This window comes from Chinchilla lanigera, unplaced genomic scaffold (genome assembly GCF_000276665.1).
Source record: "Chinchilla lanigera isolate Chin_1 unplaced genomic scaffold, ChiLan1.0 scaffold00186, whole genome shotgun sequence".
NCBI lineage: Eukaryota > Metazoa > Chordata > Mammalia > Rodentia > Chinchillidae > Chinchilla > Chinchilla lanigera.
Window position 1 is genome coordinate 780,101 of NW_004955587.1, and position 72,089 is coordinate 852,189.

The 72,089-nt window shown below is 37.6% G+C and overlaps 2 protein-coding genes across 2 annotated transcripts; one reads left to right on the forward strand and one right to left on the reverse strand.

Moving 5' to 3' along the window:
• Positions 1–1,432: 1,432 nt before the first annotated feature.
• LOC102012042 (cytochrome b-245 heavy chain) lies at positions 1,433–38,049 on the forward strand. Its single transcript, XM_005414451.2, has 13 exons — positions 1,433–1,547; positions 3,697–3,792; positions 5,278–5,388; positions 14,669–14,753; positions 16,469–16,614; positions 18,167–18,357; positions 21,492–21,621; positions 23,947–24,039; positions 28,658–28,911; positions 29,786–29,948; positions 31,157–31,303; positions 34,132–34,256; positions 35,509–38,049. The coding sequence occupies exons 1-13, from the start codon at positions 1,503–1,505 to the stop codon at positions 35,633–35,635; spliced, it is 1,713 nt and encodes a 570-aa protein (XP_005414508.1). The 5' UTR covers positions 1,433–1,502; the 3' UTR covers positions 35,636–38,049.
• A 10,580-nt stretch (positions 38,050–48,629) lies between these two features.
• Dynlt3 (dynein, light chain, Tctex-type 3) lies at positions 48,630–58,514 on the reverse strand. The gene is made up of 5 exons (XM_005414452.2): positions 58,412–58,514; positions 56,218–56,259; positions 51,674–51,797; positions 50,802–50,879; positions 48,630–50,519 (listed from the first exon to the last, which is right to left on the reverse strand). The coding sequence occupies exons 1-5, from the start codon at positions 58,439–58,441 to the stop codon at positions 50,443–50,445; spliced, it is 351 nt and encodes a 116-aa protein (XP_005414509.1). The 5' UTR covers positions 58,442–58,514; the 3' UTR covers positions 48,630–50,442.
• Positions 58,515–72,089: the final 13,575 nt, after the last annotated feature.

Genomic DNA, 72,089 nt, shown 5'->3' on the forward strand with positions numbered 1-72,089 from the left:
AGTTTAGTTAAACACAAAGTAATCAGCGGGCCAAAGAGGCTGCCAAATATAATTATTTCTAAAGCACAACAGGGCAAAGAAAGCCTGAGAAATACATAACAGAGCAAGGAGGCACATATTTGCACATGTTTTGTTTGTTCAGCTATGTTTCTTTGAATTGGTATCTTTGTGGAATGAAGCCAAAAAACAACTTCACTTTATGTGAGTTACACATGTTCTAATTGTCATAGTCAGAGTTGAGTATTTCTTGAACATTATGAAGTGAGAAACCATACTGCTTTACTATTTGTTGTAATTCCATAGGCTGTCCGAAGTAGTTTGTAGGTAGCAATCAAGAGAATTTATTTCTCTTTTAATCTTTGTTGCCATCCATTACTCCAATATACTTTTAATCTCTCTATTAACTATAACTACTGTACAACTACCCTTGTTAACTGGTTAATTATGATCTTGTAGTAGAGCTATGTTCTTCCCTTTCTGTCTCTTTCCTATGTTTAAGACTGGGTAGCAGCCAGGAGGTAACAATGCTACCTCTAGTTTTGGTATCTGCTATAAGTGACATGATTTAGCTTTGACCGTGTCTATACACTTAACATAGAAGATGTCATGTCTGCCTGTCAGTGTGATTGTCATCTGAACATTTTGGCATTTTGTTAGAGTTTCATTTCCTGTAGTTTTACGTACAGTGATTTAGGGTGGGGGTTCACACAGTCAGACTGTTTTTCCTGATATCATGATCAAAAGCCACATTTTTGGGCTCTCAAATCTCAACTCCACTATTGCCTGGCTGTGTGACTATGTCCAAAGGAATTTAACTGCTCTTGGTCTCAGTTTCCTCATCTGTAAATATAATCATAATTTAAAAAACCTACTTTCTAGCGATCAAGTTGTGAGACTCAAATGAATTGAAATGTATGCATGTGCATGCATGTTACTGTGTATATACACACATATGCTTCTATGTATGTTTCAACTCACAGATACATATGCACATACACCCATCTAGCTTGCCAAATGGGCACATATTAAGCATCTTTTAAATATCAACCATAACTATTGTAACTTTTTTCAATGAGACTATAAATTTTACTATAAAAGCCTACAAAGTCATATAAAACCCATTTAATGTGTTTTATCCAATACTAAGACATGGTTGGTTGAGTGACACGAAAATTGCAAGCAGATAACTAATTAATAAAATAGTTCACTGTGTAAAATACATCCTGTGCATTGCACTCTTTGTCTCTGTTGTAGAAATTGGTTTCATTTTGCAATATGTTTAGTGGTGATTGGATCCTTATAAACTTTTCTCTTATGGTTTTTCTGGTTTAAAGATTTAAATTTGTTGTGGAAATAGGCTTCTCAGTTGACCAATGATTAGCCAATTTCTGATAATAGAAAAGGAAACATATTGCCCCAAGGCTTCTGTTTTCATTTCCTCATGGGAAGAAGAAGCTCGATATAGAAGAAGAGCAAACACAACACACTGAAGCTCTGTCACCATGGGGAACTGGGCTGTGAATGAGGGGCTCTCCATCTTTGTCATTGTAAGTACCAACAAGAGATAATATAAATTCTCTCACATGTTTGGGATTTTCTAGAAGCTAAAAGAATCACAAGCTGGTTTTTTATTTCTTTGACTAACTGATTTACTGTGTGAGCAGACATATACTTGTTTTTTTTGTTTGTTTGTTTCTTTGAGAAATTGATTTATTGTGTGAGCAGACATATATTTGACTGGGTTCATTCCTCCACATTCCTTAGTGGAAAGATGGTATCTGAATGCTCATTTCTCCTAATTTATTTCTATGTTCCTGGGAGTACTAAGTTAGCCAGCATTTTGCAGAGAGAGTAAAAGGTATTTTATACCAACACTCCCTAACTCTGAATTGTTTATTAATTACTCTGAGGAAATTTTCCCTACTTTTTACATGTGTAAACTACTTTAAAAATGGTCAGTTGAAACTTTATACCATTTTCCAAATGACAAATACAAATGACAAATAACAAATACAGGACTGACTCATGTGTGGGAAATTGGCCTTTATTTCAATAATGACACTAAAAGTAAAGTTCTCAGATTTCTTTTTGAGAACAAGTACCTTCTCTGAGGTCTAAACTTCAGTTACTTATGAAGTTTATAAAAATCAAGAGAATTTAGATTACTTATCCAGGTTTATATATATGTCATCTATTTTGCAAAAAAATTTTGCGAGTAAAGATATGGGTATTTTTCAAGTACACATTGATTTCTGTGCTTCTTAACATGAATAATATAGCTATGCTCTTAAGATGGTGGTCTCAGAAAAGCAATTGTGGACAGAGTGGATAGAAAGATTTCTAAATAGCTTTTTCAAATAACCAGTGGAAACATGATGTTTAAAAAGCACACGTATGAATAGAACTTTTGTAAAAGCTTATCGTGGAATATATGGGGAATCTTTGAGTTTTCTTTCTTATAGAAATTTTCTTTGTGATAGAAAGAAATTACTGGCACAAATAAAATAAAAACAAACATTTTATTATTGGAAATTAACTTTATGTCGAAACCAACATTTTAATGCAGTTTGGAACTCTGCTGATTTGAAACTGTATAGTTGATTTTTTATAACCATTTGGAGAACAGATCATTCTTATAGGAAGCAATTGAACTTATACTTTTAGCTCTCAGCACATTTTTCCCCCAGGAAATTACCTCTTTTTAAATAAGAATATCGTATAATTGAAATTGCAGACCTAGCTTAGAAAGTCAGAATTAGGAAAAAAACGACAAGGTCAGGAAATGCACGTGTTGTTTTAGCACCTTCTCTTTTGTAAATTGAGATTTTTCTCAAGCATTGTGGACATTTAATAGTTGGTATTAACAATAACTAGCAATTTAGTAGCTAAGAAAAAATCACTACTGCACTAAAGGTAGAAGACTGGGCAGTATCACCACTTGATAAAGTTAGTGTTTGGAATGAGACGAGAGGTCACAATCTATAAAAATCTTTGTCTCTAAGTCCTATGCCCCTCAACCTCTTGCTAATGCTCAATATTGCATCCTTCAAAATGTAAGTAAAACTTATCAAGTAGAATGAAAGTCTTGGCGTCCTAGCTGCCGAGATATCCCAGAGCTGGATTGGGACACGGCGTGGTCAACGTAGGCGACAGCAGAATACAGTGTCTTACTAGCAGGCAGGCAGGGGCTGGGGATTTAGCTCAGCGGCACAGTGCCTGACTGGCAAGCGCAAGGTCGTGAGTTTGATTTCCGGTACCGGAAAAAAAAAACCTGAAAAAAAAAAAAAAACCCACACATATATATATACATATATGTATGTATATGGTAGGCAGGCAGATAGCAACACATTCACTCCCCTTCTCATTTTTCTGGCCAACTAGTATTATCTGTCTTTCTAAGGAGAAGAAAAAAGATGATGAAAAAGGAAGGAGGGAAGTTAGAATGATAATTTGGCATACGTGCTAAGCAGTAAAGCAATCATGACAAGCAACATAAGGTAGAAAGGTTAATTATGGAAAGTTACAGTTACACTGTGGCAGGAAAGAGCTGGCCTTAAGCTGGTCACACCCACCTTTGTATCTACCTTTGTCAAAGGTTGAACTTGGGGAAGTTCTGATCTTTGGCTAACTCCAATCTCGTGTAGAACCTACTTACGGAGATGGGAAAACTTCAGGCAATTCTTTCTATTTGTGCAGCTGATGTGGCTGGGGATGAACGTCTTCCTCTTTATCCATTACTACAAGTATTATGATGATGGACTAAAGTTCTGGTACACTAGAAAACTTCTTGGGGTAAGTGTAACTGCCCTTTCATGCAAAATTGACTGGCTCTCATTTCTAGGCAGATGTCGTTATTCTTATTCCTTTTAACATTTTAAATAAATATGCTGACCAACCGGAGGAGTACCATCAGTCTAACTCTCTCCATTGAAACTTCCTGGGCAAGGGGCTGGGGATTTAGCTCAGCGGCAAAGCACCTGCCTGGCAAGTGCAAGGTCGTGAGTTCGGTTCCCGGTACCGGAGAAAAACCAAAAAAAAAAAAAAAAAAAACGAAACTTCCTGGGCAAGAGTTTTTAAGGCCTGACAGGGTGACAAACAAAAATGTGGCAGAGGCATAGAAGAGGCTTAGAAGCATCCCTTTGCTTCTAAATTCACATTGCTCCCAGAGCCATGTGCCATTGTTTAGCTTAAAGAAAAAAATCTAATACTGACTCTGGAATGGATCGCTAGGTTGAAGCAATCCATCCAGGGTGACATGTATGGGACAGGTAAGATTTTCTAGATTTCCTAAATCATCTGGTCCTTACCACTTTAATGCAGACAGAGCTCTGCTCTTGGTACATGTTATGAAATCAACTTCTTAAAATCAGCCTCTCCTCTTTGTACATTTGGAGACATTGAGGAACTTGTTCAAGTGCCACATCCATTCAGTAGACCAGCTTGAATTGCCTTAGGTCCTTTAGTAATCTCTGTTTCATTGGAACTGGCTATGAAAAATGAAAATAATTACAGTTGTACCTGACCCCAAAATATTACGTATTACATTGTGGTTACTATGAATTAATTACTCAATATTAATTATCATATATATTATAAATCATGTGTATACATAATTATGAAACATAACTAAACTACATTATTAGAATCTTTGTTAATTTATCCAGACTGATACTTTCTCATTTCAAAATATACACCTTTTTTAAGCATTACAAAACTAGTAATTATTATATCAAAACATAACACCATATCAACCTTAGTTATTAAGTCAATCTATGTGCTAACAAAATATGTTGAAATCTTTAACATTTCAGTTCTGATACTGAACTCTAATTAATGATATACATACTTAAGTACTAAGGAGGAAATGAACTGATATCTTCAACTTTTAAATGCACCAAAAAAATAAAAAAGAACATGAGTTAATGGATGGAGGGATGGATAGAGGAATGGAAAGACGAGTATGTGATAAAGCAAGCATAGCAAAATATAAAAGGTACAATATGGGAGATACATATACATGTCTTCAAAGTAAATTTATTTCTGTTTTTCCTTCTATTTGCAACTTTTCATAATGTTAGATTGGGATAAAGGGCCAGTTTCATATTAAAACAAAGGGTCCAAGCAGGCCCTAAAAGAAAACCCTCAGTTCGGAAAGACTTTCCTTTACAGATCTCTTGGAGCTTGTGGTATATGGTCTCACACTGAGAACTCTGAGGAAGTAGGGATGGGGTCGTTCTATGCACACGGGAATCACTCTGCTCTCTTTCCGGCTTCTAGAAAGCTCTGGCTTTGGCCAGGGCTCCTGCAGCCTGCCTGAATTTCAACTGTATGCTGATCCTGCTGCCAGTTTGTCGAAATCTGCTCTCCTTCCTCAGGGGTTCCAGTGCGGTAAGAGCAAACATTTTATAGAGTTCTTCAAATTTGCAAAGTCATCATGCAAAATGCCCTTTCTTAGGAAAAGCAAACCAATGGTTCTTGGAGACTCTAGCTTTTGTAGAATATTCATGAGTCAATCCCTGCCCTCTTTTGTAGATTTTTTTCTGATACTATTTGTGGATGTAGCTTCCTGGGGCAACCATTTAGCCTAGAAAAGAAATTTAAAAAGCAATCAACCAAAGTATATCCCAGCAATATCAATGAAGTAAGAAAGCATGTGTGTGTACATACATGCAAATGTGTAATAGGTGTGTATATGCATAGGCCTTTATGAAGCTGATAAGATATTTGGAGGTTAAACGTTCAACAAATTAAAAAAAATTTTGTCCTAGAAAGTATCTTTTGGATATAATATTTCAAACAGATAGAATCAATGGGCAAAGGGTCACACTATAGGGAAACATAGCTAACCATTGTTCTCATGCAACTTTAGTGAACCCATAAAAGTACTATAACAGAAGACAAAAATACCAAGTAGAAAGAATATTTGTAACCTATAAAATAGAGTACAAATTTCTTATTGGTATTATACAAAGAAGAATAGAAGCACTTACAATGTTCATACATACTCAGCTATTATACAAAGCAAAATATTATGGGTCCCTCAAAAATTCACAAATTAATACTATAGGTAGGGAATTTAACAAAGAATAGAGGAAGGAGAAGAAATTATTTTAGGTGGGCCAGAGCATTCTGAGAGGCTTCCAAGAGAAAGTGGCATTGGAGGTGGGCATAGATAAGCATCATGGAACTGTAAATGAGAGAAATTCATTCTACATGGAGAAAATGCCGTGGGTGAAAGCACAGGAAATGGTGAGAAAAATCTCCCTCTGGAAAATCTACTGTCAACAAGACTTGTGTATTCTCTTTAGATTTGTTTGCCCTTCTTGACCATTTCAAAGAGAGCAGCTGGGATACATTAGGGATTGTTTCTCTGGTGCAACCCATTCTCCTGGTGCATCAGTGACTAGCAGCCTCTGTTTTTATCATTTTAATAAAATGTATGTGTTTCCTAAAACAAGCTTTTAAAAATACATATTAAGTAGAAATCATTTATGGAGAAGAATAGGAAAGAAATTATTTTTATGGGAACATAGGGATTGTATAAGGCAGTTTTCTGAAATAAGGCAAGAGAGGAATGCTGGAATTTGCCAACAAATAATGTAGTACTAAGGACTTGCTACTTCATTTCCCAATCACTAAATATTTGTGAAGAAAGTGAACTAAACTGTGAATGACAAGTATAACTTGCCTTGAACGCTGCCTTATTTTTTCTAGTTACATTTAATTCACATTGGTCCGATGGAGATTTTTAAATAACATATAATACTAAATTTAGTAATGTAGGATCAGTAAGCTACAATTAGCTCTTCTTTTATACTAATCACTACTAACTAAATGTCATTTTGTCTTAAACCTACTACCCAAATTAAACTCTCTCCAGTCTAATTTTAAAGGAAGCGCTGGGAGAGGTGGTTGAGAGCTCTTGCATGGCATGCCCAAGGACCTCGACTCAATCCTCAACATTGCAAATAAGTAAATACATACACATACTTATGGCAAAAATACCTAAAACTTTACTTCAGTAGAAAACAGCAAAAGAAAAATGTTGTGACTTTTTCCTCTACAAAAGTCTGTGAGGAAGTTCCTTTTTTTAAGTCATGAATTTTGTTGCACAATTTGTCTTGCAAAGTGATGGCCAAACAAAGCCAAAAACCAACAACCACACTTAGTATTCAACATTGATTACAAGGATTTCCAAATAAACTCCATAACCTAAGAAGCCACAGAGACGAAATTCCACTGGATTGAAAGTTTGATTGATGAGCCCCTTACTGTACAGTGTTTGATATAGTGTAGGTGCCCAATGAACATTTGTTAAATGACAACATGCATGATAGCTTTTTGTTTCTATGGAAACACATTCTTTATTCTCCCTTCCCCCATCCAAAAACCTTCTATTTAGAGGAAGTAAAGCCTAAGAAACAGGCAGTGTTTACACCAGTTAAGAAATCCTTCTTACCCCACAGCTCCAGCTTGCACTGCCATTGAACTCTCATGTCCTATGAGCAGCACATTTTGTAAAGGCAACACTTAGCTCTTCTGGCTTTGAGAGGGTTTCAAGACAGTGAAACAAGGCTGTCTGTAATCAGATAGTTCTTCATGTAAAAGGATATATATATGCAAGATTCTTTTGCAGACAGAGAATGCCCTTTCTGGGTCTCCCAACCTCGAAAGGGAACTTTGAAAATGAAACTTTTTTTCTGACTGGGATTAAAATGAGTAAATGTGGTGTGATGAATGTTGGAAAGCATAATGGTCTTACTAGAATTCAATTCATGAAATCTGCACATCAAGACAATGAGGTGGGAACAAAATTAAATGAGAGTTTGGGGGTTCAAAACCAAATCATTTTGCCCCAAGAGCCTACTCACTTTTCAATGCACTACCTAAATCTCTTGAAACTGTTCTACTGCTATATTTCAGTCTTAAAAAGCCATCATACGCATGAGTGTTTGAGCATGCTGAATAGCCTAGGCTAAAAATGACAAGGTGTTGTAAGTTCAAGGCTTCTTAGTGGAATACTGTACCAAAGAAACAGCCACAGAACCTCTGTTCAATTTGTTTGCAATCCTTTTGGTTACCTGAAGAAAGCCCCAAGGATGGCCCTCCCCAAGTCCACCTCCAGAAGGTTGGGGTAAAGGCTGTTAGTCAAGGGCAGAGTTCAGCATGCAGAAGTCCCAGAGGAACCTTTAATAACTGCACCTTGATGCATAGAAACTAATTTTGAACTTGATGATGGTCTTAGTCTTAAGATCAGAAAGAAACAAGAATGTGAAAGGGTGAGGTCTTATTTGTTACCTTATATAGTCTGAGAATGAAACAGTCTCATTGTGGCTCTCTCTGTCACCATTTGACATCCTAGAGTGAGTCCCTTAGACCTCTGTCTAATAAATATTTTTAGCTGAAAAATAAGTGCAAATATCAGAACAAATATGAACTCTAGCTCAGTGGTAGAGCACTTGCTCAGCATACACAAGGCTTTGAGTTCAATCTCAAGTATTGTGAAGGAAGAAGAAGAAGAAGGAGGAGGAGGAGGAGGAAGAGGAGGACGAGCAGGAGGAGGACGAGGAGGAGGATGAGAAGAGGAGGAGGAAGAGGAAGAGGAAGAAGAAGAGGAGGAGGAAGAAAGAGGAAAAGGAGGAGGAGAACAGGGGGAGGAGGAGGAGGAAGAGGAAAAAGAAGTAAATAATATACTTTTAGTAAAAGTAGGCTGATTAAGTCTGTCAATTAGTGAATTGACACCTAGTAAATACTTGTGTCATCCATGTACTAAGCACTGGAGATACAAGATAAGTTAGGAGTACAAATGGATGGGTCACAAGCTTAAGGAGATTAGAGTCTTCTGGAAAAAAACAGAGAATAAACATATGACTTCAAAATTATAAACAATGCCGTAAAAACAGTGTCTTTCATGTTTATCACATAGACTGCCACAATGTGTGGATATCACGATTCGCTTCTTTGCTTGAGTTCTGTAGAAGCTTTTTCCATTTCCTCCAACTTGTATATAAATATCTCATTCAGATGTTTTAATGGTATATGTGACAAGACCAAGTGTACATAAAATAGAGCTACAGAAACTCACATTATACCCCACTAAATATACACTTGTTTTTATTTTAACTTCTCATTTTTTGAAATCCATGGTTTCAATAGGGCATAGAAATTTGCCAATGTTTCAACCATGTGCCTTGCATCAGAATGATAGTTTGTTGAAGTTGGGCAAGGATCTTGGTGACAGTAACAGAGAAATTTCCCTTTAGAAAGCAATAGTGGAAAACAAAGAGGTAGTTCAGTCAGTGAGGAAGCTATGGGACATGACGGCATCTTGGGCAATTTCTAGGTAGCTAGCAATAATTCAAAAGTGATTCAAAGCACAGAAGTAATATCTGCATGGTCTGCCTTTCACCATGCACTAAATTAAAGTCAAAATGGATCAAAGATCTAAATATTAAAACAGAAACATTAAATTTATTGGTAGAGAAAGTAGGTAAAAATCTTGAAGACATTGGGGTAGGCAGAGAGTTCATGAACAAAAACCAAACTGCATGGGAAATACTTTAAAGAATCAACAACTGGGATCTCATCCTACTGAAAAGTTTTTGCACATCTAAAGAAATCACCAGTAAAGTAAAGTGAAAACCCACAAATTGGGAAAAAATTTTAGCCAACTGCCCCTCAGACAAAGGACTTCTATCTAGGACATATAAAGAATAAAAAGGAATCAGTCCTCCCAAATTCAAAGACCCAATCCAAAAATGGGCACCTGAGATGAATACACACTTCTCTAAGGAAGAGATACTAATGGTGAATAAATACATGAAAAAATGTTCAACGTCATTAGTCATTCAAGAAATGCTAATTAAAACAACACTGAGATTCCATCTCACCCCAGAAAGAATGTCCATCAACCAGAAATCAACCCACAACAAATGCTGGAGAGGCTGTGGGGAGAAAGGAACCCTACTCCACTGCTGGTGGGAGTGTAGGTTGGTGAAACCACTGTGGACATCAATTTGGAGATTCCTCACAAAACTAGGATTGAAAATCCCATCTAACCCAGCTATTCCCCTTCTGGATATTTTCCCAGAAGAATTAAAGACATCACACCAGTGCGATATATGCGCACCCATGTTTATAGCAGCACAATTTGTTATAGCTAAATCTTGGAAACAACCCAGATGCCCATCCACTGAGGAATGGATAAAAAAGATGTGTTATTTTTATACAATGGAGTATTATTCAGCTATTAAAAAAGATAATCTCAAGGCTTTTGTAGGTAAATGGACGCAACTAGAGACCATACTCATAAGTAAAAGAAATCGAACCCAGATGGGTAAACATCATATTGTCTCCTTGGTGTAGGAAACTGAAAGACTAGGTAAAACTCAAAACATACAATAGATGACAGGAAATGGAAAGAAACTGCTCAAAGGAAGGAACAACTGGGATGAGGGAAAGAAGAAAAAAGAAAGAAGGAAGGCAAAATATAAATATATACATGAATAGCTGTGATAACTGTATTGCTGATGTCTGATGGTGTATTGGAATGAACAGTTAATGCTCACAATTTTTTATGTTCTGATCGATTTTGCATGCTTGTGTCTGGTGGTCTGAGTAAGTGATTTGAAGGTAACAATATGCACTGGAATTACAATTGTGAACTACCATCGTGTCTAATGATACTCTATATTATCTCTAAGTTTTTATTGAAGAATTATTTTCTTATTTTCTTTAATGATTTGAGCAATCTTTCATTCTTACATCTAAGAATCTGAGCATGTAGTTGAGGATAACAATATGCAATGTAACAACCGCTGATGATTTGTATTATTTTGTCTGGAGACCCTGTATCACGTTGAATGTTGTTGCTATGATTTGTTTATGCTCGTAATACTGGTATGCTACTACTGTTCTATTTTTTTGTTTGTTTCTCATTTACTACTCTCTTTAAAATAACAAAAAAGAGTAATATCTGCATGGTAAAGAACAGAAAGGTCCTGGGCGATCAAAGCCAGTGAAGATGATGACTGAGATGAATCATCATCTTCCTTCATTCATGTTCCTTCCTACCATATCAACTTGTCGTCTTGCATCCTTTACAGGGCATAGGGAGATCTTTGCCTTGAAATCCCAGTATCAGCGTGACCTGTAGATTTTCTTTGGATTTGTCCACTCTTCCTGAGCACACCAAAACAGCTATCTATGAAAAAGTTAGGATTAGTGCTCTGCTGGGACTCATTCCCCTGGCCCAATAGTAGCTACTAGCACCTGTTTTTATTTATCTAATTAGATGTGTTGTATATTAGCTAGCTTTAAAAATTACCTATTAAAGGCCGGGCATGGTGGCACATGCCATAATCTCAGCACTCAGGAGGCTGAGGCAGGAGGATCATTGTGAGTTCAAGACCAACCTATCCTACAAAGTGAGTTTAAGGCCAACCTCAACTGCATAGCAAGTTCCTGTCTCAAAAAGACAAAAAGAAAAATAAATAACTAAATAAAAACCTATTAAGATAAGATAAAACAGTATTGATGAATCTAAATTGTATTTCTCAATCACATCTCTCCATCATTCTGGCATTCGGTTTATTTTCTCTTCAGGATGTGTTGCAAAAGCTCTTATGAGGCCGGGCATGTAGCTCAGTGGCATAAGTGCCTGCCTGGCAAGCACAAGGTCCTGAGTTCAATTTCTGGTACCAAAAGCAAAAGAAGAAAAAGGCTGTTATGGGACATCAGCATCTATTGTCTTACATTTTGTAAGACATGCATATTGTCTCATGCATGTTAATAATGGTGATAAAGGTAGGGGAAGGGGATCAAGAGCTGGAGGAAACAGGGAGAGAGGAAAGGGATAACAGATGAAAAAAAAGATTGAGACATGTTATGTGCATGTGCCAACTGCACAAAAGGAATGTAAGCATCATGTACTGCAAACATGCACAAAAAAGGGAAGATGAAGGGATGGGGGAGCGAGGGAAGAGAAAGAGCACAAAAAAAAAGGAATTAAGACGTGCTATGTGCAAGTTCCAACTTCACACAGGAATGTAAACATTACGTACCACACCCATGTACTAATAAACTAAACTAAAATTTAAACATGAAAACTAACAGAAAAGGTAGGACTATGGACACAATGTAGGGGCTACAAAAAAACCAGTCATCTTCTTTAGATTTATTATGCAGTAAATTTTCCTCCTAACTCTCAAAAGAATTTTTCAAGAAGTATGAAATCAAATAGTGTGGCAAATGTAGAAATGAGAGTGCATAACTTCTGTGGGTTTAGAGTCATCATCTTCATTAGGATACAATTCCTTTGTACAACCAAACAATTATTAAAGAATTTTTAAAGTACATAAGATAATGTTCCTCATATAGACAGCTTGTCCTCTAGATGGGAGCTAAACCATACTAAAAAAAATGATGACTAGGCATAAAGATAGTCCTTACTGGAGTGATGAAATGAGGTTAGATTTCTAGTTACAAATAAATAAATAAATGAATGAATCACTACTCCACTCCCCTGGTAAACAGAGTCATCACCAATTCCCTAATCCCTGGCTGCTCCAATACACAGGGTAGCTACCCTCTGCACACCACTCTGTGCCGGAGTATTTTCCTTTAGCACTGTCCTGGTACACACCTGAAATGCCAGCAAGTCAATGCCTGGGAACAACCCTCAGCCAGTGATTGATGGATTTGTTGAATGGACACCTAAGCTTCTTAACTGCTTAGATGAAGACCCAAACACAACAAACAAACAAACCAAACCCACAAAAACCCTTTAGGACAAGTTCTTTAGTCTCCTAGAGTTACCTAGTGGGATTGAACCCACTGATATATGATTAGTGGTAGATAGGACGATAATATATCCTTTATTGGTTTCTTTTCCTTACCAGCCTTACTTCTCCTTCCTCCCTCTGCTTGTTTCAGATTTTTAGTCACTTAGAAGAATAGTGACTACCTGCTTGAGTTTGGTTGGACAGAAAAGGGCATGCATCTTTTATAGACAAATGGACTAAAATCTCAGTCAATGCGAGATTTTAGTTTAAATTTTCTATCTATACAATGAAGACAAATGTAGTTATTTCATTGCATTACACAAACTAATGATTATGGGCAAACTACTTGGCTCACAGAAAATATAATAGTGTCTAATACTTTTTCTCCTGCTTTGGAATCCTCACCATCTTTTTTACTAGTATTTCTTCAATTCCAAGAATCATCTCTCATGGTTTAAACATCCTGCCCACCTTAGGTATGGCTAACTGAAAAATAGTGAGATAAGCACAATTTTCCATACAATTATATGCTTCTATAAAACACAAAATATTTTATTAAAAATAAGTAAGTCAAAAACTCAGTGCCCTCTTATTTAAATTGAATACAACGTTTAGAACCAGATATTTAAAATATCTAAGTTTTTTGATACTTAACCATCCTCTTCTTAAAGTCTTCTGAAGCTTTGTAGTAGTACATTTAAATTCTGAAGCAAAACCCAGACATAGTGGCACAGGCCTATAATCCCAGCACTCAGAGGCTGAGGCAGGAAGAATGCTGCAAATTCAAGGCCAACCTGAGCTACATAATGAGATCAAGACCAGCCTAAAGTGCATAGCAAGACTATGCCTCAAAAAAAAAAAAAAAAAAATTCTGAAGCAAAGCATCCAGGCCAGAAATGAGTTACTTCCCAGGAAAGTAAAAATTTAATTCAGCCACTAACAGTTCTTTTTATGCCTTTGAGCTTTAACTTGAATCCAGTTTCAAACCCGCATGTTCTAAAATATGCAAGTGGGAAAATACATTAAAATATGGACCAAGATACTATTTTTAATGTCAAGTTAAACATATAAGTTATAAAATATTGAAATATTGGTATAAACTCTGTTATCAGATGGCCTAGGTTTAAATCTCATCTGTCCTTCTTGTTGGTTGTGTGACCTAAGGCAAGGCAATCATTCTATCTCTGTTTCCTCACCTGTTTTGTAGGAAGAACAATGGTACCTCCCTAATAGGGTTTATGTAAGAATTAAATAAGCCAATTCCTTTTAAAACACTTAAAACTGCTCCTTGCACAAGCTCTTGGTAAATGTTATTGTTATTTTTTGCTAGTACTGTACTATTATTTATTCACCGATCTCCTTTGTGATGTCCCTGATGAACATGGGCAGGTGGATTCTTCTTTCTCCTCCCAGAGTGTGTATGTCCTGGATTACTTTTGTTGAACTATTCACTTGTTCTTGAACTGTTCATTGGTCTGTTCCCTCACTAGACTCAGGAATGTGAGAGCAAGCCTGCTTTTACTTATTTCTGTATCCCGTTTATTGAATGAATTAACTCGCATTAGAAACAGTATGGTTAGCTATCTTTTGTGTTCAAATTTGCATTTTTACACAAATAAGCAACAGAATCTAGGTAAAATTTCATGTTAATGGTATGAGAATATGAAACGCACTAAATGAGCTAGCTATGTCATTCACTACGTATCTGACCTGGGGAAAATGACTACATTTCTCCAGGCTCAGTTTCCTCATCTATCAGATTCATAGAAGGATAACATTTGTAGGATAGTCATGAAAATTAAACGAGATCGTGTGTCAAATATCTGACGTATAGAAAGTCTTCTTATTAATAATTTATATGCCATTCTTTCTCCCTTAACCCAAAGTGCTGCTCAACAAGAATTCGAAGACAACTGGATAGGAACCTCACCTTTCATAAAATGGTGGCGTGGATGATAGCACTTCACACTGGTAAGCTTATTAAGGCAATTGAAATTATGAAGAAAAATTGGAGCCAGAGTGCCCTCTATTCTTTGATACCTAAGTGTAAGATATCAGCCTTTACAGGTCAATTTTGTTATCATTTGTGCGGTATTTTCTGAATGAGTTCTATTTCTGTCCAAAAGTATTCATAACTCTTTTGATTATCTCAATACTAGTGTTTATTTCTTTGCTCCTTGAAGTTTTTATCACCCTGGGATGGACCCATAAAAAATGCCAGTGTGCCAGGAGAAAAGTCAATCATAGTGTTCTCACATTTTCCTACCCTTTTTAGTATGAAAAATATTTGTTAGTCCACCTATGATAGCTTCTACTCATTTTGCAAAATTGCTTGGCTTCACATGTAGACTTGTACATTTTTTTACAGTAAATGTGCTGGAACATCAGCCCAAACTGGAGTATTGAATAAGAAAGCCCTTATCAGATAAACATCTTCAATATTATGATGACTCTATTATCATGTGTATACATACAATAGGTATATGTATGCATAACATTAGATATTATCATTGTAATTATGAAGGTGGCAATGTCAGTGCGAGAAGTGATATGTCTAGGGCACTTAACCAATCTCCACTGACTCACTTAATAAATAATTAATGTGCCAGTCAACAGACATGCACAAAAATGAGCACAGCAAGCTTTAAGTTGCCTGAAGGAATTCTCCCCTAACTTGAGTAAAGTAGGGTTAGTTGATAGGTGCTTACCTAATTTCTTCTTTTCCTACAACATGCAAGTTTTTTGAGTTGTGGCAAGTGAAATAATTACATAGAAATGTATGATCTAATCCTGTTGCTAAGTATTATAGTTTATTCGTTAAGAACACAGGCTTGTTTGCTAAACTCGATTTGATTCCTAACTCTGTTATTTCCTGGCTTAATGACTAAGGGCAAGGTTATAATGTAATCTATGCTTTAATTTCTTCAACTGTAAGATGATCTGATTTTAATTGTACCTATATCATTGAGTATAAGTATTAAGTAATTGAAAAATATTAGTAGTGCCTATACCCAGTAACCCCTATGCAAGTGACCATGAAATAAAGAATGTGATTTGTTTTTCTACTTGAGACTTTTACAGTTGAATGGATGCCACTTGAGACCATATTCACTAGTGAAATAAATCAGACTCACATGTGTAAACATCATATTGTCTCCCTGGTGTGAAAAACTGTTTTTCTAAGAGATTGTTATGATCACTAGTCTGTATGCAGTTTAGTCACATTTATCATCTCTGGCGGGAACTTCAGAGTCAGGTGAATGGGCCAACCATTAGGCATATATTACAGAAGAGTTTTCTTGTTTCAGCAAAAATATCTTGGGGGGGGGGAGAGAGACAGAGAGAGAGAATGAGAATGAGAACCTATCTAATGCCCTCTAAATTTCTACGTTTTGTAGAAATTTAGAATCCTTGAATCTTTAGGAGTATATAACAGAACATCTTTATTTCACAAATGAGAAAACCAAGACCAGACATGGTAATTTATTTTCTCACAATAACACAAGCAGGAAGGACCTTACCTACTAGAGGCAATTTGCCTGTCTGGTTGTGGAGATCCAGTTCTTGTTTATAAGCATCCTACACCATCCTTATGTTTCCCTGTGACTGCTGTAGTCAGAATCCAGATTACAATACATTTATGATTACTTATCACACTCATTCTTTCTCTGTGCTTCCCTCTTTAGCAATTCATACTATTGCACATCTCTTCAATGTGGAGTGGTGTGTGGATGCCCGAGTCAACAATTCTGATCCTTATTCAATAGCACTCTCTGATATTGGAGACAAAAAGAATGAAACTTATCTCAATTTTGTTCGAAACAGAATCAAGGTAAGCCTCTCATTTCCTAAATCAGGTGTTCCCTAAGCTGTGAAAACAAAAGACTAGAAGTAGTTCTGAGATTACTATCTTAATTCTTTTCTAAGGGGCAAAAAGAACAGAATGGGGCTAAATCTGTAATAGGTAAGGAAGCAGTAATCACTCATTGTTGTCTGAGCTCAGTTATGATTTCAGAACTGTTTTGTTTTTATTTCATCCAACATAGTCACAAAGTAATCTCGTCTGATGTTTGTGTTCTATGAAATTACTTATATGAACTAAGGAACTTGTGTGAAATTACTTATGCGAATTAAGGAACTCCCTGCCCAGGTGTTAGTGTCAGGTCAGGCACAAGCCAATAGTCGTCAGTGATGCTTTTGATCTTTCTCACCCGCAACATCTCAGAGGTAACCTGTGGCTGCTAATGATCATTTCTTGGTGTACTGGGCATAACTCACCAGTTCTCCAGTGGCAGCCATGAAGGTATTCAAAGGAAAGCATTTCTTCCATCCCATTAGTTGTTAAAGCTTCCTGAAGAAACCCCAAGCCATTTTCATATGTTCAGTGGCTTGGAAAGATGGCTACATTACACTAGTATACAAACACATTTCTTTTTGTTGAGAAAAGATCACAACAGAAGACCCTTAATTTGCCTAAATTATCATCCTTGAGTTGACATGAGTAAAATTTGCCTAATCTGCTTAGACACAGAATTAAATAACATCAAAAAATTAAGTATTTTCCTACAATATTCTGGATTGATTTTCTTTACATTTTTCATTATTTGCCCAAATATACATAGGTTGTTTTCATTTTCCATGACCTATACCCTCTACCTTGTACTTCTTCCTCCAAAAACTATCCAGGGGATAACTAGCATCACTTTGTACATAGACTGAGATCTGAAGGGGCCTGAATGGTTCACCTCTCCCAGGCAGCCCTTTAGCCAATAACTGATCAGTGTAGCTCATGAAAGCCCAGTATCTTCACCTCAAGTTAGAAGCATTTTACTCCTCTGCAGAATCAAACTGAAGCTATCCCCTGTGAGATTTTGTCTGAGATCATTCCCTTGCTTGGCTTTGACCTTTTTCCTGACCTATTCTTCATTCCCTTACGAGTTTCTCTTACAGCATATTCTTTCTGAATCACTTATCCATGAATAATGGTCTCTTGGTCAATTCTTGGGAAAACCAGCCTAAGACATTTGGCATTCCCAGAACACATCTGGAAATGAAGCATGGTGGTCCTGTCCAAATCAAAGGGAGAAAAAGCTTGAGACACTGTAAAGATCTTTTAGTTGGTGATTTACTTTGTGTGATACTCTTTTAGAAGTACCTAAGTGTATTAGTTTCTATTTTCTATGACTCTTTAACTATGTAAACTACTTCAAAATTTAGAAATATCTATTCTGTATCTATATTTCTCTTACAGGAGTGATTAGGATTATCCAAAGGAGTGATAAAAATGTCTTTTCTCTGTTCACTGGACACAATAAATATACAGCCCTGTATTTGAGAACCTATAATAATGTGCATTTGTGTGTATGTGTGTTTTTATTTCACAGAACCCTGAAGGGGGCCTGTACGTGGCTGTGACTCGTTTGGCAGGAATCACTGGAATTGTTATCACTCTTTGCCTCATCTTAATTATCACTTCCTCCACGAAAACCATCCGGAGGTCTTACTTTGAAGTGTTTTGGTACACACATCATCTCTTTGTTATCTTCTTCATCGGTCTTGCCATCCATGGAGCTGAGTGAGTTTTTAACTTGGAAGCCAAGGGCTTTATGTTCTTTTATTTCTGAGCAGGGCACTCTATTAGAGGCGCATTGGCTTCCTTACTTGTGTGTGGTTAGCCTGTCTGCCAACGAAATGTGAAAAGATAGCAGAAGTCATTTCAATAGAAACTAGTCAGCAACACTTTTGGTTTCTTACACCCAAGTAATTGCTATTCATAGTTCAGTTTTTTATAACAAGCTTGAAAAATGTACCAACGTCTGTCTTAGTTACTTGTCTCTCATTGCTGAGACAAAATACTCAACAGTTAAAGGGGGAAAGTTTTGTTTAGATCACAGTTTGTGCAGATTTTGATAGGTAAGCAATTGGCTCCAAGGTAGGGGGGATAGCAGACATGTCTCACAAGGAGAAACAATTCATGGCGGACAGAAGATAGCAAAGCATGTAAGAGACAACCATGACTCTTTCTATCCCTTGTACCTTATGCAGGCTATTTAGGGCAGGTTGCACTCACACCTTTCAACCTGCTGCCCTTGATCCTAGCATTGCACCATGAATCAGTTCTATATACTCTAGATCCAGCCACCTCCGAAAAAGCCCCACGTGAAACTGCATGAGACTTTGAGGGGACAAAGCCTATCTTTGCAAGTGTATAGATTATATTGAGAGCACTCATACGGTCTTGTATGTCTATAGTATTGTCTCTTGTGGCTAAATCGCTAAATCACTAGTAAATTAGACACTCTCAAACCAGGGAAGTAATGACTAATCAGTTGAAGGGATTTGCTGTAGTTCAATCAGTTTTGATTTAACCCAACAATCATTTACTAATCTACTGAAATTGAGGGCCTTTCTTAGGGAATACTATCAGGAAAACTTCCTACCTGGAGATTGCCTTAATTCTAATATAATAAAGGTAAAACATCCTAATATAATAAAAGTAAAATATTCTCATATAATAAAGGTAAAAGCTAACTTCTATTGAGCACTTGTTCTATGTCAGGCTTTGTGCTAAGAAGTTGATGTGAAATGTTTCTTTCAGTCCTCAAAATGTCTCAAGACCCTCACTATCCCCATTTTGTTTTAGACAAAGAACCTCAAAATAAAAATAGTAAAATATGTAGGCCACGCCATCTCCAGCCAGAAGTGACCTTGAGCACAGGCTCTGAGGAATGTTCACACACAGGCACAGAGTCTGTGTGGGTGTGTGTTTGGCAGGAACTCCATTTAATACAAAGTTTCCCTTTTCTACTGTTTCCCACCACCTCACCACAAAGCAGGCCCAGGGAAGTTCACTGGTGGGCACAGGGTTCCAAGAAAGTAGTGGTGGGGAACTTACATGCTCAAGCCTCAAATGCCCTTCTTCAAGCCAAAGCAGGCCTGTGGGGGCCAAGAGCTGAGTGTGAAAAGGAGAAGTGTGCAGAGAAGCAGCCTTGGGCAACCTCTGTGTACATTCTTAACCTTCCTCTTGACTCTGACCCCTGATAAACTTTCTCTGAGCACTGACAAATCAATATGGGTGTCTTTAAATGAAATTTAGACATAATCCAGCTGCTTCAAAAAGTCCTAGATCAAGGAAGGAATTTCTTCCCCTCCCTAGTTTAGTAATCCCAATGCTGAATATAGTGTCATAGATCTCCATCTCCTTTTGGAGTAGATATTTGTTGGCCCCATTCTCCATTTGAAGAGGTTCTGTGGCTTACCCTGGTTAGGTGATTGCTCATGGTCTCCCAGCTAGGTGACAGCTGAACTGGGATAAAATCCAGTCTTCCAGGCTTCAGAAGTTCCCTGTGTGAACTTGGTAATCAACAATGTAAAAGTTACCATTTTTGGACCCTTGCTTTGTATCTCATTTTTTCAATACATCATGCAATTGATTACTAAAATAAACCTTTAATGAGGTATTATTATATTTATAGTACAGCTAAAGAAACAGGTTCAAAACATTTAAATAATTTTCTCAAGTTCACCAAACTACTAAGGGATGGAATTTGAACTTAAAACCTACCGTTCAAAGAATTGTTTTCACCAATACATTCTAGTTTGTTATTAACCCTCCTGTAACAGGAGGTTATATAACCCCTCCTGGGGTAATAATATTTGCCTTGCAGGTTTCGTATGAGGATTAACTGAGATAATTTGGATTAATTTCCTCAGGCTTAGCTATAATAGGTGGTTGATACATGGTATCTTCCTTAAGACGTAGAAATAGAAAAGGGTGGTTAATGACCTTGAATTAAAACATTCTCAAAGCATGTAAATGGCACAATAAATTAGAGTTCTCCAAAGCCGACTTTTACAAAGGGAATTCTGTCTCTATCTTTTATATTCTGAGGACTTTGTCATTTATATTCCTTGAGAGCTGAAGTCAAGGACATTACTTAACTATGTGTCTCCTTTCCTCCATCATCAATAAACCCAGCATAGGTTTATATTTTAGCAGTTGCTCTATTAATATTTACTGAACTGAAGCAAATGAGCTTTAACCAATTTCAAGGTACACACTGTCAGTGCTTATGTCTAAGAAAATGCCACAATTCCCATAAGGTTATGTCTTTTCAAAGAGATTTCAGCCTGTTTGCTTCACTTGAATGATTTTTGAACTCACAAATAAAGCACTTTAGCTAAGAGACACCACCTTGTACGACTGTACAAGCTGTCCACCACACAAGGATGACTCACCAAGAGGAAAAGTAGCCTGCACTCTGTTGATCAAGTCCTTTGCCTACGAGACTGTCCTCATGGAGGGGAGTCTTTTTCTAATTTGCACAAAGGCAATGTATGGGCTAGTCGTCACCCTGTTAAATTTCAGTTTTTCTGTTTTATTTGTTTGTTTGCTTTATGTATATATTCTTTACGGCACTGCACATATTTTTTTGTATTGCTCAAGATCACATACATTTTCTCTTCTATTTGAGAGGGAGGGTAAGATATAATTTTTAAGTGAAAAGCACAGGATTCATATTAAGGTACATAATTACACCCAGAATCAGGACTAGTGGTGCAGCTCATTGGTAGAGTGTTTCTTAGTACTGTATGCATGAGGCCCTAGATTTAATCCTCAGCATAGGGAAAAAGAAGAGCCAGGAATATAAGAAACAGACATCCTGATTTGTTGCTAATAAATAAACTAAACTTGTGTTTTCTTTGCAGACGCATTGTACGTGGGCAGACTGACAAAAGTTTAAATGAACACAACCCACATATATGTGAACAAAATATCACACAGTGGGGGAAAATAAAGGGCTGCCCAGTGCCAGAGTTCTCTGGGAACCCTCCTATGGTATGTGCAATCCATCGTTGCTATTAAACTTTTATTACTGACAATCTGCAAACAGTGTCTAGGAAATGTACAAATATCATAGAGTTACCCATTACAAATATCATGAAACTTCTAGGATGTGATGAGTGTCTACTTTTCTCTATACTTATTGACTAGAGTTGGCTTTTTGAAAAGCAAAATTTACATTTGTCTGTTATCAATATCCTGATATAAAACTTGAGAAATCAATATTTTGGAAACTGCTATTTCGGTTCAAAGAGTTCTGTCCCCTTTCCTCTGAATGAAAGTAGCACAGTCACACCAGTTAATTATTTTTAGAGAGACACTTAGGGATTCCATCCTTAGCTGAGTTAGAGAGCTCAGATAATCACTTTCAAACAGCTGGGATCCTCTTCAGGTGCCAGGAAGTTAAGACTTTCTATATGGCTTCTAAATTTGAGAAGAAAATTGATGAAGTACCACATTCAGCTGCTTTTAGGCATTGAAAGATTAAGTCTATCAGGCATAAAGGATACTATACAGCCAGGTTGACACAAATGCCCTGTGGCACCTCATGATAGGGTAGGGATGTGACAAGGGTGAACAAGGGTGAAATATTTTCATTCTCCTATATGAAGTTCTGAAGAGCCCCATTTTGTGTATGCTCAGCGTCTCTACTCCATGACAAATGAGTCCTATATTCTTCATATCTTCTTCTCCATTGGCAGGCTGCACATTTTATTGGTTATTGTGCTAACCATTGATGTAAAACTAGACAAAATTCAACATTTCTACAGGCTTCTATGCAGGTTTATTAGATTTTTCCCTAAGTATGATATGACACAAAGGTAAATTTATCATCCCATTTTCTTGTTTCTTTTTTTCTAGTCTCTTTGCGTGGGAGTACCCTTCCTATAAATGTAGCATGCTACAAAATTTTATCATCTTTGAGCATCTTTGTTTATTAATGAAAGCAACCATACCCATCAGGGTAGTGACCCCACTCAGTACATTAGACAGGAATTGAAGGCTAAAAGGAAGAAGAGTGTGTGGGTTTCATTCTCAACACCACAAAAAAGGAACTATTTTTATAGTCCTCTTATGGGCCAGGGAAAGCATTTTTTCCTCGATGACAGCTAGAATCAGAATACTACTACCTTAACGGGAAATGAACTTCAAAAGAGCTTCTGAATATCTAGGTATATTGGAGGCAATGCCAAAATCTGGCTTCATTCGATAGTGCTATGGTGGCAACCAGGTAACAGATACAAGACTATGCTAAATATCTGTCTCATCAAAATGAAGTCTAGCAGCAGAACATTCGTCTAGTGCAGATATTGTTCAGCTTTGCCTGGAGATGTGGGCATTCAAGTGCTCTAAACTTGCAGCAATTAGTTTACTAAAACTAAAAACTACAACTTAATAGAAAGATCTTATGTGAGAAACACTTCCTGGGGGCTGGGGATTTAACTCAGCGACACAGCGCCTGCCTGGCAAATGCAAGGTTGTGAGTTTGATTCCTGGTATTGGGGAAAAAAAACAAAAAAAAAAAAAAAAAAAAAAAGAAAAGAAACACTTCCTGACTTTTTCCCTCCTTGGAATCCATTCTGGAAAGCTATATTTTAAATTGTATTGCCCTCTAAAATTCCTTTTTTTACTTCAGACATTAAATTAGAAATCCAATTAGCAGTCTTAGGATTAATCAGATTGGACTAAATATTTTATATAGCCAACAATGTTACAAAGTAATTCCAGTCTTCCGAAATGCTGCATATTTTGTCAAGAGGGGCATTGATAGAAGTCTAAAAATCTTTGACTTTGTCCTCATGCAGCAAATGTGCTTTGTAGCTCCTGGTATCTAGCAGAATATTGAAGAAACAACTAAGCTCTTGCACAAAATTTGTCATCTTGCAAAACATTAATCTCTGACTCCATAGTTGAGATAAAGCAATTGCAACGTTGCATTAAAAATATCATGTTGTTGAAATGCAATCTTTTAGAGAAATATTAATTCTGAAACCAACCTTCCTCTAGTGTAGGGTTATTGCAACTGCAGTTGTGACACAGAGGAAATCTTGTAGATACTTCCTCTTTGAAAAGTTTCATACAGAAGGTACAGCTCCCTAACATAGCTAAGGAGAATATTAACTTTTACTGGATCAACAATTTATTATAATTTCAGATACTTATTTTCATATAATCTGTTATAGGAAATATTTACTTATAAATGTCAAATATTTAAGCAAGTCTACAAAGATTAACCTTACTTGTACAGTTTTCTCACCTTGAGAATCTTTTACTATTTACCCTTAGCAAATCTCATTTTCAATTTTGCTCTGATTGCAGACTTGGAAATGGATAGTAGGTCCCATGTTCCTGTATCTCTGTGAGAGGTTGGTCCGGTTTTGGCGATCTCAACAGAAGGTGGTCATCACCAAGGTATTGGTTGGTTTAGGAATTACTAGCAATCATTGTCAAATCCTAGAAAGGAAGAATCTAAAAAAAAAACTATTTGCATTGGTCGGGACTGTCTTTATCCAAGGATCTTTTGAATACATGTAAAGCAAAGAGAAGACTTGTAGTTTATTTCAGTATATGCAACTCAATAATCAAATTGTGCTACTGTCTGTGATAAAATGAAGCCAAGTCCTTTGTGTACATGAATCTCCTTCATGTGGGGAGGGTTATGGAGACAATATGAGGTTAATTACGAGTAGAAAAGAAAAACAAATGAGTCAGAATTTTCAGATGCCAAAATAACCAATGAACCCAGGATAGGTCAGGTTGAGGTTGAAATATATTCCTATGTGATTTTTACCCCCGTTTCTGTACTTTGTATGTAATCATAAAATATCTGAGTTGATATGCTTAAAGTGTTAAGCAAGTTAACAACAAATTGCACATCAAATTTGATCTTTTTAATTTTTTTATGGGAAAAAGGTAAAATAGAATTTCATAATAAAATAATGGGAGAGTAACAATAGTTAATACATTGCATATTGTCATCTTCAAAGTAGTTACTCAGCATACAAGATATGGGCATAAAAAATTGTCCAATTTATATTAGCACAAACCTTCATTTTCAATGAACTAAGAGACCCTGATAGTATAGCTAACTTGCATTTTTCTCTTTTACCTTCCTTCCTGTCCCCTTTCGCTCATCCTAGTTCTTTTCTTCTTTTAAACAATTTCTTATTTCATAATACCTACTGTACATTTTATACCTTATTTACTCTTTCAATTTCTCACACCAGGAAGATGTTTGCATATATGAGTCTGATTTATTTCATCATTATATGATGTCTGCATATATGAGTCTGATTTATTTCACTTAGGAATATTGCCCCAAGTTGCATTCATTCACCTATAAAAGTCTAAAGTTTATTCTTCTTTATGGCCTAGTAGTACTCCATTCTATAAAAATACCACATCTTTCTTATCTGTTCCTCGGTTGATGGGTATTTGGGTTGTTTCCAAGATCTAACTATTACAAATTGTGGTCCTATAAAAGGGTACACATATATCATTGAGATATGATGCTTTTAATTCTTCTAAGAAGACACCTAGAAGGGGAATAGCTGGTTTGAATGGAACCTCCAATCCCAGGTTTTGAGGAATCTCCCTACTGATTTCCACAGTTGCTACACCAGTCTGCACTCCCACTAACAGTGGAGAATGGTTCCTTTGTCCCCATAGCTCATCCAGCATTTGCTATTGGTTGATTTCTTGATGATAGCCATTCTATCTGGGGTGAGATGGACTCTCAGTGTTGTTTTAAATTGCATTCCTCAATTGACCTATGATGTTGAACATTTTTTCATGTATTTATCTGCCATTTGTATTTCTTCATCTGAATATTGTTTACTCATCTCAGATGCCCATTTTTGAATTGGGCCTTTGAATTTTGGGAGGATCTGAGTTTTTTCAATTCTTTATATGTTCTAGATAGAAGTCCTTTGTCTGTGGGACAATTGGCTAAACTTTTTTCCCACTGTGTGGGTTGTTTTTTCACTCTGTCAGTGATTTCCTTTGATGTGCAAAACTTTTTAATAAGATGAGATCCCAGTTGTTGATACTTTCAAGTATTTCCTGTGCAGTTTGGGTTTTGTTTCAAATTTGATCTTTTAACTCCTAAGTCTGCAGTGGTCATTCCTCCATTTTTCTCTTCTTTGTTATTTTGTTTGTTTGTTTGTTTGTTTTTGTTTTCCTGGTACCGGGAATCAAACTCACGACCTTGCACTTGCCAGGCAGGTGCTTTGCCGCTGAGCTAAACCCCAGCCCCTCTTCTTTGTTATTGTTATTGTTTTTATTTTGTTTTGTTTTTGCTTCACAAATATTTAAATAAACATCAATGGGAATTTTTTGGCATATTTTCATAAAACACCAAGCAATAATTTTTATCTAGTAAAATTTAATTCAGTTCAACACAATTCAAAAAGTGTTTACTAAAACTCTATTATGGATTATTTTCACTAACGACAAAAATTCCTTGCCCTCCACCCTATCTTTTTTTTCATTTGACATCTATGTAGGGTCATATTAAAGCTAGTCTTGTTGGTGCTGGAAGTCTTGCAATATAGGAAGTGGCAACACTTATTTTATACTGTTTAAATTGTATTATAACAGAACCCCACAGATCAGTAAATGAGCTACCCTAAAATTCCCTTTTACCAGATAAGAGATGACTAAACCAGGCAAATACTTATCTTGAGCATACTTATAGGGAAAATTTGTCTTTTTGTGAAGAAAGTATTCATTCATTTATTCATACAAACAAATATCAAAAACAAGATATTACCCAGAAATATACCAATAAGAATGTTATCTACTAGGAATTCTTATTTAATCAAAGTCTATTTGTGCTTGTAATAAAATTACAAAATGGTGAAAAGTTGTTTTCATCACACAAACTTGCAACAAATTAAACTATTTTCCAAATAATTTTCTACTTTTGAAATCTTGCTTTATAACTCCTTATTTCAGAGAATAGAGGAAGTTGGTTTCTGCCTTATGTAACATGCATTTATATCACAGATATTAAATATATTTGATACTTTTTAGGTGGTGCTAGAGATCAAAAGCCGGCTTTCCCATGCTAAGCACGTGCTTTTTCACTGAGCTACCACCCCCGGCCAACAACTTTTATTAGAACAATTTTCTACCTTCCCACAGCTTTCCATTCTTGAAAAGAAAAGCCCAGAAATATCAGCCAACATTAAAAACCTGCTATTTTGTTTCTACTGATTTTTCTTTTACTTTCTTTTTTTTTGCTGTCCCTTGAGTTTTTTTTTTCTCAATTCTACATCAAGTTTTTCTAGACATCGTTGGAATCATCAAAGAAACTGTATAGAACTTCTTAATTTAGTTTTATTTTTATAAGTATATAATTTTACATATTTATAAGGTACGGTGTAGAGTCTGATTCATCATGCTTTGTGTAAAGATCACCTTAACCAACTATCCTTTCATTGTGATGAGATCATTCAAAGTCCTATAGCAATTTTTAAGTATAAAATATATTGTTTTTATCCACAAAATAATCACCCTACTGTATACAGCAGAACACCAGAAGTTTTTTCTCCTATCTCCTATCAAGCCGTAATTTAGTACCTACTGACAGTGTAATTTAGTACTTACTGATCATCCCCACTTAAACCTGCTTTCTTCAACCTCTAGTAGTCGCCATTCTCCTCTCCACTTCTATGAGATCAACTGTTTTAGATTCCACATACGAGTGTCATCATACAGTATTTCTGTGCATTTTGTTTATTTCACTTAACAATGTCCTCCAAATTCATCCATTTTCTCATAAATGACAGGATTTTACCGTGCTATTGCTGAAGAGTATTCCATTGTGTATATGTACCACATTTTCTTTACTCATTCATCTGTTGATGGACATGTAAATTACAGATATCTCTGTGACAGAAATGGTACATTACCCTCAGTATTGCTCTTTATTATGTTCTATTTTATCTTATCTTTTCTTTTTTGGTACTGGGAATTGAACTCAGAGCCCTGTGCTTGCCAGGAAGGGACTTGTGCCACTGAGCTATATCCTTGGCCCATTTATTTGTTTTTTTTTTTATTTATTTATTTTAAAGAGAATAGTAAAAAAAAAAAAAAAAAAAAAAAAAAAGAACAATAGGTCCTCACTATGTAGTTCAGTCTGGCTTCAAACTCGCACTGACCCTTTTGCCCCAGTCTCTTGAGTACTGAAATTACAGGCATGCGCCTCAACACCTGGGTTAAAGCCAGCCTTTTAAAGGTACTTAGCCACTTACTAGTTGATGGATGCATGGGATGTTCCCATAATTATGTCATTTTGAGTAAAGTTGCTATGAACATTTGTGTATATGGATGATGAAGTTATCGGTAGGCAAATAGGACCAGTCCTGGAGAGTGATAAATGAATGAGGAAAAATATACAGACAATACACGGAATCAGGCAGGTTCTAGTCATGATTCAGGACAAGGACAGACACAATAGTTAGCTTAGTTTAGGGTCTGTTGCTATATAAGTAGATAATGGCCTCTCTTTCTTCTGTCCATCTTCCAAGGCCTTATCTCATCCTCTGTGGAGATAGTAAGGCTAAACAAGAAACTATTTGTTTCCTATTTTGTGCCATTCCTTGGCTTCTGGGAGAAAAAAATCAAAACAGGTTGATAACTTAGGCTGGATACCCTGGCAGACTCTGAGACAGGAAGCTTATATGGACATGTTCTTAGGAGCTGAACCTGTACAGAAAAGAGGAAAGTAAAATTGGATAGAAAGAAAACCTAATACTGATCCACAGTGTAGTTGCAATTTCAGCCTCAGCTGATCCTACAGAGAGGCATACCAGGATTTTATATTCCTTTGTCATCCTACCACTGGCCATGGACTAAAACTGAGGGCAATTTTCAGTGACAGGCACATCTGCTGAAGGACCTTCTACATTGCCCTGAAATAGAGACCTGGATGGGGCATCTTAGCACAGCCTTTTATCCATATCGACATTGAAAAGGTAAATATTTGGGGAAAAGTTCTTTCCTAAGAATATGTCTTATTCCATAGGTGGTCACTCACCCCTTCAAAACCATTGAGCTACAGATGAAGAAAAAGGGGTTCAAGATGGAAGTGGGACAGTACATTTTTGTCAAGTGTCCCGAGGTGTCCAAGCTGGAGTGGCACCCTTTCACACTGACTTCTGCCCCTGAGGAAGATTTCTTTAGCATCCATATCCGCATCGTTGGAGACTGGACAGAAGGGCTATTCAATGCTTGTGGCTGTGATAAGCAGGAGTTTCAAGATGCCTGGAAACTACCGAAGTGAGTACAAAGCACATATTACAAAGGTGTATGCATTCAGAAAAAAGATACTGATTAGCTCCTTTTCCTCCACATCTCATTATACTGTCTCCTGAATCACAAAACACAGAGGTTGTAAGAATATAGGTAGCTTTCTCTGTGATCCTTATTGGACTTGGGGGATGTTTGTGCATATTTTTATGACTCTGATGTGAAATATAAAACACTTAGATCAAATATTAATAATGCATACTCTCAAGTTCCTTTAAATATGTAAGGGTCAAGGCTAAGTTATATTTACTTTTCTGACAGAGATATTCTTAAATTTTAATTGGCATTATTTTTTGAGAGTAAATGTTACATATTATTTGCTTAGCATCCTTCTTCATATATGCTTAACTTGGTACCAGGTATTAGTAGATGCTTAAGAAAACTATTGAATAGTTCTATGAATAGATAAATGAAAGGTGGGAATACTAAATCTACAAGATGCTATGAGGTAGAAAATTCTCACTTCAATATACAATGTTAGTAAAAGTTTAAAGTGTAGGGTGTGTGTGTGTGTGTATGTGTATGTGTGTGTGAGAGAGAGAGAGAGAAAGAGAGAGAGAGAGAGTTGTGTGAAGAAGGTTAAGGAGAGGGAGATGAAAAATACCTGCGGTATGTTACCAAATGTTTTCAGGTACCAAAATATTCCCTTTTTCTTACTTCCAATCCCAATGTTGGCCCAAAACTGATTATTTAAAATCCATTTCACAGAAGAAACTGCCTCATAGATACATTATTCCAGTTGCAATTGACACACATTACACATCTCCAGCAATAACACAGGTTCCATCTTACTGCGAAGAGCAAGATATTTTTGTAACTCTGTCTCCTTCTCACTTCCACCCAGGATAGCAGTTGATGGCCCCTTTGGCACAGCTAGTGAAGATGTGTTCAGCTATGAGGTGGTGATGTTGGTGGGAGCAGGGATCGGAGTCACACCTTTTGCATCCATTCTCAAATCAGTCTGGTACAAATATTGCAATAATGCCACCAATTTGAAGCTGAAAAAGGTAAGTTCTCTCAGATTTTGTAGGACTTGGAGTGGTCATCACTGTCTACCAACTGAAGTCTAAAAGTACTATCAGGGCTACTTCAGGGAAGTGAAGAGAAGCTGTAGGTGGTTCAGAGAGGCAAGCTTCTCTTCAAAGGACCGTTTGATAAGTGAAATGTGCTTCTAAATAAACAGGCCTATGAGTAAAAGTAATATAGAGTTACTGGAAATTCAGAAGAAAGTTTGGGAAAAAGACATAGCATTCACAACCCCAAAGCTATCCCTTTGTATTTTATTTTATTTTAATGGTCTTAGGGATGGAACTCAGGGCCTTGTGCATGTTAGGCAAGTGGCCTACTACTGAGCTGCACCCCCAGCCCCTTAGACTTTCTTTTCTAATGTTTTTCCACAAGCTTAACATATATCTAAAAAATTATAAATATTGACTATGCACAGTTGCATAACCTTTCTTTCAACATAAAGAATGTTTTTCAGTGTCGTCACATGCTTCATAATGATGCTTTTAATGACTCCTTAGTATTCCATTGAGACAATATAGAATAATTTTCTGTTCAACTTTCAGCTCTTTAGCAGTGGTTTTTCAAGAGCAGGGAAAGAGGCGTGAAGCTTTCACTTTCATCTCTATGTTTCCTCTGGATAAATTTCCAGGGGAGTGTCACATGTAAATTACCTGATAGAGAACACCTTCAAAGCCCTTGAGTCATTCCAGAAATTGTAAAGGTAATTTTTAATAGGGACACTGAGTCTACCTTGAATTTTCATTCCCTCTGATCTCTTTTCTATGTGCAAGAGGTGTGGGTGAAATGATTTTTTCCCCTAAGAACTCTTGAGTGTCTGGTGGTAGCGGGCTGGGGACTGAGAAGAAGTCCTGCGGCCATTGCTGCTAGTCTAGATTTCTTTGGCCTTCGGAGAGGAGATAGAAAGGAATGCAGAGATTCTGAGGGAGAAGGAGTAGCCCCAGGGCAAAAGTTTGTGGGCCAGCACAGTCTTTGTTGGCTCTGTATTTGTTTAGTGCCCTTCAAGTGTGAAGGTCATTGCAGGTTTATATGAATTAGCCTGTAAAATGTCCAGAGGTTTCAAAAAAACAATGTTTTTAGACATCTTAACGATAAGAAAATAAAAATCTGGTGGAAATAGAAGTCTATATGTTAACGCTGATAGATCCTGTCCCAAGGTAGTCTGCTTTGTGATCCATCCCCCTTGCAGATCTATTTCTACTGGCTATGCCGGGACACACATGCCTTTGAGTGGTTTGCAGACCTGCTGCAGCTGTTGGAGACCCAGATGCAGGAAAGGAACAATGCCAATTTCCTCAGCTACAACATCTACCTCACTGGCTGGGATGAGTCTCAGGTGAGGATATGAGTCCAAGTCTCAGGTCTTTCCTACAGTGTCCAGGACATGCTGACATTCCCTTGTTCTAGGTGGATCCTGTGCCCTATTTGAAGGACAGTTAATGGATTCAAGTGACCCAGCTCATTCATATTTATTCAGTATTACAACATCATGTTGACATTTTTGAGACTAGATCCAAAGCTATGGAACCTATGAGGGAATAAAGGCCATGACTTCAACATTATTAGGGCAATACTCACACTAGGAAGTCTATGCCACATAGACAAGATTCACCACAGGGTAATGAGGAAAAAATGTGTGTATGTTTCTTTAATTGTATGCTTATGCATATCTTATAATATATTCAATACATTTATAGTAACTAAGCATACATTGTAAACTCTCCATACCTGTGGATTCTGCATCTGTGAATTCAACCAATCACAAGTCAAAAGTATTTGGAAAAAAATATGTCTATACTGAACATGTACAGATGTTTTTCTTGTCATTTTCCCCAAACAATGCAGTATAACAATAAGGTACATAGCAATTACATTATCCTAGGCAGGATAAGTAATGTACAGATTCTTACATTAAATGGGAGGATGTGTAATGCTGTATGCAAATAGTGTACCATTTTATAGGTGGAACATGAGCATGCATGGATTTTTCTATCTTCAGGGAGAGGTCCTGGAACCAATCCCTGCAGATCATGAGAGACAACTGAACTATGTGGCATGTGTTGTGCACAGTACTCACATAGACTGTTGAATTTCATACTCTCAACAACCCTATTGGCTTCCTACTATTATTAACCACATTTTTCTGATGAAGAAACCAAGGCCCGGAACAGATTAGGTCATTTACCTGAAGGCATCTGGCACATAATAAGTGATTGGCAGAGTCAGAACACCGTGAGCCTGCACTCTTAGCAACTCTCAGTACTTTATGATTATTTGTGGGAAACACATCAATATGTATCTAAAGAAGGTGGGATATATATGTATGTATGTATGCAGTTTCCTCTCAATCCCTGCCACCTTCCTGCCCCTACCAGAGTAATTTGACAATGTAAAAATCTTATACTTGACAAGCTCCTGGAATATCACATGCAGCTTTTTTTATAAAGGCCTTACTGCTATACTCAAAGGAGGGGTGTTCATGAACTAATCACCTCTTAAAGGCCTTACTTGGTATTTTGTTTTTGTTTTCTTTTTTTTAAGACAGAGCCTCACTATGTGGTTCAAGCTGGCCTGGAATTCCCCACATAGCCTAGGCTGACTTCAAACTTGTGATGATCCTCCTGCCTCAGCCTCCTGAGTGCTGGGATTACAGGCCTGAACCACCATATTTGGCAGACCCTCCTTCTTTATGCTGTTACACTGAGAACATCTGACTTTGAAATGGACTCCTTTAAACCACAGCTGCTGGATTATACCCATACATTGGCTCTTCAACACTGGGCATCTTTCACTTTGAAACCTGTCATTATGAAGAATGGCTTCTCATTTGGGTTTTGGCATTATTATCTATCATAGAAATCCTAGAAGTCTTATAGCAGATGTGGATCCAGGAGCACATAACCACGAAAACTGCTACTCCATGAAAAATGATCTCAAAAAGCTACTTCTGCAATTTAAAAACAAAACAATAAAAGCCCTTTGGTAAAAATAAAACCTATGGTGGCACAAACCTGTAATCCCAGTTCAGGAGGCTAAGGTAGAGGGCCTGATAGTTCAAGATCAGGTTGGACAAACGAGTGAAACCCTATTTCAAAATAAAACTTCGCAAAGTGTTGGGAATGGAGTTAAACACTTCCAGGGTTTAATACGCACTACCACACACAAAGAAAGCAAGAAATAAACTGAGAGAAAAAAATCTGTAATTTAAAAATTACCTTACAGTTTTGATATTTCCAAAGAGAAAACAGTTTTAAATGGGAAATTTATTCGCATTGAAAAAATAACTTATTTTAAACATAATTATTTTTCTTTGCAAAATTGTTCCCTATGGGATTATTAAGCGAGTGTGATCATGTTTCTCAGCCTCCTCCATCCCCATCCCCCATGCCCTGTCTAGTAAATTTTAAACCTGATTTGTTTTAAGATACATTTAGTTAGCCAAGTGTGGTGGCCCATGCCTGTAATCCTAGCACTCCAGGGGCTGAGACAGGAGGATCGCCATGACTTTGAGGCCAGGCTGGGCTACATAAGTGCGTTCAAGGCCAGCTTGAACTACAGAAAGAGACCCTGTCTCCAAAAAATAAAATAAAATAAAACACATTTAATTAATCTCTTTTTTGAAAAGTACCTGTTGTTCAAGCTGCAGCCCCCTAGAATGGTAACAGAAAAACAGCATGTATACACACACACACAACTTTAGGTTTCATTTGATGCCTTGAGTTACCAAAATATGGATGTATTTTAGTCTATGATTATTTCAGTTCTCATTGATTCTCTCAAAAGAGTGGGTGGGAGCATAAGAGGAGAGAAAGGTAGAGCGGAGAGAAAAACAGTGAGACACTGCCCGCACTGCAGTGCCTGACTCAGATACTGTGACCTCAAACTCTCTCTTTTCTACCTCTTCCGCCTTCTTTGTTTCCATTAGGGTGTTTGGGTCTCTTCCATGGCACTCATCATAACCTACTTTACAAATACAATTGTTTCTATTTATTTTTCAAAGTGTCCTCTTCCAGAGTAGAAATTGCTTTAGGGAAAGTTTGTTTATCATATTCATATATATATGGTTCGAAATGGCAGTTATGAGCTTGCTTTGTTAAATGTATAAATACATCTGTCCATATTTTATACAACGTCTCTATTTCTGAACTCGTATCTTTGCTGCAGGCCAATCACTTTGCTGTTCACCATGACGAGGAGAAAGATGTGATCACAGGCCTGAAACAGAAGACTTTGTATGGACGACCCAACTGGGATAATGAGTTCAAGACAATTGCAAGTCAACACCCCAAGTAAGCAGTAACCTCCTTTGCCAACTAAGGGATTTTTGAGGCTACGGTTTACCTGAAGCATCAGCTTCCAAGTAAGGCTAGACGCAGAAATTCCAGAAACTAAGATACCCACATTGCTATAATTGAATTGAATTCATGTTCAACAGAAGATTTCAGATAGCTCTGACTTTAAGAGAAAATCTTTAAATCACAGCAAAATTATCTGAAGAATTATTAAAAACTGAAATTCTCAGGTTCCCACCTCAGACTTCCCAATCCTTTGTTGCAAGCTGAACCACACCTTGATTCTTTTCTTTAGTTGCCTAAATTTTACTAGTGTATCTATTTCTTTTAAATATTCAATATAATAGATATAGCTCAGTGGCATATAGTGGGATATAGCTCAGTGGCATAAGGGCCTGCCTGGCAAGTGCAAGGTCCTGAGTTTGATTCCAGGTACCAAAAAAAAAATAAAATAAAATAATAATTCAATATGATATATACTTAATAGTAAGGAGTCGCTGGCCTCAGTTTCGGTTTTAGCTTTCGAGTCTAAAACCATGAGTTCATAGATATCCCTAAATCCTTTCCATTCCACTGAAACTTCAGCCATCGGGAAGGCTTGAGTGATCCCATATCTTGCTAGAACTCATGAGACACTCCAGGACTCACCATACATATGAGCTTCAGATCACTGTTTCTCAAACTTCAGTGAGCACACATATCACCTGATTGTACTTTTAAAATGCAGGTGCTGACTTTGTAGATGTGGAGTTGAGCCCAAGAATCTGCATTCTTAAAAAACTAACATGTAGACTAGCAGTCTAGAGTTGCACCTTGAAGAGCAAGGATTTAAACTCTAAGATTTAGAGGGACAAAGCCACACCAAGCTGTTGCCAGAGTTAGGATAATGGAGGAGGCTTTGCTCTTGACTTCAAGATGCCAGAAAGCGTTTGGAGACACAGAGCCCAGAGGAGAATTAGCCCTACAGACTTCTACTCAATACTTTTCTGTGGTAGAAGTTTCCTAAAACCCTGTTTGGATTTAATTTTCCAGGGAACCTTAACTGTCTTTTAAATTCTGCAGCTCTTCCATGATCAGGGCTGACCACCTCCTTGCAAAGTAATCTAAACTCTTTTTCCATTTGTGGAAAAGGCAAGGGAATAGAGGGTACTGGGCCCCAGGGCCTCAGGTCAGTGGGAACGTCCCCTACCTGCTCAGGAGTCTGTCTCAATCCAAAGCCTGAAAATCTTGTTCTTTTCTTTTCCAAAAGTACCAGAATAGGAGTTTTCCTCTGTGGCCCTGAAGCCTTGGCTGACACTCTCAATAAACAGAGCATCTCCAACTCCGACTCTGGCCCTCGGGGAGTACATTTCATTTTCAACAAGGAAAACTTCTAACTCATCTCTCCCACAAGGAAACACTGGATGATGCTACCAAGTGCCCAAATATGACTGGCTGATAAAAAGAAAAAAGAAAGGAAAAGAAAAAAAAGGAGGAAAAGAAACTATACTGTAACATTTCTCTTGAAAGATGGTTTGCAAATGATGTTTATATGGGGCTTTATGTTTTTCAGAGCACTTCTACAAGCATTATTTCAGTTTTCATCTCTGTGGTGCCAGGGAAAAGTAGCACAAGGATTTCTGGGGTCATTTTTTAGGACAAGACAATGGTGGCTTTGGGGCTGGGGATTTAGCTCAGCGGCAAAAGCGCCTGCCTGGCAAGTGCAAGGTCGTGAGTTCGGTTCCCGGTACCGGAGAAAAACAAAACAAAAAAACAAAACAAAACAAAAAGACAATGGTGGCTTCAAGTGCTCAAAAAAGCTTTAGAGTCGTCCTTAGACTATGAAGCTGAGACCAGATCTTGGCCACCTGAATACAGGCTTGGTATTCCTTCCACAGCAATCTATTCTGAAAATCAGCTTTCACATTCCCCAAAAGATGTAAACCGAAAAGTAGCTACTCATTTTCCGCTTTGTGTCATCTTGGTTATTGTTATATTGAGGGAGATTTTCCAGATAGGAGCTAATACAGGCTGAAGGTGATTTAACACTTACTAGGGTCAGCACTGACACCTCAGCACATGCAGCTTGCCAGCACAGCAGCCTGACAGGATCAGAGAGTCTTTCTACCAAAAAATATTACCCTGATTGAGCTTATTTAGTATTGAACGTTTACCATGGTACTTGGCACAGAGCTGATAGTCAAAGACAATTTGTTGAATGAATGAATGAATGAAAAAATTCAAAGCCAAACAAGGTCAGAATAGAACTAATTTAAAACATTATACAGAATTATCTGAGGAAGTGACTTCTCTTACTGTTACAGAGCAAAGAATCCTTACTCTCGCGAGGGGAGAGAATAGGCTAAGAGTATCAACCAGTATGATGGCCTACAGGGTTTCTCACGTTCTTATTTGAGGCATGGAGGAATGAGGGATTAAGGTAGGAAACTAATCCCCTGCCATACATCTGGCTGACTCCTCTAGTCCTGCTCCCCAATCTGTGAAAGAAAGTACGCTGGTTTACTGCCAGAAAGTCTCCTCCACCCGGTCCTTGCAAATTTGGAACTTCAGAGTTATGACAAGTATGTTTCTGATAATGCACATCTGGCTTATATAGAGCCCATCCCTTGTTTTCTATAAATACAAAAGTGAATCTTAATGTGTGACTAACGGTTTATTTTTATTATTATGTTATCGTCACCATGGCCATCATCTTCCTGAAATATACATCCTGGAAACTGAAATCCTCAGTTAACTGTGTCGATATTGAATTTACACCCCGTAGAATGTTATGGATATCCCTGAGTACCAGACAGGTCTAAATCAGTTAGTGTGGCCAGAAGCAGTTCTTTTTTTCTTCTTTTTCCTTTTTTAAATAACTACTCCCATTTCTGGGAACTAAAAACCAGCTTTATCTGCCCCACCCCCCAGGGCCCACAGACACTACTCAGCTTTGGTAATGAGGAAGAAAGACAGCAGGCAGAAAAGCAGAAGATTTATCAAGGAAAGGGAAGGAAGGAGAGGAAGAAACCAGGCGGAGAGGGAGAGAACGCACACCACAGAAGGGAAAGGTTGGGGGTTGTCTCACATTGGTTATTTCCTCTCCCAGACTTCTTAGTTTTGTATGTAATGGAGGTAGCTGAAGAAGGAGTCCACAGATTTATCATATTTTGATTACATATAGTATTGAGTCTTTTATATTCTGGTCACAAATTTTGGCTCTAAAATGGGCATATTCAGGGGACCAGCATAAACTGAGAACTCGGTCGTTTCTTGCAGTTCTATTGTTCCTTTGATTTCCCAGGACCCTCAAAGCACTGAGGATCAGCTCTCACAAATAAAACCCTCCAGGGTGTGTCAATGTCACCTCTCAGAAATGTGCGGGAAAGTTACCACTTGAATGTTGCTCCAGCATTGTATACATTTGACAGCAAAGCAGCTGCCAACACAGCTGGTCATGAGATGAAAAAATCTGTCAAAAAGCGCTTGTCCTTACGCGAGCTTCCTTCTTTGTTTTCCCCATTTTCTAGCCACCAGTGATCAGCCGTTGCCAGCACAGCTTTTTTAGAGTTTCGTATTTAGCATTTAGGAAACAGGTACTTTAGGAAAGAGTAATGAAGCATTTCTTTGAAATCTCAAGGCTACTAAGGCTTTTCTTAGTTTCCCTGCTTTTGCAATATTGTGTTTATAAAATTTAAATACTTGCAGACTTTGAATGCGCATAGTTTATGGGGGGGGGCCTCTGGGAGGTAATTCCTAGTAAGAACTTTTAAAATTGCATTTAAACATTAAAAGAAATGGGCACTCACAATGTCTGCGTGTTATTGTTTTTGGTACTAATGGGTGAATTCAGCTAGCAAAGATTTTCCTTTGCCCTACTAGGGATGGAATTCCCTGTTCTGTAGATGACAACGCTGCACGGTTTCTAGACTGGGAAGGGAAAACAGGGGACTAAATTCTGTGCCAGCGCCTTAATGATCCTCATAGCACTGGAATAAGGGAGTATCACTTCATGCCATGCATAAAACTTTGAACACATGGAAGGCCCAGTATGACTGCTTTTTCCATTTCCACTGATCTTTCATGTTCTAACTTCATAATTAAATCAGGTCAGATAATGAGCATGTGTTCTCATAGTTCTATACTGGCTGTTGTTCTAAAACAGTCAGCCAACTGGGTACTGTGATGCAGGTCTGTAATCCCAGCACTCAGGAGGCTGAGGCAGGAGGATCTCTGTGAGTTTGAAGCCACTCTGGGTTACAAAGTGAGACCCTGTCTCAAAATAAAATAAAAATAAAATAAAATAAAATAAAATAAGTCAGCCAGTTATCTAGGAATTTCCTAATCATTATCTAGGAAATGCATAAGGCTATGGATACATGCTCTTGTGAAAGTCAACATGTCCTGCCAAGAAGGGAAAGGATATTACCGAAGACAAATGACAGTAATGAAGATAGCAAACATTTAGTGGACACCCAACCACTATGCTAAACATTGCACATACACTTCCTGAAGTTAATCCCTCAGCAGTACTGCAAATGTAGCCACTTGATCAAATTTTGTTAATAAGAAAACATGAGTCTGAGAGAAGATAAATAATAAGCAGAGATCCAACAACTAGTGGCGACTATGTGAACATTGACTCTAAATTTTTTCTAACAACATCCACGTTCTTTATACTGGCATATTAGACAGGGTATAGGTAAGCACAAATATTCTCAGTTTTATGCTAGGTACAAATTAGCCACTAAAAGCATCTAGGTAATAGCGGTGGCATAAATCAAGTTCTGGATATCTTACTTTTCAAACACTAAATGTCCTGAGTCATGCTAATTTTGACTTTTAAGATAAACCTGACAAGTAATGGGATTATTGTGTTTGGAGAAAAGAAAGCTCCAGTGACTCAAATGAAATTTCATACTTACATATATCTATATAATTTATCAGCCATCGGACTGGGGATATAGCTCAGTGGCACAAGTGCCTACATGGCAAGCGCAAGGTCCTGAGTTCGATTGCCGGTGCCAAAAAAAAAAAAAATTTATTAGCCATCTCTGTTGTTCAGAAAATAGCTAGTTACTGTTTTCATTTTGTGTGTCTGGGTGTATGTACATGTATGATAAAACTTATAAAGAAGAAGCCAAATTATAAGAGGACAGAATTTCTCAACTATAAATGTTTTTGAGCAAAATTCAAACTGTTGACAGAGGCTGGGAAGTCTGATCACTACAGACTTCTAAAATGTGAAAAGATCTATTAATCAGCCTGAAATTCTTTCAAATTTATTTTATGGTGGCTGTTGGAGAATGACACAGCCTAAGCAACTGAATATTCCAGGTAATAGTTATAATCAATAGATTGACAGTTTTGAAAGAATTATGATACTTTATAAGAAGAAATTAAATACATAATTACACTGCTCTGTGGATAAAAGAAAGTATTTGGAAAGACAGTACAGTACATAAGCAGAAACAACCGTGAGATCAAATTGTACAGAGATCGTGCTTGTCTGTCTTTAGAAAAAAGCCCAACATATTATATTCTGAAACTCTACCCTTCAGAGGAGACTGCTACAAAGACAGAAAACCTGATTTATATAAAAATGTCAAATTCAAAATGTCTTCATAAACCTTAAAATTATACTAGAATATCAAGCAATCACAAGTTTACTATTACCTTAGATCACTTGATTGCTGAATATTGCTTATTCTTTCAGTTATGCAATTGCCAGTTACATCATATTAAAAATCACTATCCCAGCCATGCTCACAGAAAAAGCTAGACATTATTTTTTTTGAATCAAATGGGGATACGTCAGGGTCTATGAAATTAATCACTTTTGTTCATCCACAGAGATATTAAAGCAAATCTCAAATATCCTTGAGTTGTTTGATAAGAAAAAAATGCTATCTGATTACATCCCAGGAGGGGGTGAATGTGTCTTTATTAGCTGAAAGCCACCAAGGCATCTTATTGGCATGGTAGTTAATCCAGATCTTGTTAAAGAAGGTCAGCAGAGCTACATGATCATTGTTTTGCAGTTGGGAGGTCTTCATCATTCGTCCACAGGCTAACACGTCACACTTAGACATCTGCACTGCCAACTACCTGCTGAGATTATTATCACATGCTCTATTCTGCGGGGACCGATGTGCCTGTGGCTATTCTGAGATCAAAAGTAACAGCAAGTCTAACCATGTCCAACCTACAAAGGTAGTCCGCTGTAAGATAGTCTTAAGTATGTGATTTTTTTCGATGTTTCTTTATAGAGCATAATCAGCAAAACTTCACAATCCATTGGCTATAAATGAAAAATATATTTTGAAAAATCTGCTTTAAAATACTGTGCATTGAAGTGTGAGGAGGTGGTAATAGAAAGAGAAGTGAAACAAATCGATGGCATCAGCATTAATTAGAGAAAAAGAAAACAAGCTGGGCAATACTACAATGAAGAGAGTACTTTTCCTGACTTTTTAGAAAAGTAAAAGATACTTAGATTGCAGATTGCAACAAACTTTTTACCTCTTTATATTCTCTGTAATGTGACTTTCATTTCCTCCCATCAAGGGGAGGAATCTATTGAAACATCATTCTACAAATATTGAGTTGGGTTGTGCATGCTGGTACACGTCTGTTAATCCCACAGCTCGGGAGGCTGAGGCAGGAAGATCACCAGGAGTGAGAGGCCACTCTGGCTACACAGTGAGTTCAAGACTGGCTTGAGCTACATAGTGAGACCCTGTCTCAAAAAAAAAAAAAAACAAAAAAAAAAATTAAGTTGGAATGTTACACTAGGACATTAGATCCAAAGAGAAAAAAACACTAATCCTAGTATACAACTCATATCAATCTGAAAAATATAAAATGATAAGATAAATGTTAATTAGTTTTCTAATTTTAGAATTAATTAGTAGAAACTGGGCATGGTGGTACACACCTGTAATCCCAGCATTCTGGGAAGCTGAGGCAGGAGGACTGTAAGTTTGAGCTCAGCCTGGACAATTTAGCAAGATTGTGTCTCAAAATAAACAATAAAATGAGCTGGGGATGTAGCTCAGTGCAGGGCCTCGAGTTTACTTCCCACTGCCAGAAAAAAATAGACATAATTAAGAGACAAATCACAGAAGACATAGCTAGGGTTAAAAGTAAATTGTAAGTTTTCAACCATAACAATATGCAATTAAAGCACAATAGAACAAGTGGAACATCCACAAGACTTGAAAGAGAAAAAGGATATGTCATCTGTGTGTATAGATATGAAGTAAGCCCTACTTCCAGAATCAATTTCTGTTCTAATAAGGCTTAGGTTGTGCCGCAACAACAAAAAACTCCAAAATCTCAGTGGTTTAAAACCAACAACAGTTAGTTACTGGCTTACATGATTATTGCATATGAGCTACGGTCAAAGAGTTTATTCAACATTTTTCTCCCTGATGGATCCAGCCTAAGGCAGGCTCCTTCACTTTGCTTCTACTGTGTGCTAAGAACTTTCTGTGCTTTATCTCATTTAACTTTCAGAAGAGTTGCGTCCCCTATTTCTCAGAAGAGAAAATTGAAACCGAGATCAATTAAGCAATTTCTCCAATATCATGCATCTAGGAAACAAAATGTTGGGATTTGAGTGTGGACAGTGTTTCCCCTTTTCAAAAACTACCGATGGAAGAGAATGCAAATTTAAAACCTAGAATTTTAATTACTGACAGTTACATAAAAAGTATAATTAGATCAGGATATTAAATAAGCGGTAAAAATTGGGTGAGAATAACATGCGTCTATTTTAGTAAATCTACTTACTCAACAAAATGAGTAAAGCATAATCCATAACTACAGTGCAGTGTGAATTCTAGATCAAGGGCCTTTGTGTGCCTTGAAACACATAGGATTGTCTGTGTGGATGGGATGTCAGGGTTTATTAATGGTCATGAAGGGGCAGAGTTGCTTGAAGCCCTGGGTGCTATGTAAAGAGATGAGATGGATCCTCAACCCCAAGCTGCACTTGAGGTGGAGAAGCACCCCTCTAAATAGAGGAAGCTGGTTTGCTCTCACAGACTTACTCCAGGAGCTTCACAGGAAGTGGTAGAGAGGAGACTTTTGAATGCAGCCTTGAGTGGTTTGTTCTGTCTCCTGATATGGGTGGACCAAGAGTTCAGTTGTCTGTTATATAGTGGGGCGCTGAGAAACGGGGAACTGAAGATAGAACATAGAGAAACATTTATGTTTTGAGGTCAGATAGAACTGTCCTTAACACTTGGAAGTATCTGACATGGCAGAAAAGCCCACCAATGATAGTAAGTTTGGGAGGCACGTAGCAACTGTTGCCGCAGATACAGCCAGAAGAGATATCAGCTGCCTCATTAGTGTATCACACATTGACCCATCTTTGCTACTTGCAAAACTTCACTTGCCTTTAGACCCACTCTCCACACTCTTTTTTAATTTTCTGTTCATTTCACTGCCTGTCCCACATTCTTTGCCATCCCCCAAATAGAAGCTCCATTTTATTAGGCCCAAACCCTAGCATCTCCCTGACTCTTCCTTCTTGTATATACCACATGAAGTTCATTATCAAACCCTACCTTCGAAACATTTCCAGAATCTAATTATTTGTCTTCTCACAGTATCCTAGGTGACCAAGTCACTTGTCTACACCAAACCACCAACGCAGCATCGTCTCGAGAGATGGTCCTATACCATGAGATCCCTTGTTGCCTATTTGGTCATATTTCCCATCACTTTCTCCCTTTTGCACTGAGCTCCAGTGACACCAGCCACTGTAATGTCTCTCAGACATTGTGAGATTGGTCCCAACTGAAGATCTTTGCATTGTGCTCCTCTTGTCTGGAATGCCGTTCTCCCACGTCTCTGTGTGTGCTGTTCCCTCACCTCTTTCAGGCTGCACCTGACATAGTACCTTTATGAGAGCGGTCTTTCTGATAGTTCCATCTAAAACGGCAACCTTCCCAATACTCCTTCTTTTACTCCCTGCCCTCCTGATACAGAGGAAAGTATAACTCCCAACCCGATAGATGAAAATATGTGCAGTTTGTGTCCTTTGAAATCAAAGAATAAATTCCAAAGAACAAAGGAAGGTAAGAGTATGAAAGGTTTATTGGGGAATAGGAATGGCTCCTGAGAGAGGAGCTGAGGGTCTCAGAAGTGGGATGCTACAAGGCCCTTTGTCAGGGGTAATTTATACAGCAAAGTCACAATGTAAGCAGAACATGGATCAAACCACCATCAACCTAAAGAATTACAAGTATAGCTGCTTAGCTGATATTGGTCCAATAGGGAAGCAGGTCACATAGCTAGGGTACATAGGAAGGACAAAGGCATTTTGGGGAAAGGATGGGTCCAGATGCTCTGAGTACCCACCTGGTTGACTGATGTCTATCTGGACTTTATTGCACCAGGTGATGCTAATTTTAATTCCAGCTTACTGCTTATCCCTTAGGGAGGCTTGTAGGCTTGGCCATCGCATCTTTATCTTGAAGCCTGGCCTTTTTTCTGATGCACCTCCACCACAATTATGAGGCATTTATTGTTTCTACCGGCCTCCTTGAAATCGTAGTCTCTCTCTGACTGTGTATTCATTTTGATCTAACTTAGCTACCTATAATTCCCCTCTCATTCAATATATCTTACTTGTTATTTCTCTATAACATTATTGCCACCTGAACACATTTTTTATCACCTGCTTCTCCACTGGAATGTAAGCTCCATAAGGGAAAGGCTTTATTCTTTGTTTTCCCAAAGCTTGACGTAATGTCCGATACTAGTGAATGTAAATATTTACAGCATGAATTACTGACCTCACTCTGTGTTACATGTGGGGAAAGACCAAGCAAGGAGAATGTATCTTCAAAGGTTGGGCAACAGAGGCCTTGGAAGGGCCACTGCGGAATACAAATGAGACACAGTTTAGAGACCTTGAAAAACAAGAGGTGTAAGAATTCTGGTGATTTCTCTGAGGAAGAATTGTTACAAACCAGAGACTGCCACTGTTTTTCCCACTTATACTCAAGGGCCTGTGCTTCCTGTGTGATGAGCTTAAAGGTTGACATATTCCAACCATTTCAACAAAAGGATATGTTTTGTAGGAAAAGCTAGAGCTCTCTGACAATTTATTATGGGTAAGGAGCGGAAGTGAGCAAAGAGCCATCATTTTGTATCTCACAGAGAACACAAACTTCAAAACTTACCCTTCCGTGCACAAACAATGGCATCCTTCTGTCCCCTGGTGGCAACACTGCTGAATTGCATGGGGAGACACATTGCCTGAAAATGAGAAATCAACACAAACAAAAGAAAGCAAAGTAAAATCTTTCAAAGCCCGGTTCAACACAAGGTGTGTGGATTTTCTTGGGATCAAGCTCTCCCAAAGTTTAACCTCCACAAAACCAGATCTTGCTCCCTTACTTGTGTGAGTTCTGTATCAGAAGGCCCAGTTCAAAAATTATCCTGGCAATTACGTTTGGCTATAAAACACCACCCTCAGTTTAGGCCCCAGGCAACCTCTCCTTATAATCGTCTGTCCAGTGTGCTTATGGAAAGGATTTATGTTGTAGCGGGGAGGTTGGCACAGGCAACCTCGAAGTCCTCATCAACTCTGTTGATGTTGAGACTTTCTCCCCTAACCCACTTCAGTTCTATGAACCCTGGCATTGCCGAGTTTCTCTATCCATACTTTCCCTTGCTGCAGGCACCCACATCCTCCTTTTATGCTTCGCTGTGCACTCTCACTTCTGCCTAAATACATTTCACTTCTGAGTGTATGGCTGGAAATCTTATCCCTCTAGTGTGTCCTAATCACAGGTGACTCCTCAAAAGAATGGCTTTCTACTCGAACACGTGTACACACTACCGAAGGACAGTGTTCAAAGTAGGGAGATCCGTTCTTCCCCAGCTTGCTCTCACATTATCATTCAGTACATCAAGAATGCAGCCTGGACATTTTCGCTTCAGCTAGCACCGCAGGTCTCCCCACTGTGGGTGGTCTGCAGATTACATCTGGGAAGCACTGGCTGAAGTATTGGCATAGCAGAAGAGAATTCTGAAGTCTGCTTTTCTGCTTTTGCACTACCCTGATCCTCCAAAAGAAGAGTCGGGAAAGTTGCAGTGGTCATATATACAGCTTGATTTGTTCATAAGATGTGTCTGTACACTGATGTGGAGAAGAATATGATCTCAGCTGGCCTAAGCTGCTGATAGCTTGTTCTCGCTCTCTGGATTCAGGATCATGGCCAGCTTTGACCAAGCTTCCTGCTTGAAACTGCTTTCTTGCTTAGTGCCAGTATTTCTTCATTTCTGTCGTGTTAGGAATCAAACTCAAGGCCTTACTCATACTAGGTAAGCAACTCACTGCTGAGTTACATGCCTAGAGCTGCTGCCATCCTTAGGCACCATCCCACTTTAATTCTGTGAAGTCCCATAACACATGTCATCAGGAGAGAAGTACTAGTGAAGAGCCTGAACAGATGCAAGGGATTAGTTTAGTATCAGATCATCCATTACATATAAGACATATATTTACATATGTGTAACAGATATCTAAACATTAGAGCCTTGATTTGAAGTTTTTCTCCACATATTAAAGTTAAAAGAGGTTAATCTGTCCCCTTAATTTCATTAAATGCAGCTTAGAAAGCTGAAGTGATTACATGAAGACCACATAGCCAACTGGAGACTGAGTAAGGTTGAAAACAGAGGCTTCTTGCTCTCTGCCAAGCACTGCTGCTGCCCGCAAGAAGGCAAAGCCAAGAACATTAATGCCTTTAGTCTAGGTGAACACTGGTCTCTGTGACTTTGGATACTTGCACACTCTGACTCAACAAATGAGAAACTAAACCCTATGATACTCTTAGTTTAGCTCTCTGCTGCAAGTTCTATGCAGTATGCACGTTAAGGAGTGCACACACACACACACACACACACACACACACACACGCACATGGACAGATATGATATCCCAAGCATGTCGATAAAATTTACGCCAGATGGGTATGATTTTTGTGCTTTTGGGGGTGGGGGTGGGGTCTATGCTATGATTCACCATGAATTCCATTTTAGACCGATAATCTGAAGGGCTGGCACAGGATCTCTTCAGCCACATTTAGGCTGACAACTTGCTATATTGAAGCATCTTAATTATGTTATGTCGTAGCAAGACAGATTATTTTTACATTACAGAAAAACAATGAAAATATAATATGTAAATATACTGTATAACCCAATAATTCAGGTTCTAAAGTGTTTTGGAAACACGTTGTGTACATGGACATCAAGAGGTCTGAACAAAGATTTTCATAGCAGAATTGTTTGTAAGAGTAGGACATGAGAAACTATGAAGACGCTGTGGTGTGTCCACAGCATACACCACAGCATCTAAACTCAGCGAGGTCACTCTATATACAGTGACATGAAAAAAATTCCTAAGGTATATTGCTGTATAAAATGAGCAACCTGTAGAATCATATATATTATATAATAGCAAAAAATACATTCACATGTTTATATAAATGCAAAACAAGAGCCTGGAATCATGTACATCAAAATGACACCAATTTTTATTTCTTGGTAGTGGATAGAGAGGTAAAAGTCCAAAGACAAAATGTAAGGCAAGGTGGGTGTGGTGGTGCACGCCTGTAATCCCAGCACTCGGGAGGCTGAGACAGAAGGATCACCAAAAGTTTGAGGCCAGCCTGGGCTACATATTCAGTTCAAGGTCAGCCTGTGCTACATAGCAAGACCCTATCTCAAAAAACAAAGCAAAACAAAAATATGGCAGGAAAGGGTCTTGTTAAATTTTTATTACATTCTAATACTCTACATGAAAATATATTCATGTATTGTGTAACTTTCATTGTTTTAAAATTAATATACAATTATTTAACTATTCTAAACTATATAATACATGAAGGAAAAAGTGATACTTTTTCCCTTTCTCTCCTCCATAAGTTGATTTTTCTTTTCTTTTTTTGGTGGACATTTTCGTTGTTTTCGTTTTAAAATTTGCTATTAAAAACAATATTACAAAGGAAATGCTTGTTTGCTCTTCTCATTTTTTACTCATTTTGTTACTTAAGTAGTATAATCCAAAGAACTCTGGTATATGATATAAGTTCTTGGAAGTCTGACCATATGCTGCCAAACTGCCTCCAAAAAGAACATACTAATAAGTCACAGAACATTTTTTCTGCAGTGATGCCCAATCCACATTGGCACAGCTGCAACAATAGCAGCTGCAACCAGACACACTGATTGGGCCTTAAACGCAGACCATAGCTGACTTCATTTCCTACCCCTTGCCTAATAACCATTTGAGGAACAAATGCAAAGTCTGACTTGATTCACCAATTAATGAAGAGGGCTGAGTTGCAGCAGGAGGGATGGGTATATGCCTCGATCTACACCAAGTATGAAACCAAGACAAACTGGCTATCACCTACAGGCTATCTGTGACCCACAGACATGTTTCCTTTGGCCAGTACAACTCTGGATTATACTGATCAGCATTTAAAAAATCTGAGTCAGTGCCAAGTATAAAGGGAGAAGTGCTTAATTCCCATTTATGCGGTTTCCTTAAATGTAGTTCTCTTTGCACAGAACCAATTCACATAACATTCATGATACTTCTTCCCTCCCTCACGCACACCTTCTGTGGGAGATGGAGTGGTTTCCTCTTCTTTTCCTCTTTGTAGCTGGTTCCCAAAGAGACCTTATTCCTTGGCCATAAAAAGTCACGATTTTTCTCACAGTTTTAAATAAAATTATAAAGAACAGGCACCTAGTTTTACTTAAACTTTGCAATGTGATCCTAAACATTTTAAGATTACTTTTTAAATGTGATGATAAATGCAGGTGGTAAAAACACATTCAGTGACTCATAATTAGATAACACCCAACATGAGGAGAAGAGCAGAAAAGTGTTTTTTACTACAGAAAATATAATAAGATGCTGCCATCATTGAGGCAGAATACTAGCACTTTACTAACGTGAAATTATAGCTTTAAAAAATCTGAGTTACTATTTACATTTGAATACCCTAATTTTATATACTTAAGGTCCTTAATTAAAAGAAAAAACAGTAACAACTCAATTGCAATTGACAATTAGGACAAGATTCCTTGCCAAAAACATCATTAAAAGCTAATAAATAGTGACAGAGTATATTTCACAATGGTTTTTTAAATTCAAATTTTGTGTTAAAATCATAATGGGAAAATACAAGATATCAATCATGTTGCAATGGTGAACACTGGATTTGAGTTACTATTTTAATGATATTTATATGGGATAATATATTTATGTGATCCCATATTCACCCCCCACCCCGTTTAGAGTAAATGCAATACCATTTCTTTAGCTACTGAATGACCAGCCAGAAGCAAAAGTACAGCACAGAAAGATGATCTTTATTATGCTGTAACTAGAAACAGAGCAGAGAGCAAGCTTACGAGGTATAATTTGATGTTTTGAAACCAGGCTTCAACAACAGTAATCAAAAACAAGTCTTAATTGCACAGATATTTTGGTCACTATTATAATCTCCAGGGGCACAAAAGCCAGCAGCATAAGGTAATATAAAGGTAATGGCTAAAATTGTTAATGTATCCAAACACAGATCATTGTATTAAAGTCTCTCCTTTTATTTTCTTAACCTTCTTCTTAAAGTTGAAAAATTATTGTTACAATCACACACATAGCACTCCTATAAGAATACTGCCTTAATATTCTCAAGCTAACACTAAGCTTTTCTACAGAAAATTGAATGACTCAGGAGGCTGAGGCAGGTGGATTGCCATGGTTTTGAGGCCAGCCTGGGCTACATAGTGAGACCTTGCCTCAAAAAAAAAAAAAAAAATACAAGAATGAGTCATGATTCCAGTCTCTACTGTACTGTTAATGGTAATATGCAAGATTGATTTTGTTTTCAAGGTTAAATACCAGATTGACTTCGCTTTTGGTGGCCAGCTATGTACCCTAATCTTTAACTTTTATTTTCTTAATAAATTTAAAAATAGTTCTTAAGCCCTGAGATATTAGATAACTTGTTAATGATTGTATACTTATAATTTAGACTTTACTCCATTGAATTTACAGCCCCCTGAAGTTTTAAAAATTATTTACAAATGGCAATAACTAAAGCAATGATAAAATTTACTACTTGTATAGTTAAGACTACTAATAAGGCCTTTAACTAAGAGTTGCATATTTTACGCATTTTTAACTTGCTAAATACAACTCTTAAAATTATGTTTATAATTCTGTCACCAGAAAGTGCTCTTCATTTTGCTGACAATGTGGACAGTCAGTCTCTTCTCCTCTCTTATAAATGATCTCTTTTTTTCTTTCCCCAAACAAAAATGCTAGTTTTCCAGATGAACAGCTGCCAAAAGGAACTTGCATTTGAACAACACAATGCTAACTGTAATGCCTAACTGAGAAGTATGTTCACACAGGCATTCAATGTTTGTTCCACATGGATGAGTAGATTGTAAGGCAGTTGTCTGAATCATGTACTATTCATCATACGGTATAACTAATTTTGTTTAACTAGGAATTTCAGGTTATCAGATTTAATACAACCACTAGCATAAATCCAAGAAATTTAATTTTTTTTTTAATTTTTTTTTTCAGTTCTCAGAAAAAGTGAGCAAGTTAATCATAGTTCCTACTATAACATTAGTTACAGGAAAAAGAACAAAACTACTTTTCCCTAAATATTATACACAACTAAATAAGGGGAAAAATAAAACAAACAAAACTAAGCAGTGTTAGTTAATTCTTGTCATTGCTCCACATTTTTCCTTGTAGCTTTTTTGGTCACATATTTATCCATGGTAAGTTCTCTAGCTGAAAAATAATGCTATTTTCTGAATGGATTTTCCTATCTCCTTAGGTACTTAATAAGGTTCATGAAAAGCTGGTGTAAATATAAGATTATATTTCATATCATGCCATGTTTCTCCATTTATTTTTTTGCTAATATTAATTTTTTTATTTTAATGATGCCATATAGAATATCAGATAATCTGTTAATGTACTGTGAGATTATTTGCTTATAGTAGTCAGGTTTAGTTGATGGCTTTGAAGCATATTGTGCACTCGTCATCTAACATAGTAATAAGTAAGTATTACTCTTTTTGAAAAGGATACACTGACACATTCTTAAGTGAGCGGCTTTAGCCCAATATTTTTAGATGGTCACAGGACAATTGCAATGGCAAACACATTGACAATGCAGTTCATGGTTCGGTTCTCCCATCTTACAGTGCAGGTTCCTGGAAACACACAAGAAAAGAGCTTTCAAATATTAGTAAAATATCAAAATTACCAGGGCAGTGGGGATAGACATACATTTTTATACATTTTAAAATTATTTGTTTCATCAAACCTGTTATGCTTTCATATTTCATTTTCATACTTATAACTAGGTTTGAAAAGCAATCCTGTTGATAGAGCCTTACAGAATTTAATTAGAGCTAAATAAGCATTTGATACAAAGTATACTGACTTTGCTCGAAAAGTTTGATTTTGTGTGAATTAGTTTAAAGGTCTCTTACCATCAGATGTGGTGTCCCAAAAACATGAGCTGGCTGTGTGAAAGCCATATGCACTCCGCTGGACCACTGCACAGGTCACTACAAATAAAGTCACAGAATGAGGATACTTACAGACAAAGGGAAAGCCAAGACTGAACTGTTTGAATTCAGAGTTCTGAAAACTGACATTGTTGGGCATTGTGACATATCTCTGTAATCCCAGCATTCTGGGAGGCTGAGGCAGGAGGACTTCAAGTTTAAACCTAGCCTGGGCAATGCAGTGATTTAGTGAGACCCTGTCTCAGGTAAAGGGGAAGAGGGCACTGGGAATGTATCTCAGTGTGAAGGCCCTGGGTTCAATCACCAGTGATAAAAAATAATTTTTAAAAAGCTGAAAAATAGCCAGTGCACTGGAAAGACTCTCATCACAATTTTAAATGTACTGACTCAGGTCAGACCGTGGGTCACTGCTATAACCATTGGCAATTGTACTGCATGAAAATTCTGGGATAAACCGTATGCTTTGATGTGGGCAGAAATGAGACACAGAAATGCAGGAAATATTTCACTTTACAACTGAGTGTGACACATCACAGCCCTACAGAGAGGCATGAGATTACTGAAAGGAAGATAGAGGAGATCTCAGTGGAAAGAAAATTGGTGCAAATACAAAAAGTGTTGCTACCCAGGGCAAGGAGTTCAAGCTGCTTTTGAGTATGAAAAACCTTCTTTTAGGTATTATTATATACTATCTTTAAAGGAATAATCAAAAGCCCTTCACATCCTATTAATATCCACTTTCAGTGCCTATTATTTATTTATGTTCTCAAAATTCAGAGAAAATCATTAGGACCAAGGTGGGTGAACCAGGGAGGAAGGACACTGACGCTTACCAATGTATTTGTAAGCTTTCCCCAGCTTAACCAAATGTGCGAGCGACTGCTCCACTATGCTTGCAGTCCACTGGTTGATGTTGTTCTGGTTGTAATCCTCACCTCCTAACACCCCATCCACACACTATAAGGGCAGAGGAAAGCTAAATTAGCCGAGACAAATGAGTTTTACATAAATGGCAATAAAAATTTATTCAAAGCATAAAATACATAAACACCACAATAAAGCATCTTAGAAAATATGTGCCTGGAGGTATTTATTTCATGCTATCTCTGGTTGCTCAAGAGTTTTCAAAGCATTTCCACACACATCACCTCACTCTGTGAAATACTATGGATCACAGAAAGATAAATATACCAAGGCTGTTGTGGTGAAGCACTTAATCTAGCAGGGACCATAATAAGACAGTCTCTAATATCTACAACATAAAAAGGACTAATCATAGATGGTAAGTTATAAAATGACTACAGCAGAGGAGGGGCTTAAAAGAGTGATATTAATTGGTTAAGGAGTAGCTTTGAAACAGCTGGGATTTAAACTAGGGCTAGAAACAAGGGATGAGACTAATTAAAAAGATATTTCTTGTGTATAATAATTATTATTTTCATTCATACTATGTAATTGCTTAGCTATAAACAACTAGCATAATTGCCAATGAAAGCAGATAAAGATGCTTTGGAAAGGGCAAATCTAATGCCCCACAGTGCTCACTCGCATTCACTCCTGACACCTGATCAAGTACACTGGCTTTAGAATTATAATCCTAGGTTTTAAGGCTAGCTCTGCACCTAGTCACTATGTGACCTTTAGCAAGCGACTTACATCTTCAAACCTCTATTTTCTGAATCCTTAAAGGAAGGATAAGGGCATCTTCTTATCAGGTTGTGGAGAGGGTAACATGAGAGAATGAATACCAAGTGCTCAAACACAGTCACTGGCACAAATAAATTATTATTATCATATTGCTGGTGCTTTTATATTCAAGTGATAGAACCTGGAAAATAAAGCGTTCATTCACTTTGAGAATACAGTTTAACACACACATGCACAAGCCCATACATGCATGTACATGTGTGCTTTGATTTTGAGATTATAATAAAGACTCATAAAGATGTTAATATAGAATATTTAGCTGAATAATATGAAATCTTGACTAATAATAAAAGGTAAAGGGGCTGGGGATTTAGCTCAGCGGCAAAAGCGCCTGCCTGGCAAGCGCAAGGTCGTGAGTTCGGTTCCCGGTACCGGAGAAAAACCAAAAAAAAAATAAAATAAAATAAAATAAAATAAAATAAAAGGTAAAAAAAGAAATACTTCAGAGGGGTTGACAAAATTAATGTGACTCAAATTATTCTAGAAAGTTCAGTAACATGACAAATTAGGAAGGACAGGAGACTAAGGGTCAGGGGAATAGAGTTTTAATTCTAGTTCTATCACTACAAAGCGGATGACCTTGGGATTAATGTTTTGCTCTTTTCAGATGGCCTTTCCTTAATGGGAAAGTAAGAGTGGCTGAGTTTTGCTTGTTTGTTTTTGTTTTTTTACCAGGCTGTCTAATAGGACTATTCCAAATTCTGCTCTAAAAAATCAAAAACACTATGAGGATGTGGCTTCCAATGTCAATAGCCCTATTAATTAATATTAACTAATATTTGGTCTAACTACCAGAACCCAAGATGCCCACTAGACAATGAAATCCTTAAACAGCTCTACATTCCCAAAGCAAAAATCAGCAGGATACATAGCAAGTACCTAATAGATGTTTGGTGTTGATGCAGTATTGCTTTGATATGCTCCCTGGCATCCAAAATCCACTTTAGATTAAGTTCCAAGTTAATTTGATCTGTAAGCCACTTTTTCTTTGAGGATATTTTGAAAGGAAGAAATCTTCCTACTACCAATAAAGAAAATGTATGTATATTACTTATTAATGAGTGAGTCTAAAATTCAGCAGAAAAATACATTAGCATGGAGGTACAGAACAATGAATTAAAGGAAAAAAATAAGATGAGCAAGAGATATGGAAAACAGAAATAACTACAGATAATGACGTAACTGCCTAGGAAGTGCTGAGATGATTTATCATAGTGCTCACTCTCAAAATGTTTCTATAACAGAAAAAAGTTGGCTCACAAGAAAAAAGGAGGGAGTAAGAGCAGAGACATGTAGCTCAAAGTAACCTGTAGTAAGTCAGAGATTTCTTTCAAATCCTATGTTTCATATAAAAAATTCAAATGAATCTTGCTTTTGACACTTAATGTGTCAGTTTGTATCAAAAATGTTTTCAGTTATTTATATTGCTTAATTCTTTCTTGCAAGTACAACTTAAAATTCATGCTCTAAAATGTATATAGGGCTGGAGATTCAGCTCAGTGGTGCAGCACCTGCCTGCTAAGTGTGAGCTCCTTAGTTCAGTTCCTGGTTACCTCCCAACAAAAAATGTAAATAGTAGCGTCTAGCACTACCTAGCCACTGCCATGTATGTGCGTCCCAGTTTAAGTAGCATAGTTCTTTTAATTCAGTAAAACATCAGATTAACATATACCAAAGTATGCCTACTCATCCTTCGCTTCCCCTTCCCCAATCCCATTCACCAGAAGAAAACACTTTCAGTGTACAGCTGTGTATTTTTCTAGGAATTATGTATCTCCAAATAACATTTATATCAATATTTATTGATTTATGAGTTATAGACAACATCCACAGAATGTGTGCTATGACAGATGACAATTCATTTTCCTCAGGCTACCTGCCTTCTTCCTCCCATCTCTCTCTCTCTCTCTCTGAAAATAGTGAATTCACTATTTTTAATTCGATACAGAATGACATTATTAGGAACATGATTCTTTTCCACTCCTGACAGCTCCTTCCTGTAGATTTTTCCTTAATATCCCTGGCCTTGTATCCCAAAAGTTATTCCTTCCCATGGAGATGGAGTGAGGTATCTGTTTTTTTTTTTTTTTTTTTCCGGTACCGGGAACCAAACTCATGACCTTGCGCTTGCCAGGCAGGCACTGTGCCGCTGAGCTAAATCCCCAGCCCCTGAGTGAGGTATCTGGTTGCTGGGTGCCGATTGCTGTTGGATTTACAGGTTTGGACAAACATCTTGGATTTGGATTTTTGTTTCTCCTGTCCTCTCTACCAAGATGAATGAAAGGCATCAGTCTGGGTGTTTCTCTTTGCTAACTAAAGTTTTCCCTTGGATATCTCTTCCAAGGTCTAAACTAAGCAGGAGTAATAAAACACCCTACAGTCATCTATCTAGATTTTATCCATAACAGGGGTGTTTTTTTTTCTGATGACAATTTTGTCTTTTTACCTGGTTCAGCACTTGAGTAAGGAAGAAGGTACTAATTAAAGAGACCCCTCCAAAGTCCCAGTATGGTTTCTTTTATGTTCCATTGAGCAAGAATAATTTCTGTTGACTATTTTGAAAAATGAGATTATCACTCTTGTCCTTCCCATTAACCTCTACTTCCAAATTTTCCTCATTTGTGCATCCACATTGTTTTAATAATTATTATACAATTAATTATTATTATATAAGTAAATGTTTTGGACTATATGGTGCTAGTACATGATTTTGGCCTATTAAAATATGGCAGGATTTTCAGATGCCTGTATAGCACTCTCAGACACTTAGTTGTTCCTAGGTGTACCAGCCAGACCTGTCTGAGCTCTTTGTGAGCAGGTGCCTCAAGAGCAATCAGGCAGGTGAGGCACTACCTCAGGATGCACTGACAATGAGAACAATGCGGATCCAGCCCAGACTTAGCCCAGTCAGGGCCTGCTAGGAAACAGGCCCCAACAGCCATACAAGACTGCCTTCTGGACTGGCTCAGTTTTTTTCTAGGACTTGGCAGAGTTAGAGATGACTAAGTACTACTAAAATGTTCATAATTACCTTTCCCACAGTGTAATCTATACTGGTATCACTAGAATTACTAAAGTTCTTCTGACAGAACCGATTCCCAAGGAGAATTTCCTTCCTATCTGCTTAACCAAGGACCAGATTTCATGTTTCTGAGTTCTCTTAAGATTTTAGTTTGCCATAACATCAGTGCCTAAAAGATGTGAAGTGATGGATTTCTTCCTGTTATATTGGGTTAAAACACCAATATACTGGCCAAAGGCAGACATTCTTAGGGTCTTGTACTATTCGATATAATAATGTACATATATATCATACATGAACTTTATATTATAAAAAGTACATATATATGCATACACATATACATATACGCCTTTATAGAATCACAATTAAAATAATGGTCTACTGGAATAAAAATTATTTTATTCAAAAGACAGGATATCAATTTTAGAAAACAGAAAAACTATTTTCTAGACTAAAATGGTTCTTAAGCATCTCTTTCACAGTAAGTTTCAAGATGTTCAACAATATGTTAAAAAACAGAAACAGCAATTGTTTTAAATCTTACAGTTTTAGCATTAAGGTTTCTACCATTTAGTGACAATCAAAATATAGATTTTTTAAAAATTGCTATCAATGCAGTAAGCTTCAAAGTGAATATGTCTAACTCACCTCTTTGACGATATTGTGGGCTTCATCAGCATTGAAGCCAACCTAAATGGTAAACAAGATAAAACTGCTTTCAGCACAGGCTTTTCAGTTTGTATATATGACAAGGCTCAGAATACCTGCAACTGTCCTAGACAGGTGTTAGTGACTGGAGACCATAGTAATAGGATGATAACAAACATCAGCTCTATTCTGCTCCAAACTCTGAAAAGTACAAAATGCTTTCCCCACCTCTCTCTCTGGCGATCCTAGTTCATTAGGTCTGGGAAGAGCCTGGGCAGCTACAATCCTTTGTACAAGTGCCTTGTACTAGTGATTCTGAGGACAATCCTGGATTGAGATCCACCACATTGTAAAGTTTATGAACTATAAAGGGAGTGGTTGTAAAGACTTACATGTTATTATTATACTGAAAATGGTTTCAGTTAAGTGAGAAAATAAAGTGACCCATAAGAAGAGAATGCTTCATTGGTTATTTTCAATTTTGTTTTTTAACTTAGGCAAAAATGTGGCTTTCTTGAATTAAACATTATTACAATACTTGATCATGCAGTATTAAGATCACTTTAATACTATAAATTGGTCCCCAAAGTTAAGTCTTTTCTTTGGAGTATCTTGGTAGGATCCTGAAATAACAGCAACTGTCGATGACAATCAAGTGTCCTAGACTACAGAACTAGGTTATGTGATAAGACTGAAATCTAAACCAAGACACTTCAGGTAACGCAAGAGTCATTTGCATGGAGGCATTTTTAGGTGCTTACATCATCAGCAATTTGGTAAAAAAAATTTAAAAACTATACAATTTAAAATTCCACTGGTAAATTCTGAAATTATAATTTTGAGTATAGATGTAAAATTTTTATAATTCATTTGATTACTCTCCAATTTTCCAAAACCAAAGAACAAAACATTACTTCTTAGGAGTATTATGAAAAGAGCATTACTAAGTAGTAAGAGTAATACTATTAAATATTTAGAAGTATTATGAAGTTTCACATTTTAGCCCTATTAAAGATTGTTTTACCTTAAAATCATGTCCTTATCTGCTGTCAGATTTGGTCTAGGAATCAAAAGATACTCACTTCAATTTGGAGAGTCACCTAATAATCTACCTGCACACTCTGCTACATCGCCAGCCTTTTTTTTTTTTTTTTAAATTTTGAGGCAGGGTGTCAGTATGTCGCTAAATTTCCCAGGCTGGAATCAAACTAGTGATCCTCCTGATTCAGCCTCCCAGAGTGCTGGTATAATAAGTATGCTACACCACTCCTAGCTTCAAATTCTTATTTTCTAAAATTAGAATACCATTGACCTGTAAATATGTATGCTACCTGCGACAAAGAAACCCCTTCCAAGGACCTAATGCATCGTTTTATGCTGCATCTCCGTTACAGAATTACTTTTCTTTTCCTGCATCATTCGCCAGTGGTTATCGTGGGACACAAAATGCCTTTGTCTATCGTGCCCTTGCAAGCTGTCACAAGTTATGCTCTGATTCGGCAGGCCCCACCCTCCAAGTAGCTACAGTCAAGCAAGAGCTGTTGCAGCTTAATCAGAGGCCTGGATTCAAAAGGAGCACCTGTCATTTCGAACAGTTTTCACTTGGGGCACTTCAGTCGCCATGAAGTCACAGTTCCCATTAATAATAGATAACAACTGGCATCATGAGATTTTGGTGAGGCTTAGGAACCTGAGTCAGCAAGCAAAGGCCCCTAATCTGCAAAGTACCTCCTTCCAACCCCTCCTCCAGACCCACAGGAGCGAGTTCCCCGGAGCAGGTGCGGCTGAGCCACCAGGGCCCCAAGCCTCTGGGCTCAGACACCTGCTTCTGAGGACTCCGAAGGGCGGAGGAGGCAGAGAGAAGATTGGTTTTCAAGGCCAGCTTGGCAGACGGGTGGGGCCCGGTAGTCCTCGGCCACATTTTCACCATCTTTGCCGCGATCCCCAAACCCGACCTAGCGCTTCCGCAGCTGTCCCTTCAGCCAGCCCACCCTCAGGATCTCGGGGGCGGAGGGACGGCGAAGACCACAGGGGACGGCAGAGGCTGATCCCCGGCCCAGCCGAGAGGATCCGGGCTCAGAGGACGCCGCATCCCACCACTGCGGACTGCTCCGAGCTAGAAGACCACCCGACGGGGACCCCGCACCCAGGCGGGCGGGGCCGGGGGCGCCCCTCGGCGCCCGAGGGGCGGTACCTCGTCGCAGTGGCGGTGGTACTCCTCCATGCTGGCGCCGACTCTCACCGGGGGCGGAGCGAAGAGCAGGGCGAGCTCTGCGGCCGCGCACTGGCCTCCGGGGAGGCCCCGCCCCCGTCTATGGCCACTGGCTTGGCCCCTCGGGAGCCCGCCTGTTTGCCGTCCGGGTACCACCGACCTGGACACCTGGGGCGGGCGGGCCGGACTGGGCTGGCGGGAGGGGATTGGGGGGTGAGTCAGAGTCGTCCCAGGTGAGGGGAGGCTTCTGGGCAGGCCGTGCTCTTCAGACCAGGCCCTTTTGCCTTGTTGCTTATGTCCGCCCTTTCTGAAAATAAAGCATGCATGTTAAAGACCTAGGAATGGTGTCAGTGTGGATGAGATGGGGTGACCTAGTGTCAGTCTGTCTAGGCTCCACACATTGGCTTAGTGCTCGCTGCTGTGGTTATTTGAACATAATTTGCCCATTCATCATAATCCAGCAAATGTAGTTAATAAAATAGTGGACAAGCATGTTTCTTAGAAAAATTATCACCCCCACCCACAACTTTAGTTTTCCCATAACAAAACATAACCATATCTATTTCACTACAGGCTATGAGAATCAAATGAGATGCACAATGCCTAAAGTAAATGCTCCTGCGTCCCTCTCTGCCTCTAAGATTATGTATAAAGAAATATATGACTTATGAGGGAGAAGGCAGAATATACTAAATTAAATGGATAGGAACTTAAACGTTGGCAGATCAGTCATTTCCAACTTTTTTCATTTAAAGGCCCTTGTAGAAGTTAATACCTATATAGTAACTTCAGGTAAACTAGAGGGGTTTTGTGGGCATCCTTATGGGTTTTTTCCCAAAATATATTTTCTTCACATGATGTAACCTCAAGGGAAAAAAAAAAAGTAGAAAAGATGCTAAAAATAAATTTGCAAAAACTTCCAAATAAAATATGTTCAAATGTCTTAGACTCTTGGCCTTGCTTTCATGACTATAACATTTTATAACTCTATGTTTTAAAGAACTATGAGTAATTCCTGTTGTTTTTAATGATTATTTTCTACAAATCTTAATCAATCTTACTGATGAGGAATCGTCCTCACAGAAGTAGGTAATAAAACATATACACCCATATTATAAACCATTCCATTTATATTTCAAGGTTTCTTTATAATGGTGTAGGAAGTAATTAGGACCATCCCTTTCACTGACAATTATAAAGAATGGTCAATATATAATACGCAGTTGCTTAAGGGAATTGGAGCTTTGAGAATGTGAAGAAGAAGTATGCATATAAAACCTAGGATAAGAATGAAACCAAGAAGGCCGAGCATAGCATCTGTGACAATGTTTCACCTTGTGGTGAGAAGATACTGAACTTCTTGCTTATGAGCTAACAGGTAAGATAAATACATCCCATGACCTGCCAACAATGGGAATTCTGGTAAGCAATCATACTTGGAATTGAAATCCCAAAGATTAAGATCTAAGAGTAAAACACCAAAATTTTGCCTTGCAGGGATTAAGGTCAGTTTTAAACCACTTGAATCCCTGAAATTGAACTCCGAACTAATGCCTCTGGGCAACTTCCAGAAGCAAATGTAAATTCTCTCTTGAGTAAAATATTAACTTAGGGATAAGTTTAGATATATAAATTTCCACATACATTAATTTCACAAGAAAATTTAGCTAGGCAATTAAAGAAACAAAACAACATTATCATAACCAAAAAAATAAAGGATCTAGATGGTGGAGTTATCAGAGATAGAATTGAAATAAATATGCTTACTGTATCCAAGGAGATAGAATACAAGGTTGAGAATTTCATCCAAGTACTTACTGGTCACTATAAAAATATCCGGTGGAATTCCTTTTTTTAAACAGGGTTTCTCCACGTAGTTTAGGGTGTCCTTGAACTCATTCTAGCTCAGGTTGGCCTCAGACTCATAGCGATACTTCTGCCTCAGCCTCCCAAGTGCTGGGATTGCAGGCCTGCACCACCATGCCCAGTGAAATGAAATTTCTCGAAGTGTGATAATAACATAACAAAACAAAACGTTCCCAAACCTTAATGGATGGGTTTTATGGTGGAGATAGTGCTAAAGATTTAGTTAGTGAAGTTTAAAAAATTGGTCAGACTATTAAAAATAAATCACAGTGATATAAATAAATGTAAAATACAGAAGAAAGCATAAATATAAAAAGAATACCATGAGAAAATTTAACACACATAATTGGCTATCCAGCAGACAATATGTGAGCAATAGCTGGTAAAACTGATTAAAGAAATTTATTAATTACAGTCTTATGGGAAGCTGGCAGACCTTTCAAAATATAATATTCAAGAAGGATTAATTTACAATGACATATGTTATGAAAATACATTGCTATAAATCGTAAATAGCTCAGGAACCTGACATACTTTATACTTTTCTCCCTGAACATCTATCTTCTTGCCAAGGTACAGGAGCAGGAATCGTAGCAGCTATTCCATGTAACTTGATAGCCTCTTCCTTTCAATCACCGTTTTGTCTGAAGCACAGGGATTGTGGCTCTTTTTTAATTTCAGGTGGTTATTCCCACATTCAAATGGTACAGTAATTGATTGGACTCCTTAGTGTGTCAAGCAGTACATTTCAGGCTGAACATCCAGTATAGTTCGTGACCCTGTGATTACAGGTGCAATTAATGTCATCAGGATAATGAATCAGTCTCATGTAGTACAGCTATAAGACATGGAGGACTTCTTCAAATCTGCTGTGGAAGCCTTCTCACCCTCTGATTCATGCTCTTCATTTTATATTCATAAGTCTTAATTTATATTTTTCCCTATATGTGTTTATAATAAGCCACCAGGTGACTGCAATGTTTATTAAAACCCTTGTTGTCATAGAGACTAAGTGCTACAGCTTCTCAACCTCCTATGCCTTGCCCTGCACCTGCATTTCATCTTCTGTGGTGAGATGAGTTAATTACAATGTGACTTCATGCCATGAATTACTCATGCCCCATTTCTTCTCATCAAGAATATTATCCATGAACTCCTTGAGTGTATGAACAATTCCTTTCCAGAATTTCATTGTGAGGATCTGGGTCTACTTTCTAATATCCTGTATTAATCAAGATTCTTCAGAAAAACAGAACAAATAAGATGTGGGGTGTGTGGGTGTGTGTGTGTGTGTGTGTGCCCGCGTGTGCACTCAGAGATTTATCTTAAGGAATTGGTTCACACAATTATGAAGGCTTAGTAAGTCCAAAAGTTAATAAGATAGGCTAAACTTGCTGCAGACTCAGAAAACAGTTCCAGTTTGCAGTTTGATTTCAAAGGCGGTCTGCTTTAGAACCAGGAGGAGCCAGTTTTGCAGATCAAATCCAAAAGCTGTCCTGTCTGGTCGAGAATTCCCTTTTGCCCTATTCAGGCCTTCCACTGATTGGATAAGACCTCCTCATATAAGGAAGGTAATCTTTACTACTCAAAGTCTATCAATTTAAATACAAACCTCAACCGGAAACATCCTCACAGAAACATCCAGAATCAGGACACTGAGTATCAGGGCACTGTGGCCCAGCCAAGTTGATACATTAAATTAACTATCAGAGATTCCTTCTGGTACCAACTACCATATCAGCCAGGTTGCCAAGAAACAGATGGCCTGCTCAAATTGGCACAAATCAAAGAGTTTCATTTACAAAGGGATTAATTCAAAAGTGAACAACAAGTGATGGTATGAGAACCTGGTCCTTGTAACAGTGCAGCTGTTATGACTATTAAACCCAGAATTTTGATGGGAAAGAAGTTTGAACAGTCATGTCAATAGGGCCACATTGAAAGGATTATTGACTTTTGTCAGAATATAGAAAACCCAAGGTGACCTCTCCCAAAGGGAATCAGAAGAATAACGACCCTGATCTTTTCTCCTTTTCTCTGCTCTTCAACTCAGATTTCTCATTGGCTGAATCCATCTGGATACTAGAAGGCCTGAGAGCCATTAGGATTTATATACGTCAGTGACTAAAGGCTTAGCTCAGTGGGCGAGCTCTTGCCTAGCAAGCATGAGGCCTCCTGGTTTAATCCACAATGCAACAATAACAAAAGCAGATAGATCAGCTTCCAGAGACAGAGGGTTGGGCTGAGCATGGATGGGGAGAAATAGAGCATTCCTAGTACACATCTCAAGCCATGGATCCAGCAATCCCTAGGAGGTGCAAGTAGAATTTTAAAAATAACATATTTTTGCACATCATAGTAAATGGCTAAACCCTCAAAGGAAAAGTTGTGAAGTAGCACCCCCCTAAACAACTACATTCAGAAATGAAACAAGAAGACTGACATTTGACTTCCCACAGAAGCAGTGCAAACAGTGTATTTGCCTTCAAAGACAATATATTTGACACCTTGAAAATTGTGAAAGAAAACATTGTGAATTTACAATGTCTACCCAGCAAAATAATCCTTCAAAGATGATGTGAAATAAGAATTTTTCTCAATAAAAAGAGAAAATTATTAGCCAGCAGAAGCACCAATCAAAAAATATCAGAATCTATTCTTTAGTAAAAGACAAAGGATCAGAGACAGGAATTTGGAAAATATAGGAGGAATGAAGGAGTAATTAATGGCTGGGCATGGTGGTGCATGCCTGTAATCCCAGCACTGGGGAGGGACGCTGAGGCAGAAGGATTGCTGGGAGTTAGAGGTTAGCCTGGGTTATGAAGTGAGTTCAAGGCCAACCTGAACTGCATAGTGCAGTCTCAAAAAGACAAAAAAAGGAGTAATTGAACTGGCAAATCTGTCAATAAATTTAGTGATTATGAATTCTGCTAAGCAATGATTAGAATACCTTAAAAATTTATAATATACATCAAATTTAAATATAGGGCAACTATACCATATAAATTGAAGAGAGGGCTGCTTGAGTTAAAGTATCCAAAGGCTTTTTCATTGCCCAAGAACTGAGTATACGTGCTGAGTAGTACCACACACTCATACCTCCAGGATGCATGTTGTATAGAGCAAGCACTAAATAAAGGTTTGTGTAACATACTGTACCAAGCTAAAAGAGTGGAAAACATCATCTCAAAAATACTCGCCAAAATATGTAATTAACCCCAAAGAAAGCAAGAAAGGGGAGGAGAAAAAGAACATGGTATAGATGGGATGGATATGTAAAAATAAAAACATCTTAGATTACAATAGATAATAGCAGGGTGTAGTGGCACAGACATATAATGCCAGCACTTTGAGAGGCTGAGGCAGGAGGACTGCAATTTGAGGAGTCTCAAAATGTAAAATTGAAAGGGGCTGAGTATGCAGATCAGGGCAAAGGCCCTGTGCTCAATCTGTAGGACCACACACACACACACAAACACACACACACACAAGCACATATCACATGCTCCATTTAAAAGATTAAAAAAGGTATTGCTTTACTGAAAGTAACAGTTAATGATTACTTATTTTGATCAATGTTGCTTGTCTCTGTTTTCCTGAGAAACCACTCTGAAGATATCAATATGTAATACAACAACCATTATTAATTTCCCACCACTTTGTCAGTAATGCTATATTGTTTGTATTGTTCTTATGCTATTTTGTAAAAGGATGTGTTTGTTAATATGTTTTCCTTTTTTATTTTTATTTTTATTTTTTTTGACAGACAACCTTTTATAAAATAGCAAAAGAACAGTACAGACAATACAGAGTTACAAACAAAGTGGTAGGAAATTAACAATGTTTGTTGTTTTACATATTGATATCTTCAAAGTGGTTTCTCATGAAAACAGATAGAGACATGCAATATTGATCAATCAAGGACTCACTGACCGTTTCTTTCAGCAAAGAAATAGAAGACAGTAGAACAACTATGTTAACTATCCTGTATATACATACATACAAAATTTCTCCTTCTTTCCCTTCTCTTTTCCCACATCCCAGTTGCCCTTTACCCTTGAGTGTTTTCCTATCATTTTACAATGTGTATCATACCTCCTAGTTTAAATTAACTCTTTCAGGTTTTACACTAGTGAGACAATGCGGTGCTTCCATATGCAGCTCTGATTTATTTCACTTATGAGTATGGTCTCTAGTTGTGACCATTTACCTATAAAAGCCTTGAGTTTATCTTTCTTTATACCTGAGTAATATTCCACTATATAAAAGTACCACAATTTTCTTATCCAATCCTCAGTGGATGGACATTTGTGTTGTCTCCACAATTTAGCAATTACAAATTGTACTGCTATGAACATAGGTGCACATATAGCACTGTGATATGATATTTTTAGATCTTCTGGGAAAATACCCAGAAGGGGAATAGCTGGGTTGAATGGGACCTCTAGGTGCAGTTTGCTGAGGAATCTCCAAACTGATTTCCACAGTGGTTTCACCAGTCTGCATGCCCACCAGCAGTGGAGAAGGGTTCCTATTTCTCTACAGCCTAGCCAACATTTGTTATTGGTTGCTTTCTTAAGGCTAGCCATTCTTACTGGGGTAAGGTGGAATCTCAATGTTGTTTTAATTTGCATTTCTCAAATGACTAATGACGAACATTTTCTCATGTATTTATTTGCCATTTGTATTTCCTTATCTGAGAAGTGTGTATTCATCTCAGCTGCCCATTTTTGGATTGGGTCTTTGAATTTGAGGGTCTGATATTTTCTAATTCTTTATAATTAAAATTCTGAGGGACAGTCAGCTGAAATTCGTCTGAGGGATAAGTTTTATTCGAGGGACAGTCAGCTAAATTTTTTTCCAAGTTTATGGGTTGTCTTTTTATTCTGTTGGTGATTTCTTTCGATGTGCAGAAATGTTTCAGTAGGATGAGATCCTGGTTGTTGATTCTTTGAAGAATTTCAAGTGCAGTTTGGTTTTTGTTCATGAACTCTCTGCCAACCCTTATGTCTTCAAGGTTTTTACCTACTTTCTCTTGCAAAAGATTCAGTGTTTCTGTTTTAATGTTGAGATCTGTGATCCATTTTGACTTGAGTTTGGTGCATGGTGATGGACTTCGGTCTATTTTCAGTCTTTGGCAGGTGGCAAGCCAATTTTTCCAGCACCATTCATTAAAGAGGCTATCATTCTTCCAGTGATTTTGTTTGGCCCCTTTATCAAAGATTAGGTGGCTGATTGTGTTTTTGGTTGTGGCTGTTTTTTCCAGTCTGTTCCATTGATCATCAGATCTGTTTTTTAGCTAGTACCAGGTTGATTTTATTACAGTAGTTTTGTAGTATAATTTTAAGTCAGGGATTGTGATTCCACCTGACTTGTCCTTGTTGCCCAGGATTGCTTTTGCTGTTCTGGATCTCTTCTGGTTTCAGATGAATTTAAGGCATGTTATCTCTAAATCTGTGAGGTATGCTAATGGTAGTTTAATGGGAATTGCATTGAATCTGTACAGCAGTTTTGGGAGTATGACCATTTCCACAATGTTGGTTCTTCCTATCCATGAGCAAGAAATATTTTTCCATTTACTGAAACCTTCTTCGATCTGTTTTCAGAGGACTGTAGTTTTCACTGAATAGATCTTTTACTTCTTTTGTTAGATTTATTCCTAAGTATTTCAGTTTCTTGGATGCTACTGTGAAAGGTATGGTTTCCTTAATTTCTCTCTCAGTCTGTTTGTTGTTTGTGTATAGGAATGCTATTGATTTTCAGGTGTTGACTTTGTATGCAGCTACACTGCTGAATTTGTTGATTAATTCAAGGAGTCTTCTTGTGGAGTTTTTGGGGTCTTCCAAGTAAAATATCATGTCATCTGCAACTAGTGATAGTTTTACTTCTTCCTTTCCTATCCTTATTCCTTTTATTTCTCTCTCTTGTCTAATTGCTTTGGCTAATTGTTCCAGAACTATGTTGAACAGGAGTGGTGACACCAGACATACTGGTCTTGTTCCTGATTTTAAAGTAAAGGCTTTCAGTTTTTGTCCATTTAGAATGATGTTGACTGTTGGACTGTCGTAGATGGCTTTGATCAGGTTAAGGTAAACACCATCTATTCCTATTTTCTGTAGAGTTTTCATTATGAATGCATTTTGGACCTTGTTGAAAGGTCCAAAAAGGTCCTTTCTCTGCATCTATTGCGATGATTATGTGGTTTTTATCCTTGGCTCCATTGATATGGCGTATAACATTTATAGATTTGCGAATATTGATCCAACCCTGCATTCCTGGAATGAATCCAACTTGGTCATGATGTATGATTTTCGTGATAATTTGCTGCATTCTATTTGCTAGCACTTTGTTGAATATCTTTGCATCTATATTCACTAGGGAGATCGGTCTGCAGTTCTCTTTCTTGGTTGGCTCTTTGTCTTGTTGTGGTATCAGTATGATGCTTGCCTCCAGAAACGAGTTAGGGAGAATCACTTCCTTTTCAATTTCATTGAAGAGTTTGAGGAGGGTTGGTATTAAATCTCTGCATTTCTTGTAAATTTCTGCTGTGAATCCATCAGGGCCTGGGCTTTTCTTTGTTGATAGGTTTTTAATCATGTTTTCAGTCTCAATTGATATTGGGTTGTTAAGGAATTTTATATCTTCTTGACTCAACCTTGGTAATTCGTACCTATCTAGGAATCTATCTGTTTCTTCTGAGTTTTCTAATCTATGGGAGTGAAGATTTTCAAAGTAGGTATTAATGATATTCTCAATTTCTGTGAAATCTGTAGTAATTTCATCCTTTTCATTCCTTATTGTATGAATCTGAGTTCTTTCCTTTCTTTTTTTGATAAGGTTGGCTTGGGGTTTATCAATTGTATTTATTCTTTCAAAGAACCAACTCTTTGATTTATTTATTTTTTGGAGGGTTTTCTTTGTCTCAATTGCATTATTTTCTGCCCTAATCTTTATAATCTCCTTCCTTCTTTGGACTTTGGGTTTGACTCGCTCTTCTTTTTCTAAAAGTTAAAGATGCAGCATTAGGCTATTCATCTGTTCTCTTTCTTTTTTCTTTATGTGGGAATTCACTGCTATAAATTTCCCTCTTAGGACTGCTTTCATTGCATCCCACAGATTCTGGTAAGTTGTATTTCCATTTTCATTTGTTTGTAGGTATTTTTAAATTTCTTCTTTAATTTCTTCTGTAACCCATTGGTTGTCCAGGAGGTTGTTGTTTAATTTCCTGGTGTTTATGGAGTTTCTGGAGGTCCTTTTGTCATTAATTTCCAGTTTCATTGCACTGTGGTCAGATAATATGCATGGGATAATTTCAATTCTTTTGCATTTAGGTAGGTATACTCTATGGGCTAGCAAGCAGTCTATTTTAGAGAAAGACCCATGTGCAGCTAAGAAAAATGTGTATTCTGATGTTGTGGGGTGGAACACTCTGTATACATCTACTAAATCCATTTGTTCACAGCTTTGATTCAAATCTGTTATTTCCTTGCTGATTTTTTGTCCAGTTGATGTACCTCTTTGTGTCAATGGGGTGTTGAGGTCCCCTGTTACAATAGTGTTATTAATTGTATGGGTTATCATGCCTGTTAAGATTTGTCTTATATAATTTAGAGCTCTGATATTTGCTGCATCCATGTTTGTGATTCTTATCTCATCCTCTTGCAGTTTTCCCCTGACAAATATATAGTGACCTTCATCTCTTTTCATTATTACTGGTTTGGAGTTTACAGTGTCTGCAAACAGAATAACTACACTTGCTTTTATCTGGGTTCCTGTTGCATTGAGGATTGTTTTCCATCCTTTGACTTTCAGTCTATGGATTTCCTTTTGAGTGAAATGTGTTTCTTGTATACAGCATATCGTTGGATGTTGTTTTTTTAATCCACTTTGCCAGTCTGTTTCTTTTGACTGGTGAATTGACGCCATTTACATTTATAGTTATAACCGATATGTGTTGATTTATCATTGTCATGTTATTTGCTTGTTTTGGTTTCCTAATTTTTCTATGTGTTTACTTGCTTGCTCTTCTTGATGTTTCCTTTCTACTGTTGTTCTTGAAATTGCGGTCAGATTTTTCTCTGTCTAGAATGTCTTTTAGTACTCTCTGCAATGCTGGTTTGGCACTGATGAAGTTCTTCAATTGTTCTTTGTTGTGAAAATATTTTATTTCTCTGTTGAATTTGAGGGATAGTTTGGCAGGGTACATCAGTCTTGGTTGGAAGCTATTTTTTTCTCAGGACCTGTAATACTTCACTCCAAGCTCTTCTTGATTGGATGGTTTGTGCTGAGAAGTCTGCTGTGGTTCTGATGGGCTTTCCTTTACAGGTAATCTGTTTCTTTTCTCTAGCAGCTTTTAATATTCTGTTTTTTTGCTGGAAATCTGGGATCTTGAATATTATATGTCTGGGTGCAGTTTTATTTTGGTTGTGATTGGTTGGAGTTCTGTATGCCTCATTTACCTGTATATCAGGTTCTGTTTCCATACTTAGGAAATTTTCTGCTATTATTTCTGCAAATATTCTTTTTATCTCAGTTGTGTTGCCTCCTGCTGTTTCATTGACTTCCATTAGTCGTACATTATTCCTCTTTGCCTCATCTTGCAGCTGTTGAATTGATTTTTCCTGGATCCTTGTTGATTTTAAGAGATCCTTTCTTTCACGGTCACTAGGTGCCATGCTGTCTTCAAAGTCTGAAACTCTATCTTCAGCTTCATTCAAGTGGTTTTGGCAGCTTTCAATGGAAGCTTTGTTTTCCTAGAAGTCTCTTTGAATCTGGTTCATGCGTTCTTAGTCCTTTCTATATTTTTCATTTAACATTTCTGTCCATTGCCTTTATTCTCTTACTTTCTTATATGTTTCTTCTTCAGACGTTTTGAGCAGTTTTTTCATTATTATCATTTTGTTTTTTGCTTGAGAGATTATTTCTGATCTCATCTCTTCTATGGCCTTATGGAGTTGTTTCTTTACTTTCACTGCAATCATTTCAGCAATTCCAGGGTTATGTTTACCAAGTTCTCCTATGTCAATGTCTCCTGGACTTGTTCTGAGTAGGGTGGAGTTCTGGGATTGTATTTTAGTCCTTCATTTTGTCATGTTTGATACCAGATGCAGAAAGCTCAGTTTCCCTCTCCAGTGGCTGCACAGCAAAGGCCACTGGTGTCCCTAGTTTTCCTGTTGGTCAGGTTTGCCCCTGAGTGTCCACTGAGAAGCACTACTTAGTCTGGGGTTTTCCAGCAGTTTTTGATTTGTATCTAGTTATCCCAGGTCTCAGATGTGGGCATTGTTGTCAGCTGATGGCAGACCATCTGATCCAGTGTCCCCTTGCAGTTCAGGGCACGTGCACGGCCCTGACTCGGGTTGCACTGGTGTGACAATCCTGGTCCAGTGGACCTATGTCCCTAGGTAGTTCAGGGTACAGGCAAAACCCAGACACGTACTGCAGGGTGGACAGTTTGTGGACCACCTGATTCTGTGTCTCCAGTCAGTTCAGGATGCATACAGAAAGCAGATGCAGGCCGGACAGACAGCAATCACAGTCTGCCCATGCCTGTGGTCCCTCCCAGGGGTTCTGGGCTCAAGTAAAGCATGGACTCTCACCACGGGACCAGCAGCTTTTGGAGCGCTTCCTCAGTCAGTGCAGGGGGCATGCAGGGAGGGCCCACAGCAAACCCTGGTTAAAGCAGTCCCCAGGACTTCTGAGTGAGGACCTCCTTTCTCCTGCAGGTGCACAGAGAGCAGAGACTTGGTTTGTAATGACTGCGGGGTCCTTGTTGCCCTCTCTGCCCCCAAGAAGTAGATGGGAAATACCTGGCTCTCTCCACATCTTTCAGGTGGGAGCCGTTGTGGTGGGAGCGGGTCACAGCCTGCCTGGTTCTGCTTCTTAGTCAGTGCAGGACATGTGCAGGAGCCAGACCTGGGCCACTCAAAGAGCAATCACAGACTGCCCATGCCTGCAAACCCGAAGGGGGGCCCCTTCTTTTATTTTTAAAATAAATTTCAAAAAAAGATTAAAGAGGGAACAAAATATACCCCACTTGTGTGCTATTCACAGAAGACACACTAAGTATACCAAGGATATAGAACATTTAAATTAAAAGTTTGGGAAATGATACATCATAAAATTTATCCAGAATTCTAAGGCAAAAAATGTTACTAGGGGAAAAGAGATAAATTTCATAATGGTAAAAGGCAACTTACCAGTTAGACATACTAGTCTCAACTTTTATGCATCTAAGTTGCTTCAAAGCATGGGAAGTAAAAACTGATTGAGCTAGAAGATGCAATAATTTCCTAGCTCTATGAGGGTTATTAATTTTACTCAACAGATAATAAAACAAGCTAGAACCAAAAATCCATCAGAAAGGATATAGGAGATTGGACCATGATCAACATATCTTATATAATTAAGTTGTATAGTACTCTGAACACAACAACTGCAGAACACACAAGTTTTGAGGTATAAGCAAACTAGATTATGTTAGTAGGAAATTTAATGCTTTATTTTGTAAACAATGACACTAATAAAGTGATAGATATAATGCTTATTTCTTTTGCAGCTGACAGTCTTTCATTCACAAAGCACAGAGATATATATACACCCATAAGAAATCTTTTTCAAGAATGAAGAAATATTTATTTTGTTTCAGAACTATTCATCTTTGATAGGTAGAATTCATTTATCAAGTTACACGGTAACACTTTGGGAGTGGAAAATTTCATATACACATACATGTTACTTAAAATCACAGCTGTTAATGTTGTTACTAATAAACTATCCTATGTTAGGTAGATAATTATGGACTTCTCCAATTAGTAATGCTAAATCTGCTTCCCTAAAGATTCTGTTCTATGCATCAGCTTCTATAGGCCCCTGATTTTAGGGTGTTAGCTATTCTAGTTAAGGCTCACATAGAGTTATTTCAAGGCCTTTGTAATATCCGTTGCCAATATGACAGAATGAGCTTTCTTGTATAGCACAAAGCATTATTACAAAGGAAATTGCAAAGTAATGTAATTTTTTCTAATTGCTAAAATGAATTATCAAGAGAAGAACACGAATTACCTTACTTAGGACAAACACCGATCAACAAAGGAGCAGAGAATAGAAGATATAAATGGAGCAGGAAGCTACTATGCTGAGATGCAGCTGATGTCTAATATATATGTGAGAGGAGAAGTGTCCTGATGCAGAAGACTGCTCTTACTATGGAATTAATCCTTGAAGTACGTTTTTAAAAATCAGGCCTTTTAACCCTGGCTGCAAATCAGAATCACAAAAGGACTTTAAAAAACTATTTATATTAGAATTCACTCCCTGCAATTCTACATTAGTAGCTTTTCAAAAGCTTCCCTAGATGGGAATTATAATGTGCAGTTAGTGTTGAGGACACTTTGTATAAATTTTCCTTCCTCCACATGTTATTAAAAGAAGATAAATTTTATATATGTATGTATATATATTCACATACATTTAAAATCTGCACATATAAATGCATCTGTACATACATATGCATAAGTTTCTATATGCTATTTGACAGGTAGTTATAAGTGTTAGGTGTGTGGTTTAAGCAAAGTAAGGGAACAGAGGTCTGAGGCTATTTTAGGTATGGTGGTGAGAGAAGGCTTCCTGAGAAAATTATGTTTAAATGATCATTTGAATGACAAAGAAATTAGATGAAACGTGAAAGGTAGATCAGAGATTTGAAGGTAGATGAGGGAGGCCAATGCATTTCCTCAGTGTGGGGAAGGGAACAAATAATGAAAAGATGTTAGAATTTTAGGTAATCCTATTGGGT

Coding starts and splice junctions, on each gene's coding strand:
- Dynlt3 (XM_005414452.2), bottom strand. CDS start 58,441: ATGGAGGAGTACCACCGCCACTGCGACGAG. Junction 56,260..58,411: donor ACCACCGCCACTGCGACGAG/GTACCGCCCCTC, acceptor TTTACCATTTAG/GTTGGCTTCAATGCTGATGA. Junction 51,798..56,217: donor CCCACAATATCGTCAAAGAG/GTGAGTTAGACA, acceptor CTGCCCTTATAG/TGTGTGGATGGGGTGTTAGG.
- LOC102012042 (XM_005414451.2), top strand. CDS start 1,503: ATGGGGAACTGGGCTGTGAATGAGGGGCTCTCCATCTTTGTCATT. Junction 1,548..3,696: donor GGCTCTCCATCTTTGTCATT/GTAAGTACCAAC, acceptor CTATTTGTGCAG/CTGATGTGGCTGGGGATGAA. Junction 31,304..34,131: donor CTGGCTGGGATGAGTCTCAG/GTGAGGATATGA, acceptor TCTTTGCTGCAG/GCCAATCACTTTGCTGTTCA.